Below are 57743 nucleotides of genomic sequence, written 5' to 3'. Positions count from 1 at the left end.
TCTAGACAGACAAGGGACTTATGTGAGGATCCTGTTTGTGGATTTCAGCTCGGCTTTTAACACTATCATCCCAAACCTCCTACTGCCCAAATTAACTAAGCTCTCTGTCCCACCTCCATCTGTCAGTGGATCAACAGCTTCCTGACAGACAGGCAGCAGCTAGTTAAGCTGGGAAAGTTCTCATCCAGTACCCGTATGATCAGCACTAGGCCCCCGAGGGTTGCGTCCTCTCCCCACTGCTCTTCTCTCTCTACACTAGTGGTTCTCAATTTTAGTCCTCGCGCCCCCCAGCTCTGCATATTTTGCATGTCTCTCTTTGTTAACACACCTGATTCAGATAATCAGCTCGTTAGAAGTGAGTGAGTGTGCATGAACTGTGTTCTCATTGACATGGTCCCTACACAGTGTTCACTGCTCCCTACTCCCTGAGCAGGGGAAATCTGTTGAAGTTTACCTCACTTCAGAACATTCATTCATGGATTTGGGCAACGTCTTTACAAATGGACAATTGTGACATCATATACCTCTGTAAATAAATACAATTAAAATTGAAGTCTCGCACACTTTAATGCACTTTGAATGGAACATATACGTTCTCTTTGAACTGGAATCATGGAGGAATATCCTGCGATGTCCACTTCGCAGGGCACTTACGTTCGAATAGAACAAACGTCTGAAGCCAAAAGAGAAAAATACAAAATGTGCAGAACAGGGGGGCACGAGGACTGGAACTGAGAACCACTGCTCTAAACCAGTGACTGCACCTCTAAAGACCCCTCTCTCAAGCTCCTGACATTTGCAGACGACACCACACTTATCGACATTATTCAGGACGGTGACGAGTCTGCTTACAAGTCAAGTCAAGTCAAGTCAAGTCAAGTCTGCTTTATTGTCAATTCTTCCACATGTACAGTACATACATACAGAGAATCGAAATTGCGTTACTCTCAGACCCCCGGTGCATACAGATAACACTAACAGTAGAGCTTAAAAATCTAGATCAAATATAAAATATAAGATAAAACTATACAATAAGGGAATGTAAAAAAAGACATAATAGAAAAAATAAAATAAAAATAAGGTTAAATAAAAGCAGCGCAAGGCACATGGCAGATAGAGTGCAAACCAGTGAACAAACAGTGCAGATAAAAAGATTTTTAGTGCATAAAAAAATAGCTTATTCAGTCTGATTAAAAGTGACAAAGTGACAAAGGGCTCAGAGCAGTTATTTTATTAAACTGACTGATGAGGAGGTAGAATGATGTCAGATCCATGGTGAATGAGGTAGTGAGCAGACCACTGCTGCACAAAGTGACTGGTGCATGACATTCGTATGTTAGAGGGAGGGGGGTGGAAGGACCTGGGGATGTGGGACCTGGGGGGGGGGGGGGGGGTTTCATAGTTCAGTGGTGCCTGAGGCAGAAGAGGGACGGGGGGGGTAAGTTCGGGAGCGAGTTCAGCTTCCTGACAGCCTGATGGATGAAGCTGTCCTTCAGTCTGCTGGTCCTGGAGACTCCGCAGTCTCCTCCCTGATGGCAGCAGACTGAAGAAGCTGTGTGACGGGTGAGTGGGATCACCTGCAATGCAGAGGGCTTTTCGAGTGAGACGGGTTCCATAAATGTCCTGGAGGGAGGGGGGAGAGAGACACCAATGATCTTCTCAGCTGCTCTCACTATGCGTTGCAGAGTCTTCCGGCAGGACGCGTTGCAGGCGCCATACCAACCAGTGATGCAGCTGGTCAGAATGCTCTCGATGGTGCCTCTGTAGAAGGTGTACATGATGGGGGGTGGGGCTCTGGCTCTCCTCAGTTTGCGGAGGAAGTAGAGACGCTGCTGTGATTTCTTGGCCAGTGATGCGGTGTTGTCGGTCCCGGAGAGGTCCCTCTGTGATGTGCACACCCAGGAACTTGGTGCTGCTCACTCTCTCCACAGTCGCACCGTTGATGGTCAGAGGAACATGCTGATGTGTGCGCTCTCCTGAAGTCCACAACAATCTCCTTCGTCTTCTCCACGTTCAGAGAGAGATTGTTGTCACTGCACCACCCGGCCAGGCGGCTCACCTCGCTCCTGTTGTTTGTCTCATCTCTGTTGCTAATGAGACCCACCACAGTCGTGTCATCCGCAAACCTTAATGAAGAGGTTGGAGTTGTGTGACGGTGTGCAGTCGTGTGTCAGCAGAGTGAAGAGGAGGGGGCTCAGCACACAGGGGGGGCCCCAGTGTTCAGTGTGATGGTGCTGGATGTGTTGCTGCCGACACGTACTGCCTGAGGTCTTCCAGTCAGAAAGTCCAACAGCCAGTTGCACAGCGAAGTGTTGAGCCCCAGCTCGACCAGTTTGTGAATGAGCTGTTGAGGGATGATTGTGTTGAATGCTGAACTGAAGTCTATGAACAGCATTCTGACGTATGAGTCTTTTTCCTCTAGATGTGTGAGTGCTGAGTGGAGGGTAGTTGAGATGGCATCATCGGTCGAGCGGTTGGACCGATATGCAAACTGGAATGGGTCCAGGGAGGGGGGGAGGGCAGACTTGATGTGGTGCATGACTAGCCGTTCGAAGCACTTCATGAGGATGGGAGTAAGTGCAACAGGACGGTAGTCATTGAAGCATGATGGAGATGGCTTCTTCGGGACTGGAATGATGGTGGTAGCTTTGAAGCATGTGGGAACAACAGCTTGACTAAGTGAGATGTTGAAAATGTCTGTGAAGACATCAGTGAGTTCTGCTGCACAGTCTCTCAGTACACGCCCAGGAATGTTGTCAGGACCCGGAGCTTTGCGTGCATTGATCCTGCTGAAGGATCTCCTCACGCTGTCTGGGGTCACGCATCATCACCTGGTCACTGGGAGGAGGTGGAGTCTTCTGTGCAGTGGAGCTGTTTTGTGCCTCAAAGCGAGCGAAGAAGGTGTTCAGCTCGTTCAGCTTTGTAAGCTCCTCTCTGTGTGGTGTAAACAAAGTCTAAAATGTTTTTACCTCTTGTTGGAAAGTTAATGTGTTGGTGTATTTTAGGAAATACACTCTTTAAGTCAGCATGGTTGAAATCCCCAGCTATGATGAGAAAAGCATCGGGGTGTGCTGTCTGCTGCTCACTGATGTGCTGGTACAGTTCATTTAGTGCATCGTTCCCTGTTGCTGTTGCTGTTGTTCGGGGGAATGTAAACCGAAACGAGCAGTATGGCAGATATTCCTCGGCAGATAGAACGGCCGGCACTAATAATCATAAACTCCACCAGGGCTGAGCAGTGTTTGCAGATCACAACAGCATCGCGGCACCACGCGTCATTGATGTAAACACAAAGCCCGCCGCCGCGGGTTTTTCCTCCCGCGACGCGAGCTCTGTCTGCTCGATAGCACGTCAGCTGGTCGAGCTGAATGGCGCAGTCCGGAACGCTGTCGCTGAGCCATGTTTCCGTGAATAAAAACACACAACAGTCTCTTACAGTCCTCTGAGTTGAACGTAGTAATCGGATGTAGTCCAGTTTATTGTCCAAAGAGCGTACGTTAGCCAGTACGACGGTGGGGATGGATGGCTTGTGTGGGTTAGCCGTTAGCCTAGCCCGGATACCTCCGCGCTTACCCCTCTTCTGCTTCCTCTCACGCCGCTTGTGGCGCCTCCGCTGTGGGCGAGATGCAGTAGAGGGGGTCGGTGATGATGTAGGCCTCCGGAGCAGTTCGAGATCTCGCAGCAGTTCCGCCGTGCGCGCGGAGTTTAACTCTCTAAAAATGCGGCTCTGCCGACATCCAGCAGAAACTCACGACTGTATGCGCGCTTAAAGACAGATAGACGCGATGACGACGTACAAAAACACTGCGACTCACAAGACAAAAAAACACGAAAACACCGTTCTGTCGGGACAGAGAGAAGCCGCTGCGTGTGGACGCGCCGCCATCTTGGACAGGAGGTTAAAGAGCTGGCTGTCTGATAAGTCTTAACCTGGAGCTTGACACACTCAAAACTGTGGAAATAATCGTGGACTTCAGGAGAAACCCCCCTGCATTCCCCCAACTCACCATCATGGACAGCACTGTAATGACAGTGGAGTCATTCAGGTTCCTGGGCACCACAACCTCTCAGGACCTGAAGTGGGACAATCACATTGAGTCCATTGTTAAAAAGGCCCAGCAGAGGCTGTACTGCCTTCGCCAGTTGAGGAAGTTCAACCTGCCACAGGAGCTGCTAAAACGGTTTTACTCTGTCATCACTGAATCCATCCTCTGCACTTCTATAACTGTCTGGTTCAGCTCAGCTACCAAATCTGACCTCAGAAGACTACAGAGGATAGTCCAGACTGCTGAGTGAATCACTGGTACAACCCACCCTACTCTTCAAGAACTGTACTCATCCAGAGTGAGCAAAAGGGCTGGCAAAATCACTCTGGACCCCTCACACCCAGCACACTCCCTCTTTGAACTGTTGTCATTTAGTCGACGCTACAGAGCACTGTGCACCAGAATGGGTGTTGTGTTGTTGCTATTTTATACATTGTCTATTTTGTATATTTGCATAGGCCTATTATTCATTTTATTATAGGTGTCCTGTCTTGTCATATCATTCTGTTCCACTGTGGAGCTTCTGTCACTAAAACAAATTCCTTGTATGTGTAAACCTACCTGGCAGTATAGCTCATTCTGATTCTGAGGTGTAAAATATTAAGTTCATGTCTGATAATAAGTGTACACTTTAAATATTATTCTGTGTAAGATATAAACAATTAGCATGGTCTCTGTAGTTTTAGCTGGTAAAAACTTATTTAAAAAAAAAGGCCTTTGTCATGTCTATTTGATTACTTTTTATTAATGGCTTGCTGATTTTAACTGTTTTTTGATCCAACCGAATGTTGAATGGTGCAATCTTACTATGGACTATTTGAAGTTCTTCAACTTAAAACCATCAGCTGTCAGACACTGAATGCAAGTGCTGACGAAACAGTTTTCATTCTAAACCATAAACACTGGATGAAAGGAAAACCTGCACGCCCTCTTCTACTGGTTTTAATGGACATTGATTGAGTCAGGAGTCATGCCTGGATGTCTGAACATCCTAGAGAAACTTGAGGAGCTGGATAATCAGGTTTTGGTTAGGCTACTAGATTCAGGAAGAAGAAAATGTCACATATACTGAACATGAGATTAGTTTAACACAAGTAGAGATAAAGGCAGGGTCTGAGCATTTAACTGGATATAGTGTAATTTCACGGGGTTTGACAGCTGTAAATGATACTCTGTGAAATTTAGAAATGGCTTGGCACTGTAATAAACCCTTTGGCCGTAAAAAAAAAAAAAAAAAAAAATTAGCACTACAGAAAAGGAGGGTGTTGCCAACAACAGCAAGTGAAGAGACGGAGCACAAATGAAAAGGGTGGAGCTAAGTCACCAACAAAGGTGCAACCTAGATAAACACAAGCAGGCTATACAGTACACCATAAGGATATTCTCTAGAAACAAGGAAGGAGACTACTAAAAGATACTGATGACACAGGAAAACATGGGATAGAGTGATGTATTCAACAATGGGATATAATTTCCATTATGGAAAACAATCTGAATAGAGACAATCTAAAACACAAGGAAAGACTGAACATCAAGGAGTAAGACCACCTACAACCACAGTGTCCAGCAGGTAGGCCAATACAGACCTGCAGACGAAGCCCTCAAAGTGAAATACGTGACTTAAGTCTTTTTGTTTACAAGGCAGGCCTAATTGTGTAATTAGCTGTCAGATGGTTTGATAATTTATTTATTGCAAATTAGTTTGTATTATAAAGTGCACAGAACACATATGTTGATGTCAAAACATTCCTCAATTATGTCAAAGAAGGACAGATATACTACAGAGAAAGCATTATATTTGCCATTCAAATGTTTGGGGTCAGTATGATTCTTTATAGTTTTTGAAAGTGCCCCAAAGTCTGTATTTATTTTAATATTAGTAAAACTGAAAATGACTGTTTTCTATTTAAACAGTTTTTTTTGTTCATGTAATTTACTCCTGTGTTGGAAAAACTGAATTTTCAGCATTCTTCAGTGTCACAAGATCCTTCAGAAATCAAGTAACATCTTATTGTTCAACACTTCTTGATACTAAAAACATTTTGGTGGAAACTGTGATAATTTTTTTACTGGATTCTTTGATGAACAGAAAGTTAGAAAGGAACAGCATTTATTTGGATTATTATTATTATTTTTTAACATTATAAATGTCTTTACTGTCATTTTTGATCAGCTGAATAAAAGTATTGGACCCTTTTTAAATACATTAAGTAAATATATTTAGGCTATGTATAATACATCTCAGTTGCTTATGTGGGTTTGAGAATGAAAAATGCAGACAAACAGGTTGAGCATCATAATCCAAATAAAAAGGTTGTTCCGTGTATGTGTCAGAAACAGAGATAATACAGTGGCCTTTTACTTCACAGTCTGAAAACACATTTAGCCACACTTATATGCATAAAAAGAACACATTTATCTAGTAGCACAACACAGCTGACAATTGCAAGCCATGAACACACACAAAGTATAGCAAGTATTAGTCCTGTTGTACTGACATTTAGAATGTCACACCAGACTGGGTGTTCACTGTTTGTTCACAAATGAGTTCATCTCATATTGCACATGGATCATAAGTGTGTAGTTCAGCATCTTTGAGATTATACTTACAAGATACTCTCATGTACACACACATAATTTACTTATGTACACAGTAAATATTTATATGTGAAATCTATGTCCTAGTATTTTTCCCCTTTTTCTTTCTGGGGTTTTTCCCTGAAAAACAAACAAAAAAACACTGTTGAACACTGATGGTGTTGACAAAGATGTGTCTCAACTACCCAAAGCCTTTTATGCTGATTAGAAACACTGATCATATTACGCTGACCCAGAACTCAGCATGATGTTTCATACTGCCATTATAGAAGACTTAGAACATTTAAAATCTACATTGTTTCAATGTTCTCCATATTTGGAGATCAACCTGAAACTCAGCGCAATACTTTGGTAAACAAGTAGTTAATTTTAAAAATCTCCAACATTTTAAATCCACATTCTGTCTCTGCGCAGGATGGCTACCACTTCCAGTTCTGTGTATTCTGAATGTAAACCTGGAGACACATTGTGTGGTGAGTAGATCATGTCTGTCAGATAAAACAAAAAGACATCATCGCCATTAGATGAGTATGTCACCAAAGTTGTAAGCGAAAATTTTAAAAAGTCACTTATATTCCTTGTCAATATGTGATTTGCTCCCTCAGAGATCCGTGTGTATGAACAGGAAGTGATTATCGTACCGGTGTTGTTTTTGATGAGTTTCTTGGTCACACTGGTGTTTCTGCTGCTGCTGAAGTTCTGTCCTGAGAAGGTGGATCGCCTGCAACCCAAGTCCAGTCGAACAACCAGGACTAGGAGAAACTTGCAAGGCATTGATGGTGAGTGTCTATATATATATATATATATATATATATATATATATATATATATATATATATATATAACATACCAAGAGTGCGTGTGTATATATGTGTGTGTGTGTGTGTATATGTGTGTGTATATGTGTATATACACACACACATTGGGGAAAATATTTATTTGATCCCCTGCTCATTTTGTAAGTTTGCCCACTTACAATGAAATAAAGGCTCTGTAATTTTTATGGTAGGTTTATTTTAACAGATAGAGACAGAATGACAACCAAAAAATCCTGAAAAAAAAAAAAAAAAACACATTATATAAAGGTTAGAAATTGATTTGCATTTCAGTGAGTGAAATAAGTATTTGATCACAAAAGAAAAACATGAGATAGTACTTGGCAAGCACATAGGTAACACCTTTTTTTGTAGTTGGTCACCAGGTTTGCACACATCTCAGGAGGGATTTTGATCCACTCCTCTCTTTCTTGGCTGTTGTTTGGCAACTTGAAGTTTCAGCTCCCTCCACAGATTTTCAATAGGATTGAGGTCTGGAAACTGGCTAGGCCACTCCATGACCTTAATGTGCTTCTTCGTGAGCCACACCTTTGTTGCCTTGGCGGTATGTTTCGGTTCATTGTCATGCTGGAAGACCCATCCATGACTCATCTTCAGGGAAGGAGGTTCTCGTCCAAGATTTTACAGTACATGGCCCAGTGACAGTCCATTTGCCCCTCAATGCAGTGAAGTCGTACTGTACCCTTAGCAGAAAAAACAGACCCAAAGGTTAATGTTTCCACTTCCATGCTTGACTGTAGGGATGGTGTTCTTGGGGTCATAGTCAGTATTTCTCTCCCTCCAAACATGGCGAGTCGAGTTAATGCCAAAGAGCTCAATTTTTTCGCACCAACAGTTGTCTCCTTCTCACCAAGCTTCTTGCTGATGGTCTTGTAGCCCATTCAAGCCTTGTGCAGATCTACAATATTGTCTTTGACATCCATTGACAGCTCTTTGGTCTTGCCCATGGTGGTGGGAGAGGTTGGAATGGAAGATACAGATTGTGTGGATAAGTGTTTTATACACCTAATGAGCTGACATTAGGAGTAACTTCTTAAAGTGGCAGGATTAATCTGTGTTCCACATGGGCACATAACCAATCTGTGGGAGCCAGAATTCTTTCTGGTTGGTAGGGGATCAAATAATTATTTCACTCACTGAAATGCAAATCAATTTCTAACCTTTATATAATGTGTTAACATCTTTATCATTTTAATATATATTTCAATGTTTCAACTTGCTAAATGTATTAAATGTAAAAATGTGCATGTATGATACATGTATGATGCATAGCAAAATTGATGTGTACATTTTACAGTTGAATAAAGAGTTAATCACAAAAATGTATTTCCTAATTAATAACATACATAAAGTCTGTACATAATACAGGTATTAATTATTTGCTTTAGTGTTAAGTATAAATGTTGTATCTCAAATGCAAACCATTGTGCTTATGTGTCGTGGCAAGGGCTTAAGAATCACACCTCTAATCTACACATTGAGACTGTTTGCACAAAATGGTTTTGATACTGACTTCAAGTAAACAAACATGACATTTGGGCGATAATATATTTTATTAAGTATGCTGTTCTGTTTTTTCATACTTTAAGTCATTGAATCCCACCTTAACAGTCTCTCTTTCTATCTCCCTATACATAGCTCCACAGGGTCTGAATGCTCTTGAAGGTGAGCCCATAGCATTGGACACTACATCTTACATGACGTTCAACCCAGTTCGAGACTCCTATAGAAATGAACATTCCTCCTTCAATGCCAACAATGTGGCCTTTACCGATGGCGGAGGCTCTTTTGGCGCCACAGCTTCAGCCTTCACAAAGCCCAGGGAACTTCCACGACAGCGACTACCGGAGAACTTCAAAGGGGTGTCTCCTCTCAAAGCATCATACTCTCTGAAGTCAGACAGCTCCGTCTCACTCTACAGGGCTCGTATGGAAAACAGAAATGTGGTGCTGCGTGTACTTAAAGGTGCCCCTATGATTGATGATATAGTCATAACCTCTGACTGAAATTTTGAATTCCAGTTTCACTCTCCTTTTTTTGTTCTCATACTCAGATTCAGCCAGTAACCAGGAAAGTCAGTCATTCTTGGGCTTTGCGTCCTTCCTTTCCCAGTTAGGGCCTCATCCCTTCTTACCGGAGCTTCTGGGAGTTATATCCCTGCGAGCTCCTCTTATTACTGTTATTGAAGAGATGGAGAACAGAGATCTGCTCGGATTCCTGTGGAGGTGTAGACAGGTAAGATGTTTGACCAAGATGTTTTATAGCAGTGGTTCTCAACTAGTGGGAAGCAGCCATAGGACATAAGCAACATTTTGAAAGTTCTAAAATGCTTCCTTTATCTTATGTTGTTGATCTCAAATGTTTGTGCATCTAAATACTTATTTTGGTGCAAATTCTTTTGTTATTTGGTATTAACAGGATAATGTTGGACCAGACGGCATGTATCAGATGACAGAAAAAAAGATCTTCACCATGGCTTCACATGTGTCCTCTGCACTGGTGAGCACAATATTGTTATCACCATTTTTCTCAGTGTCAAATCCAAGCATTTTGGTATTTGGCAATATAAGCACTAGTTGGAGTAAATATGACAACATTGATGGTGTCGTGTGAAATTTTGGTTCAGTTTCAAGGACGGAGATCCTCTGACCTTTCTTGCTTCTTTCTCTGTAGGACTTTCTCCATACCAAAGATCTTCTCCACTGCAACATCAAAGCTTGCAGTGTGTTAGTCAGCAGGATTTGTACTGCAAAACTCTGGGGTTTGGGTGATTTGTATGCAAGGACATCAGCAAGTGTTAATCACAGTGAAGATCCTGGGAGAAAAAAGTGGCAGGCTCCTGAGCTACTGGCCAAGAGACCAGCCACTCCAAAAAGTGATGTGTAAGTAAAAAGCACAATACATGTTATCTGAAAAAACAGCGATCATGTTTTCAGCTCAAATACATGTATTTATTGATCTTTTTTGCAGTTGGTCACTTGGGCTGCTACTGTATGAAATGGTGACTCTGGGTGAGTTTGCTGTCTGGTTCTTTTGGGACGATTCAAGTTGACTGTATCTTGCTTATAATGATTAATAACTCTCACATTTAACTTCTCTCACATTTTTGTTTATCCTATTCTTTATACTTTCAGGTGAGGTCCCCTTTGCTGAAATCCCTGCAAAGGAACTTCTACAGTATCATCAGCGAGGGAAAACCCTGAAGAAACCGAACAACTGCTCCAACTCACTGTAAATACACCTTTAAAATTGTTGTTTTGTAAAATTATTTTATTCACTGATTATAAAGTGTGTATGTTCAAAATAATCAATTGTTACTACTGCTTTTCTCCAGTTACTCACTTATCAAAGCTTGCTGTCAGTGGAAGGAACAGGACCGCCCTTCACTGGCTGAGGTCAGGCGTAAACTCCAATCAGGAGAGAAGAGCGCCAATGACAGCAGTGTTATCCGTGTGCCTGAGCCAATCAATATTGAACAGTATCTGAAGGAAGCAGGATATGGAGAATCCAACAACTACACCGTTTTCTAAACTTCACATGACTCCTCACAATACAACACACATATATAAATATATTATTTGGTGTTTGTGGTGTAAACTGTTCATCTCCAGTGCTTCCTGCTGAGTGAATTGAGTCTTGACCAGTAGGGATGTGACGAGATCTCGTGGTGCGAGATATGGCGAGATCCGATGTGTCCCGCGAGATCCGTCTGGTCTCGCGAGAACATGACGATATCCTCGCAAAACAATTTGCAGTTTACATTAGAGCTTCACAATTAATCGTTTAAAGATCGCGATCTCAATTCAAACACACACGCAATCTTATTCTTGAATGACAACGAATGTCTATTACAACTGTTTCACATCGCGAGTGTCAGTGGAGCGTGAGAAGCACGTTTTGTCACTGCCCATGTTAATGAATAATTCATGCTGCTGCTGATCCAGAAAGAGCAACACAAACAGTCTTTTCAACCACACAACATTATTTCTGTGTTACAGACATTTAATTAACATAAGTACTGGGATAAAAGTTTATAGTTTGGGTATAAACACTTATTCTCTACAGTAGAAGACTTAAGCAATAAACATTTTGCCAAAACCGCTAGTAAATTATTTTATTTTGTTTAGTTTTCTAATCTTTTTTTCTTCAGAATTGTGAGATAATCGTTATCTCCAATTTATATATAAAAACATGATTCTCAATTTATCCAGAATCGTGCAGCTCTAGTTTACATGTTGTTTATTGCTGCATATAATAGATATATTATATTAAGTAGATATATAATATAAGTTGAATGATGAATGATGCATTTATTGTGTATTGTTGTACAACCAAAGCGCTTTACAATCATGTGGGGGGGTCTCTCCTCAACCATCACCAGTGTGCAGCATCCACTTGGATGATGCGATGGCAGCCACAGGACAACGGCGCCGGTGCGCTCACCACACACCAGCTACAGGTGGAGAGGAGAGAGACAGAGCCAATCAAGTCGTTGGGGATTATTAGGAGGCCATGATTGACAAAGGCCAAGGGGGCAATTTGGCCAGGACAAGTTGATTTCAAAATGCGTCTACATTTTTTGCATTTTGTGTTTTTCAGTTGAATAAAAGACTATTTCTCCCTATATATTTAGTCATCGAGGATTTCTTTAAAAAAGTTTAAAAGTCTCGTCTCGTTCTTGTGAACCCAGTCTCGTGTTTCGTCTCGTCTCGTGGGATAAGTGTCTCATCACACCCCTATTGACCAGCCATACAGACATAAGAAAATTTTAATGTATGAAATGTTAATTTTAGAGAATGTTTACAGATATTATCCTTTCTTTAAAATTCATTGAACAGATTGCAACATTGCCAAATCCTAGGATTTTATGTCACCATGAATAAAATCCTAAATGTATTGTATAGTTAGATATTTGAACTTGATGCTATGAAAAGGTGGAGTTTAAAGCAATAAACACTGAAATGTTTCAAACTTACTTGACTGATCTGATCAAGCAAAATTTAGCAGTACAATAGCCAGGTTAATGATGCAGCCTTGTTTAAAGATATGTGAAAATGATTGACTTTATCTGTTCAACTCTTGGATATTTTAAACACTATTACAGGAGTAGAATTATCCCCATAATACACCTTAAAATAAACATTTTGATTTTATATATTCTGTTTTAAATCTTATTTGGATTATGTTAGCTAGACATGTTTAAATGTAGTATGTGGTCATTTATTTAATCTGTATTTCATTCCTTTCAATCACCGAATCTTCCCCAACTTTTTTAAACACATCCTTAAATGAAAAACAAGAACATATCCTATCTTTTCTGATCTCAAACAAGTCCATAATTAAGCCTACGTAATTATTCGTTTTTACTTATCTCTTCTTCTCCTCACAATAACTCTCGTTTTGTCTTCATACAAGCAGAATTAATGTGCAAGTAATGTAACGTTACAATGCTAAAGTCAACAAACCTAGTCAAAATTCCTGGTGTGGGTGAAACTCACGTAACATCTCGTTTCTCCTTTACTCTTCTCGTTTTTTTCAGTGGTGTTCATTCCAAGGATAAATATAGACATTAGTTAATGGATCAATTCTCATTTTTCGTTGCCTTTTTTTGGTGCACGTGAATACAAAAACCCGCAACCAACGGGCAACGGCTCTGTATTTCTTCCCACGACTGCATTTTCAAAAACATGAGACTTGAAACTACAGCTGCCTCTGAATGAATCAATGTTTTGAACGAATCGGTTGAGTGAATGATCAAGTTGACTCTCTTCTAGGAACTTGTTGCCACCTACTGGCATCACCATAACCGGCAGAGAGTCACTCAAACCCACTTCTACACAACGTTACAGATTAACATTAGACATATATTTAAAGATATTTATTCAGTCGTAGCAAATCCAATAATCAAAATCAAACCTTTTAGTTAAATTTGTTAAAAAATTCAATTAAAACAAATATAAAACGTGCATTATCCATTGACAAAGCCATCAGTGCATTTTAAAACAAGGACCAGAAACTAATACTAATTTGCCAACCAGGAAATAATGACTTGAGAAAAACTGGTTGTGAATGTCACAGCACCTTCTTTATTCATAATTAAGCATACAAAGAAACTCAGCCATATGTTTAGAGCCCCAACAAACAGCTTGCTCAGGCGCTCTCTCTCACAAACACTTACACACTACCTCATCATACCGGTGCTGCAAGCCTCTCGGGTAAAGCTACTAATACTTGTCTATGAAGCTGGTAAACTGTACCCAAAAATAATGATGCTACTTTTCAATACAAATGAAAAGTTTTCTAACCATCTACTGTAGAAAAAAAAATGTATTGTTCTAGAATCAGTTATCTAATCATTCCTTCAGTCTGTGATTTACAAAAAGAAACAAAACCTACTTCCATTCAGTAATACTGTGTAGTGAGAGCATTACAGATTTTCCATCTCTCACAGCCTCTGAACCATCAGTAACAGTGAATCAGGTATGTACACGCAGAAAGCTGCAGTATGAAATCACCAATGGCTGCAATGACCATTTCTATATTTTCATTGCAGACAGTTATAAAGTGTATGGGAATCTAACTGTATCAACTTCCTAAATGGCACACTGAAGACAATCAACAATCCCTTAATCAAGTGCTGATGAACCGAAAACAACAGGCTTTCCAAACAAAAGTAGCCAAATGACATTCAAGTCGACTTTTTTTGTGAAAAAAAACAAGGCCATGAAGGAAGATGCAGCTGTCAGGCGCAACATACTGTTTTTTTTTTTCTTTTCTTAGAAAGGCAACTTATTCACATCTTTGACTCTGATAGTCAAAAGCACTACAGGTATAACATTGATTACTGTCTCTAAAGGCATTATCAGTCATACTTTGATTACTATTGTTTAACATAACTGACAAACACAAAAGGACTACACATTTACAGTGACGGCTTCAAATCAGTGATGCGAAGCTCACATGCCCATTCAAACACAGCCCAGATATTATATATGTAGCACATTCAAAATCCAGAATTGAGATGTATTATGTTTATCATCTCCTAACTAAACGATTCTGTCATTTATAGATTATACATTATTATCTTTGTGCTATTTTGTCATTTAGGATCACTCCCATTATTCTTTCTGGAACTGTTTGAAAACAGGAAAAATTAAAGTGAGAACTAGTCAGTTCCAATCTAGCCATCATAAACAAAAATACTACTGTAAATAATTAGCTTTAATAAGGCATCACTTGTTTTCCCCTTCAGAAGTCATTCAATCCTGCTCTTTGCTGTTTTTTTATTTATATTTTTTGGATTAATCTCTAGGTCAGACATAAAATCCAATGTCTTTTCATGGCCATCAGTTTCAGTTTCTCAGGCTGGTGACAGAAGTATAAAGCTCTAATCCTGCTACTTCTCTCTCTGCATCCCTCGTTCAATCTTTCAGGCTGTTGATAGAAGCACAGATTTTGAGGGCGGGACCGAGTTTGATGTTCATGGTGGACATAAGATGCTCTTCCTTTAGTAGCATGAGCGCTTGGCCATCAATCTCCTGTGACAGGAACTGGGATGCCAGGTCCTCACAACCTGCAAGACATGGAGGAGTATATGATATAATATAGTAAATATACAGGTGAACACAACGCATACATCCAGAGGAGCATCAGAACACGAACCTTGAAGAGAAGAAATGAACTGACACACTTCCTCCACACTCCAGTGAGCAGGGTTGCCAGATAAGAAGTGGTTCTCATCCACTGGGAGGGCACTTGGTGCTGTGTCATCCAACTGAGGGCCACAGTGGGTTGGTCTTGGGCATGAGAATGATGAGCTGGGAGAGAGTGACAAGAAGTCTTCCTCTTCTTCACCCTCACAGCTGGAAATGTCCTCGGAACGGCTAGATTCTGAACGACACTGCGAAAGAGAAAAAAAAATTATGTTTCAGTTCCCTTTGGGTGATGTTTCAGTTCCCTTTGGGTGACTTTATATATCTACACTGCAGTTCAAAGTTTTTATTTTTATTTTTTATGCTTCTCTCATAGGCTCACAAACTTTGTAATTTGTTCTTGTGATGGCAAAGCTGAATTTTCAGAAGCCATTATCACATGATCCTTCAGAAGGATTCTAATATGCTGATTTGGTGCTCAATAAAAAATTGTATTATTAAAAACAGTTGTGCTGCTTAATATGTTTGTGGAAACCGTGATGCATTTAATTTAGGATCCTTTGAGGAATACAAAGTTCACAAGAATGGCATTTATTTGAAATATAATTTTTTGTGACAAATGTCTTTACGGTCACTTTTTATAAATTGAATGCATCCTTGCTGGATAAAAATATTAATTAAAAGTATTTAAATAAAAATCTTTCTGACCTTAAACTTTTGAACGGTAATGTACATATGATTTTAATTTGATTATCTTATAATCAGGTTGCTGCAATGTCCATCATCTCACCTTTACAGAAAGATGCCTGCCTGTTATTTTAGCACAGGCGATCTCAGAGCTGCTTCTGCGAGGACCCCTGCGTCTAGCAATAACATCCTGCACAACAGGGCCCCCTGGTGGTCGTTCGACCCCCTCAAGACCCCTACTAACACGGTAATGGTTACTGCAGCTGACATTATACCTGTTTGAAAAGCACATACTCATTCAGGTTAATTCATAATTAATTACATTTATTCAATATACATTTATTATTATTATTAAAAAGACATTTTAAGAATCTATTAGTGATATGGGCTGATTTTGGTCTCACCTCTTGGCACAGGTTTTGGAACAGAAGCGCTTTGATCGTCTGAACTGGCTGGCCGGTGCAAATCTTAGACAGTATTCACACTTTAATTCTGAAAACGATATATAGACACAATGTGTAACAGACAGAGAGAATATAATTATGCCTGAACAACTTCATTGTAGGAAATATTTTTCCACAACTTTGAAACAAAAACTCACTATCAGAGCGGATGTTCTCTGGATGTAGGATGGGTGGAACAGCCACAGGAAGTTCTTTCAATGGCCCAGTCACCTGTCAGTCAGAAGGAACAATTAATGTGTGTCCTATTCCTCTCAGAACTCTGGTCCACTAATTAATAAGTGTCTTTCATGAAAAACTAGATTTGCATTTAGCAGATACACTCACAGGGAAAGGTTCGGCTCCCTCCTGGATAACAAAGCCCTCAATGAGGTGAGTGAGGACCTGAGGTTTGACCACAGCCTGTGGGACAGGTGCTCGATCACCCTGTCCTCCTCCACGAGAGAGAGGGAGAGAAAGAGAGAGAGTAGGAGGAGAGGAGAACGCTATCTCTGGGACTAAACAACAAATAGACAGGGAGAAACAGATGGTTCAGAGAAGATGAGAAGAATAAATAGTGATTCAACTAGGGTTGCAAAAAGGTGGAAATTTCAGAAACATTTTTTCAGAAACATTTAAGAAATTTTGGAAACATTCCAGGATTTTTTCGAATCTTCCAGGAATTTTTGGAAAGTTTCCAGAAATTGTCCACCACTTTGCAACCATAGATTCAATAGTGTTTACTGTTGAATCATATATATATTACACTTTATACACATTATATATTATAATTTTTTAAAATAAATGTTTATTACTACATTTTCTAATTATATATATATATAAATATTTATTACATATTTAATATCAAATTATATTTACATTAGTTCATTAGTTATATTACAATATTTATATTAGATGCAAACTTATACAAAAATACTATAAAAATACTATATCAAAACAATATGTTAGTTTCACAATTTAGGCAACCATAGTTTTATAAACTACTGTTAAAAATGGATATTCATTTTGAGATCTGTTAAACATAACATTAACAGCATTAACAAATGATTATGGATTTTAAAGATGAACTTTGAGTGTAAGATTATAGAAAATATAATCTAAATGTACAAATTGTGGGAAATTAATTATCCAGAATTAACCACTATGATAACTAAGGGATAGAAGGATGACCAACAATAAAACAAATGAGCATAAAAAAAAACCACACACACATTGTTTTAAATAACACTACAATTATTTGACACTAGCACTTTTTTTTAGGTTTTCTCTCACGCTCACCAAGGATACATTTAATAACCACAGTAAAAACAGTAATGCTGTAAAATATTTTTCACAATATATAATAATTTCTCTATTTTAATATATTTTTTTAATGTAATTTATTCCTGTTTTGGAAAAGAAAACTTTATTTTTATTAATGCTGGAAACAGTTGATTAATGATAATGTTTTTGTGGAAACCGTGATATGTTTTTCAGGATTCTTTGATGAATTGAAAATGTCCAAGGGAACAGCATTTGTTTAGAATAGAAATTGTTAGTTACATTATAAATGTGTTTACTTTTGATCAATTTAACCATGCGCTTGCTCAATCAAAGTATTAATTTCTTTCAAAAAAAAATCTTACTGACCCCAAACCTTTATAAAATAGTGTATAGTTAAAAAAAAAAGAGAAGCATTTTGCTATAAACACTGTAACTTAGTCATACTATTCCTGCCTATGGCCCACCTGTATCTAGTGAGGGAGCTGGTGAGAGAGGAGGAGCGGAGTCTTGCATTGACGGACTTGCATTGACGGCCTCAGCTGACATCTCATGGGCTAAATCTGATTCAGATTTCCTTTTTAATGGACCAATCCCAGGCTTCGTCTACAAGAGAAGGAAGATTGCATGAGTGCCACAGCATGGAAAGACCACAGGGAAATACAGTTCACCCATTAACTACTAACCGGAGCCGGTCCAGACTGAATGAAAACAGAATCTCCAGAGTTATTCTGTCCATCTATCGAGTGTGTGACCAAAGCAGGATTACCCTGACTCAATGCTGGGCTCTGATTGGTTTGCATCTGAGACACTGGGAGGGCACTTTGGGCTGTTTTAAGGCACATGCCAGCTCCGCCCGTTTCCACAGCAGTCACCATTGTAACAACATTGCTACCAGAGTTATTGACGGGCAAGACAGCCGTAGCATCCTGCTGGGCACAACAGGTCCGAGCCTGGGCCACTGCTAAAGCCTGGGAGTTCTGCCTCGCTCCGACCAGCTGAACTGGGACATGAGGGTGATGGCCTCCTGTGGCCTGCCCATTGTTGGGTGGTGCTGGGAGAATGGGAGGTGGGTGGCGAGGGGGCATCTGCACAGGCAGCCGATGAGCCGTTTTAGGTTGAATTGGCACATGCCCCGTTCCATGACCCAGTTTTTCAGTGCTCAGATTCGCCCCCGTCTGCTGGAGTGGCTGCACCACTAATGTCTGGGCAGTCATGTTAGATTTGTTTGCCACCGTACCCATTGGATAGCCTTGAGAAGATGTAGGAACATTGGAGGTTGGCACCAGGATGTGGGTAACGGTTGCTGTAGCAGCTGGTACTCCTCGAGCTTGGCACAAGCCAGATTGAGAAAGGAGGATCTGGGAGAGAGGGAGCGAGGTGGAAGCCGAGGAGGACGGAGGATTGGAGGAACCTCCAGCTTGCTGTGGGGTGACAGCGGATTGGTTAGCGCCCTTCACGTTGAGACCAGGCATGCTGGGATTGGTGGCGTTGGAGCAGTTTTGCAGTTTGGGGTTGGCGAGCGGTTGAGTCTGTGGTTGGAGCTGCTGGGCTGACTGACCAAACTGCTGCTGAGTCTGAGTTTGCTGGTTAAGTGGGAATGAGCCTAGAGGTCAGAGAGAGATAAACAAACTTTAGTTCATTTCATAGTCAGTGCAACTGGGAAATGATTGCAGCAGACATACTGTATACATTTGGGAATCTGAAATGCAATACATGGCAAAACAAAAGGGAGTGACTGTGTACATGCATTATTATGACTTGTAAAATAAACATTTGGTTTTCTGTGACATTTAGTAATAAATGTGTTAATATTTAAACTTGTCAGGTATTGACATGTTTTGCCATCTATGCTATTGTTTTCTTTCTTTTTTTCCTCAGTCAAAGTGTTTATGAATGCTACTGGCTTGGAGTTTCCTCTGTATTTATAGTAAGTGCATAATGTCCAGCAATTATTGCATATTTCCATTTTAAATAAACATTTTCAATGTTTTAGAAAGAAGCATCTTATGTTCACCAGGAATACATTTATTTGATTAAAAATACAGTAAAAACAGTAATATTGTAAATATTATTACAATTGAAAATAACTGATTCCTTTTTGTAAATATATATATATATATATATATATATATATATATTTATATATATATGTATATATATATATATATATATACAGGAGTAAATTACATGTAAAAAGAATATATAGTTATATATATATATATATATATATATATATATATATATATAATATATATATATATATATATATATATATATATATATTTTTTTTTTTTTTTACATGTAATTTACTCCTGTGAAGGCAAAGCAGGATTTTCAGCAGCCATGATGATTTTTTTTTTCAGGTTTTTTAATGAGTAGAATGTTCAAAAGAACTTTATTTATTTGAAATATGTAGATTTTTTAACATCTTAACTGTCATTAAAAAATTAAATAAACCTTAAACCTTACTGACCCTAAGGTTTTGAATTGGTATATGTGAAAAATATATCAATTAATTATATTGTTTAAAAAAAAAGTTAGATAAATAAGACTACATTATGATTTATACAATTAGAAATTGAAGTTTAAAAAAAAATGTGTTGGAGCAGGGCAAGTGAAAATCTGAACTACTGGCTCGACTGGCCAAGCAGTAAAAACCCTGTATTGTTAAGCCCTGTAATATCTTCATTTTAATCCTCACCATTTGTCTCCTTCCTGTCTGCAAACTCTGTCTTTACAGTAGCCACCCTTGGAGTGGACACGCAACGCATTGCCAAGTTCTGCACCTAAAAAGAGAGAGACAAATGAAATTATGCAAGAGGCAAAACAATCAAAAGTGTGAAAGGGAGAAGGATATACCAACATCACAGTGAACTAAGATTTTAACACTATGGTCTAACCAGACGAAACTAATTTTCACTGACAAGTAATTTTTTGTTCAAAACTGATAGTGAAATACTATGTAACAGAATCACTAGTTATTAAGAATATATAACCATTAGGAATATATTTGATGTTCCAAACTGCTGGAATACAGTGGAACTACAGCCAAGAAGTAAATACTGTTATTCTGGAAGAAAAAGAAGGCTCATACATGTAAACTACAGCTTGGAGAGATGATTTCTACTTTACATTTGGAACAAATTAGGTACTGTTTGAAGGGCAAATTTGAGCAGTTTGACAAAATCTGGCACCCTTTTCTCTGTTACCTTGATGGAAACCCTACGGACTAAGGCATCATTTCTTAATGTAATGTTTAAATATTTTTTCATCATACTTTACAATTTAATGTAAAAGGTCTTGTAAGGGATAGTTTGTGATGTGTTTTTTTCTCTCTTTTATAATTTTGTTTGTATTCTTTGTACATGTAATAGAGACGAAATATCTAAGATTTAGGGGTGCATGATAAATATCGGCCGATATCATGATTTCACATAGAGCAGCTGTTACTACACAGAGCCATTGTTAACTGACAAGCTGCGGAAAGCCACGCTGATAATGAACGTGGATTTCCGCAGCTTGTCAGTTGTGAAATCATGCACGTGATGGAATTTACAACTGATTAGATGACCGTCTTTACTGACGAGATGCACATTAATTATTGGCTGATATTTATCGTGCACCCCTACTATGATTGCATTTCCAATCTTCAAAATCTTTGTCTTTCAATAAAACTTATTTGACAAAAAAAGAAGAATATATTTGATGTTTAATATACAGTGAAAAAGACACAAAAACCAAGCAACCTGGTCTTATTGCATGGTGAAGCTGCTCAGGAAGTAGGATTCATCGCTTACTAGAGTGCCCCAGATTATGACACAGTCTAAAGTGTCAAGAAAAAAAAAACACTTAGAAGGCCAAATGTCACACCTGATCATTGTCTGACTGGTTACTTGAGGATGTGGGAGCTGTTTCCTGTTGCTGCTGGGGCTGCTGTGTGGCAACCGTTGCCACAGCAGCTGTCGCTGTACCACCAGGCATGAAAATGAGCTGAGGGGTGAGAGGTGCCCTGAGAGAGCGGTTTACCTGTGGGTGGAAAGACCAGTAAAATTACACCCTTAGGAAAAGTGTGAGCTTGGATAAACATTACATGAACGGTCCCCGGGTGAACAGTTTTATACTGTTGTACAGTGTTATTACAAGCCATAAAAACATATATTAGGTCTTGGTCTGGATTTAAGTGCACTCTGACAAGACACTTACTCTCAGGTACATCTGACCCTGTCCACCCGAGTTTCCACCCAGCAAAACTGACTGGCTAAGGGCTGTTGAGGTTGCAGAGGTGGCAGGTCCCACTGGACGGGGGTTTGTCATGGTCCCTCCACCAGAAGTGGTACTTAAGTTGACTTAAACAAGCACACCATAGATCAGCTCTAGCCTCTGTTTAATAAAACATTCCAAAATGATTGTCAACAACTGTAAGCATATTTTTACAGAGAAAGAGTTAGAAGTGAGCATAGTTCTAATTTCCATCAGCCAGGCCACACATTTAATCGATGTAAAAGCACTCACTGTGCACTGCGCTGAACTTGTAGCTTGAGAGACACTGTTACTGGGAGAGCTGGACTGACGACTGGCTGCAAGAGTTGCCTGAAAATATAAAAGGGAAATATCTCAGGGTGAAATACTGAAGAAAAAAATAAATAAAATTGTAGAATAACACTACAGCACTTAAAATATTTTTTGATGTAAAATTAATATTACAACGTTTATGAAAAAAATAGAATGTTTTTAATAACAATAATAACAGAAATTATACATTAGAGTCATAAAAATAAATAATTATTAGCGATAATAATTTTACTAAAAAAATCCATAATAATAATTTACCATTTGCAAAAAATAATGGAAATTTTACAACTACAATGTAACTTCATGATAGCTATGAATTCATTAACACTTTGCTGAAAAACAATTACAATTAAATATGGTGCAAAACAACGCTTAAATACTGAATATCAGACATGTTAATTCATATTTCTCAACATGTGTAAAACACAATCACCTACACTGCTCAAACATTTGGAGTCTGTAAGATATTTTTTTCAGGAGTGCACAATAAATATCGGCCGATAATTAATGCGCATCTCGTCAGTAAAGCCAGTGCTCATTAATTATCGGCCGATATTTATCGTGCACTCCTAATTTTTTTATATTTTTAAAAGAAGTCTTTTATGCCAAGGTTGCATTTATTTGATTAAAAACATAGTAAAAACTCTAATATTGGAAAAAAAATATATAAAATAAAATTTTCTGTGAGGCAAAGCTGAATATTCAGCAGCCATAACTCCAGACTTAACTCCAGACTTCAGTGTCAAATGATCCTTCAGAAATCATTCTAATATGCTAGAATGCACTGCTTAGTTTTTTTGTGGATTTTTTCAGAATTCTTTGATTATTAGAAAGTTCAAAAGAACAGCACTCATTTGAAATAGGAATCTTTTGTAACATTATAGGTCTTTACTGTCACTTTTGATCAATTGAATGTGTCCTTGCTGAATTTTTTTTATTTTTTTTGAATGTACAGTAGTGTACTCAATTTACCTAACCAGTTAAAAATGATGAATCCTCTAGTTAAAACACCAGGACTGAGATTTAAAAAAATTGATCCAATTTGTAAAGGAAATATGCATAATTTGGTTGTTTTTCCTCATCTTGCTTGATTTACTGTGTCTGACCTGTTGCACAGCAGCCAGGTTATGGAGTTGAGCGCTGTTGATCTGCTGCTGCAGCATCAGTTGCTGGAAGTACTGAGCTGCATTGGGCTGCCTCTGTAACGCCTGCAGTGCCTGGAAACATATTCAAGAGTACAGACAACTGCATTTCCCACAATTCAAGACACAGAGTGGCACTGGCATGAATAAGTGATTTAAATGACACTTCAATTTGGCTGTTTGTGAACTTCGCAGTGGCTTTGTGACCCACCTGCACTGCTTGCCTTTCATACAGAGACATTTGAGCTATCTGAGGGGGGCGGGAGTTTCCCCCTGATGCTGCACTGCTATTGGCTGAGCTGGAGTTGGTCTGGTCTTCTCCTGCCTCCATGCTCACTGGATGGACGACCAGTCAATCAAACTTTGTAATAGAATACCAGAGAAAAATATGCATCAACAAACGCTTTAGCAGAGTTTTTACGCTTATATGTTTCATAAAATATGAATTAAAACAGCTAATTAGAATAAAAACAATGGAGCAGTAGAACACTTTCGCACAGGCACACTTGTTAACTTGTGAGAGCACTCAAGTCTGTTAAAACCTTTTGATAGAATCTCTTTAAAATAACCCAACGGTGTTAAGTAGTTTTAATGTATACAGCATCAGTAATAAACAAAATAAAGGTTAAGGTTATCTGTCATCTGCGAGTGATGAATGATCGAGGTTCTGCTGCATAAGTTCTGTGCAATATTCACATATCAGCAAGTTACGATGCATGCTAGACAAAATAACACCATGCACACTTATTCATTTTCATATGTGTATGAGCAGAAGCAATGCACTGGGGAAAAAAAGACACCATGTCCACCCCCAGCATCTCATCCGATGCTGCAAAAATGTTGGGCGAACTGGCGACTCCCAAAGTGCCAAACAGAAAGAATTTTACCTCTGCGATTGGCACTGTTTTTGCTTCCCTCTCTCGTAATGGAAACAACCAGCAGGAAACGTTGAGTCCACGGTGCTTATGATATCGATATAATATAGTTAATATAGTGTTTATTTTTTGCTTTCGCAAGTATTGATGGAATTCTTCAAACAACGGTGATTGTGATGAGGCTCAAAAAAATTGATAAAACCCCGCCCCCCACACTGTTTACTATTCTTTTTCCGGCGCCAAAAATGACGTGACAGATAGATGTCTGCAGCAGTGTCAGAGCCCGTCTACGGAGAGCCTTCCCACTCCCTATTAAGTCCTATTGTACCGAATTTTGGTTGCAGTTCCACCAGAGTTCCACTGGGGGCGATCGCCATGAGTGCAAAATGAATGGGAGTCTATGGGGCTAGACGGCTAAATTTGTCCCTTTCACCCGATTGCCGTTGAGAAATCTCATATCTGATTGTAGGTTTTGCAAGTTCAACATGGGTTATAGGTCGAAAGTTGAATGAACGAGTACTTATGTCCTTTCAATTTCTTACAGGTTGAGTTGTTGTTGTCCATAACACGCTAGTATTCTGCTAATGAACGTATAACGTATGACGTCATTGACATTTTAAAAGACTTTTTAAAGCAAATACGTGACTCTAAAAAATCTAACACCCAGCAGTGTGTAATTTCTTTGCATCTCCTTTCGAATACAACATTCAAATTACTAGACAAAAAATAATATCCTGAGAAAAGTGGATTTTGAGGGGTATACCGCCATTGACCTCCATTCATTCTGCACTCGTCCTGTGAGCGCCCTCATATGGAATCAGAGTGGAACTGCAACCAGTTCAGAAGCCGGAAGTGTAGTGAGAGTGAAACTTCTCGCCATATTAGACATTCTCTGGCAGTGTCATATAATTACACAATAAAAGTCCGTCCGTCCGTTCGTCCGTCTGTTTGTCTTTCTATCTGTCTGTCTGTCTTTCTTTCTGTCTATCTGTCTGTCTGTCTGTCTGTCTGTCTGTACAATGAATATTAAATACACACTTGCAATACATACGCTAATACAGGTTAGAGATAGCAAAAAATAGATTCATAAAATCCAGCGAAAACACGAACGACAAGCTCTTGAATTAAAATAAATAAATAATAATATTATGCAAATATTATGTATGTCAAAAATAAATAAATAAAATTAATTAATTAATTAAAATAAAATAAAATAAAATAAAATAAATAAAATGGTGAACAATTAAAACACTTTCACTTTCTTTCATTCAATAAGCATAAACAACCTAAATGACAGATTTATTTCAGAAATGAGAAACATGTTCATCTTTAAAGAGATTTATGCAAGTCATTTTTGTATGACCTACAGTGACATCTAATGATTTGCAAAATAATTTAAACATGATATGAACACACATGCAATCAGGTGAATGGAAAATGAAAGGGCTCATTTGCCATCTGGGTTGACCTGTTATTCAGCTGACGTCTCACCTGACAACATAAACAGAGGTAGTCAAGTATACGCATGAAGTCTTGTTATGATTCGACTGCTTGAATCAGATGAAAACCTCAGTAAGTATATATTTTCTCTACTATTTTAGAGAAGGCACGTATTATATACAGTATTTTATGTTTAAAAAATATTAGTACTGTCAGAACAAAACCAATTATGTGTTGTGTAGGACATATACACAAAATACACACAACTGCTATACAAACATAATTATTAAAAACATAAATGGTTAACATAGATTATCATGATGTGCTAAACAAAAGTGAAATGTTAATGTTTTAAAAGAAGAAATAAACTCCTATGACTAACAAACATAGAGATCACATGACAGGGTGTGACAGGAAAATTTCCAAGTGCGATAATTTGTATACAATAATGATTCAGTCCTCTGACTTTTAACGTGTTAGTTTATCCTAACATCATATAATCAGGTTAATATCTTCATTATAATGAATTAAAGAACTATTTATTTAAATGTTGTTAAATAACATTAATTTTATATTTTTATTGTACTGAAATATTAAATAACATTTTAAAAAGGGCTGAGGTGGAAAAATAGGTTTTGTTGAAGGTTTGGAGTATTATATCATTTTTATTTTATTTTATTATCTTATTTTATGGTATTTATTAATTTTCTATTACATTAATTTTCCCGATGCGAATGTTTTCTAGATGTAAAGAATTTTAAAGATAAAAAACATGGAGACTTCAAGATCCAGAGTGGGTGAATTGAAAGATGGGAGCAGGAAGAAGGGAAATGGGTTGAATGGACAGAAGGTACGGGATAATGACAACGTTTACGAGCTAGAACTGAAAATAAGGATGGGGTATGGCTGGACTGGAAGCACGGGTGGAAAGAATGAAAGAGGAACAGAAAAGCAAGGTTTTGGGGGCAGTTCGAAACCAGGATCTGGGCACCGTTCTAGGGTTATTTTGCCTGAAAAAGCTCAGCCTGTTTCAAGCACCAGCACCAGTGGAATATCAGTAAGCGACTACCTAGTACTTCTAAAGTCACTTCGAATTGACTTGCCCAATGGTGTACTGAACCAGAAAGTCATCAGGCTCTCAGAGGATGCAGGCATCATTCAGAAAGCCCAGGATGTTGTAAAAGAACTGGAAGACTTCAAGCTTCAGTTTAGTAGCATTCCACGTCTCGGCTGCCGGGAGCTAAAGAACTCACTGCCATTGAAAGACAATGGAAAAATTCTTGAACTCACAGTGATGATTTTCTTTGAAAAAAGAAAAGATTCAGTGGAAGCTCTAAGATCGCAGTGGAGAAAGAATGTATCAAACGCGAGTTGGGGATTCAGGTTCAGGGACAAATACCAGACAAAAGCTATCTCCACACCCACGATGTATGCTACAACACAGACAAGGAGCTGGAGACATTTAGAAGTTGGGGACAATCTTGCAAATATTTCTGTCGGTGTGACAGTGAATGTCCGTGACATTGAGAACAGAGATTATGCTGACGAATCAGCTCTCTGGACAACCTCCTCTTCACAAAAGTTCGGCAAATATTTCCATAACCCAGGAGATGAACTTGAATGCCTCAAGTTCTACCATGAGCTGCGAGAAACTGGTACAAACATGAGAGTGAGGTACACCAAAGGTAACAAATTAGACTTTGGGTTCCTCTCTGGAAGACTGGACTTCTTAGCAGAAGGGGAAAAAAGTGAAAAAATGGTGATTGAGTGTAAAGGAACCACTGGAGATATGGTGGGCAAAGTCTTCACTAAACCAAAAAATGGTGGTCGTCTTGCACACCTGAATGAAACACACGAGAACTATTATCAAGTTCAGGCCTACATGTACATCCTAAACAGGGCAGCAAAACAAACACAAGGCTTCACCTCTGACAGGGCTGTAATGGTGGTCAGACACTACCACAAGAATGGACGAGAACCCAGAGATTTCTACTGGAATTACCTGAGAAAGAATGAAGCAATACAGCAGAAAATTGATGAACTGCGTGTTTTCTGTGAAGAAGAGGTTCTGGCCTGTTTCCTGGCTGTTCTCAATCTGATCTTCCAGAAAGACACATAAAGTGAAGCTTTAGAACTTAGAAGAACTTCTAGGAGTTATGCAGCAAATTATCATTACCACTATTATCATCATCACCATGATTATGATTTATTTCTTCTTTTTAATGTGATTTTAAGGACAGTGTGTTGAGACGAACCAACACTTTTTTCTTTCTTCAAATCTCAAATCTGACATTTAGAGAATTCAGTGTGCATGTGAAAACATTATGTTGCTAAAATACAAGAAGTACTAGAATAAGGAACTAGAAAAATACATAGTTCTGGTTTTATTTCTCCATAGGTCAGTTGTTCACAAATCAGTCAGAATTCATATAGTTTTGAATATAAAGAAAATACTTTCTGAAAAAAGAATGTACAAGATATTTTTGTTGATTATTGATTATTGCTGATATTTAGGGTCAGTGTTCCAAATCTTTAAGCTATTGTGTTTCTAAGCAAATTGGAGTTAGGATTTTCCAAAAGGAGTGGGTAAAAACACCCCATACTTACACTAAAGGTAATGGACTCTTCTGATGGGGACAGAAAGCAACCTAAAAACCACCCCAGCAACCGCACAGCAATGTGCTAACAACATTCAGAACACCTAGCAACCACATAGCAACACTGTGGCAAATGCCACCAAGATCATTTACAAGTGGAACTTGCCAATTAGCTAATTGCCAAATTATCATTAAACAGTAAGCAAAATATACGCAAAAATGGCAGCCTGAATTCACTAATTTTCATTCACTCCTTCAAGTGGACTATATAAGTGGACTGATACAGGGATCAGTGAATGAGAAAACAGTGGAGATTTTTGGACACAGCAACTGTCTACAGTGGACACGTCAAAGTTTTAAATCCACTTGTCCTGTTGTCGGAAGTAGCAGAATCGCACACAGTAGCTACGTTGTAAATGGAATGAGTTAAAGAGTTAAAGAAGGTTGCCAAAAGTGTAGCAATGTAGCTCTTTTTTGTTTGTCAGCATGGCGAATTCATGTGACACCATAACCAACTTGAACACAATGTGAAATCTCCATGCGGTAATCCTTTGCCTACATGCAAAATTCCTGATCTTTATTTGCTAGTAACACAACGCAATGCTCATGTCATGTGTAGATGGGTGAGGGATAAATTCAATTTAAGATGAATAATTTAGGTTTTAATGACAAAGGTTGAGGACTTCACAAACTACAGGTTGAGGAACCATACTGCAGTGTTATTTTTACAAATAAAATGCATTGTAACAATTTTACATGTAATCACTTTATATGACATCTCCACTGTACATTTTAAGCAATATGTAACTAAATAGTTTTAAGATCAGTTAAAGACAAAAATGAATAAAGATTTCTGTCTAAAAGAGGAAAAAATCTATAGATATTTTTTAGTGTCTGCCCCCTCAATATCACTTTTTCATTTCTCTATTCTCTTGTCGGTAAAGTCTCTTGACCCCCCCCTCTCTCTTCCTCTTTTTCCTGCTCCCTCCCTCTCGCCCTCTCTCCCCTGCTGCCTTGCCTCCTCTCTCTAAGAGAGTTCGGTCAATAATTGATGAATCTTGCTTACTGAAAGGGTAACAGGTCTATAGCAATAGTCCATTGCCCATTCACATATCTTTGCCTCCTCCCAGGACAGGTTTTTTAGAGAGGCTGCATAAACTCTACACAAATGCTTTTAAATGATTTCAGCTTGTGAATATTCACCATTGTATCTATTCAAAGGCTTTTAGTTGGTCTGTATATATGCAGTAGTTCACCGACCTCTGATGTCAGTGGCAGGAGACGGGCATGCAAGAGTTACTCCTGTCAGTCAACAGACAGCAGGAGACAAGGAAGGATGTAGGGAGAGATTAAATGAGAGAGTGGCAGGGGGCAGAGAGAAAAGAGAGAGAGCGATACACACACACACACACACACACACACACACACAGAGACAGAGGGAAGCAGTTAATTCACCATCAGGAGTGATGGCCTGCATGCCTGGTTAGCATATTTCTGTGGCTGTCTGTAATAAACACTTACCATGGAGGAGAGAAACGAGAAGTTGTTCTCCAGGAAAAGAAGTTTCACATTCGGAGCTTACGGAGGGTAAGTAGATATGACAAATAACATTTCGCCACTGCTGTATTAGCCACTGCTGTAATTTGAACACAGTGCTTAATGATATCTTGTCATGTGGCATCTTTACGCTATACGCAGGATTGACAAGTTCATCACTGGAAATGAGAGCAGGTCAGCTACAGTTTGGGTTTGTTGCTGTGCTCAAGTGTTTGAACTCAGTTATCGCATTCAGACTTTTCCACAACGCTTGTTTCTGTTACAGCTGTGCAGAATCTGTGGGTCACAGCATACTGGATATTTTGGATTCCCCCTCCAGTGAGGCTAAGCCACTCACTTCTGCACCGTCCAGTCAGAAGGTAAGAAATCTCCCGTTTTAGATGTTCTAAAGGTGTTGAAAATGACACTATGGAGATGATGTTCTCTCCAGATATTCATATCTGAATTATGAATCATTTCCAAACATTGCGGAGAAACTGGACAATTCACATTCTGCATCAGTATTATTTTGATTATGTGGCACTTTCACTGATTCTGTCATTCACTTGTCATTTCTCTGCAGGTCACGGAGTTGTTTGCAATCATTGAAAAGCTACAGGTAACATCATCTTTCTCTCTCTCCATGTTGTTCGCCAATGTAAACAACAACAGTGTAAATACAGTTGTCTTGTTCTGTTGCAGTGGTGATGATTTCTCTGTGGCTGTGTTTGTCTGTAGGGTAGCAGATTAGATGAACAGCGTTGTGAGTTCCCACCACCTCTGAGGGTAGGGATTTTAGCCCAAAACATTTTGTTTGTTTATGGCACAGTTTCAGTCTATAGGAAACTAGGAAATCATAAAGAGTGTTTCTTCAACTTTAAGCACTTTTATGTACCATTTTTAACATATGAAGGCCAAGGTTTTCATTTTTTATCTATTTTACTGTTTAGTCCATTCCCAATACAGAATAATTTTAAACACAATACATAATTTGAGATGTGGTGAAAGTTTCATTGTGATGGAAATTATGTTTATAAAAAATGACAGTTCTAGTGATGCATGTATAAGAGTTGCATTTAGAGAGATGCATTTAAAAGAGTTTCTTGTCTAAAAGTCCAGAGGGCCAAAAGTGCCAGTAATTGAAGAAACACCCTCATAAGTTAGTTTTTTTTGAAAGACTGGAGTAATGGCTGCTGAAATTTAGCTTTGACATCGCTGGGAAAAAAGTGCAAATATTAGATTGTAATATTTCACAATATCTTTCACAATATTTGACATAATACGCAATATATGCAGCCTTGGTGAACATCTTTCAAAAATATAAAAATTCTTACTGACTCAGAACCTTTGAATGATATATAGTATTTAGTTTTGAGTTCCCACTTACATAGTTACTATTGATCACTCAGACACGGCTGTTAAAGATTGGAGATGGCTTACCTCTCATCCTGCCCCCTAAATCTGGAGGTTATTGGCTCGACCCTCCCCTGGATAGACATGTGGAGACCAGCCCTACTCTCTCACAGGGGGGTTTTGGCCTGGAGAGCTATGACATAATGGAGAGAGACAGTGAAGCTAAAGTCTATCAGGAATTCTTCCGCCACAGAGTCAGTGATCATTTTTTATTTAATTTTTTCATTTGAAAAATTTCAAACCCTTATAACTTTGTTAAAGAGACCCTCACACACTCATGCTTTTCTTTCATGTTTGCTGCAGTATCATCATTCGTTCACCGCCTGTGACCCCTCTCTTGGGCCCCTAGTTTTATCTGTTTGTCTTGAGGAAGAGGAAAATCGCCTGAGAGTCATTTTGAGGTGTGTATTTTGTGAGCACATTAAATGTTAATCACACAGTAGTTACTGACTGTTCAAGACCATCCTGATCAGTTTTCTTTCTCATCGAATCAGGATGAAGGAGTGCTCAGTTCATGGCACATTCTCTGTTTCGCTTTTTCAACAATTCCCAACGGCAGTGGAGCTGGCAAAGGTATTTCACAACTGGTTCCACCTGATTCACATTTAAATGGAAATTAATAGAAGTTTCCTTTGTTTTTATTTCGTTTATTTTAGATGCTGTGCTCAAGTGTCAGTGTCACATGTTTTGAGGCTGTGAGTTACTTAAAGGTACATGACTGATTTTATAAACTGACAAATTTCATAAAGTAAAACCTTTTCTGACATGATCAATACAACTTTTATTTATCTTTTTTTCTGACACAATACAGTTTTCTTGTCTTCTCTTTCTGCATCAAAGGCCCCAGAGATCATAATGGCATTTGATGAACACAGAGTGTCTCAAAACTTTAAATTTGGTGTCTTATACCAGAGAGAAGGACAGGTATGCAGATACTAAGTTATGATTCTTTAATTCAACTATTTTTAATAACAAACTTTATGTTTTGTTGACTAGGACTTCAGTCTGTAATGGATATTTGTCTTTTTTATGTTATTCTTCCATTGTTTTGTATTCTGTTCAAATGTGACAGTTAACAGAGGAAGACATTCTTAGTAACAGTGAGGAAAGTGAGGAGTTTTTAGAGTTTTTATCAATACTCGGACAGACGGTCAAACTGCAAGGATTCACTGGGTAAGAGGGTTGACTCATGTATTGATTGATAGCAATATTAACATTAATAACAAAACACTACTTTTGAATTTATTGTCACCTGTCAAAAGGCCATCATCATTTTCCATCTCCTAGTTTTAGGGGAGGTCTGGATGTTTCTCATGGCCAGACAGGAAATGAAGCGGTTTTCACCTCCTTCCATGGACGGGAGATTATGTTCCACGTTGCCACTAAACTACCATTCACAGAAGGAGATACACAACAGGTAAAATTTGATTAAAGTATTATCAGATGTAAATATTCGGTTAACATCTTTTACCAAATTATATCATATTATAATATATGCTATAATGCTGATATATTCAGACCAACAGAACGAATGCGTGTGACATTGCTTTTAAGCAAAACTTTAACAGTAACTAATAGGTAACTTACATTTTAGACACTTATATTGCAGATACTTAGGCCTGCTTTGTATATTTTTGCATCACCGGTGGACTATTTCCAAGTCCAATCCGCACTCCAGCAACACACAGTACTAGTGGTGATTTGTTGCTGAATGAATCAATGTAGTTGAATGAATCTGTTGAGTCACTTGTTTTATTCCTGAATAGTGCGTCTGAATATATCACTTCAGTTTAATATTTGATACACTTAAAAGATAGTCACTTGTCGCCACCTACTGGTGCATTAATATAGCCTGAAATAAGAATCACTGAAATCCCTATTAATCACAGAATGATTCAATCACAGAAGTAGAATGAGTGCTTTGATAATCCTTCAACTTCTTTTTCCTTGAATTATGACTCTACTTATCTGTTTTTCCTCTCAGTTGCAGAGAAAGAGACACATTGGGAATGATATTGTTGCCCTGGTCTATCAGGAGGGTAACACTCCCTTCATTTCGGATGTGATCAGATCCCATTTCTTGCACTGTTTCATTGCAGTCAGGAGGATAAAGAGAGAGAATGAGGGAGAGGGAGGAGACGGGGGATCATTTCAGGTGAAAATAATAATAATCATAATCATAATAATCTGCATTTCTGCATGTACAAAACACAGCTCCAATACCTCTTATTTGATTGACAGGTATCTGTTACCGCTAGGGAGGATGTACCCCCATTTGGCCCACCCCTTCCTACACCACCCATTTTTACAGAGGTGAGATCACATGACTTATAATAATTCAGAAGTTTTAACAAGACAGCTCTCAACTTTATTACATCAATCCAGTTCATTACTATACAGTCTAAATTAGGAAACAGGGTTATAGACCTACTCAGTTTCCTTCACAAGTATCATTATATGTGACCTTGTACCACAAAACCAGTCATAAGGATCAAATAATTGAAATTGAGATTTATGCATCATCTAAAAACTGAATAAATAGGCTTTCCATTGATGTATGGTTTGTTAGGATAGGACAATATTTGGCCGATACACAACTATTTGAAAATCTGGAATCTGAGGGTGGAAAAAATCAAAATATTGAGAAAAATGCCTTTAACCCTCATGTGGTGTTCAAAACCCTATAACACTTGTGGTGTTCCCGGTCAAAAATGACCGGCCCATAAAAAAAAAGCTTATAAATCACTCATTATACCATATTTTCACCCAATCTTGGATTCAATCTTTTTGTCAACATGTTCTCTTTCAATTAGGACTGGTTTTATATTTTGATTTGCATCTGAATAATCATAGGCCTCATTTATTTGAGAGTAGGCATTTCATTTTTTGAGTAATTTTTTTTTAATTTTTGAATAATTTTGGAAATATTAAATAAAATCTAAAGAAAATTGGTATTGTTGATCACACTAGTCAACTTAAAATTTTCACCAGGAATTTTGTTTTTAAAAACTTTTATTTTGTATAAAATGGTACATTGTCACACTTGTGGTGTTCCCGGTCAAAAATGACCGGCCCATAAAAAAAAGCTTATAAATCACTCATTATACCATATTTTCACCCAATCTTGGATTCAATCATTTTGTCAACTTGTTCTCTTTCAATTAGGACTGGTTTTATATTTTGATTTGCATCTGAATAATCATAGGCCTCATTTATTTGAGAGTAGGCATTTCATTTTTTGAGTAATTTTTTTTACATTTTTGAATAATTTTGGAAATATTAAATAAAATCTGAAGAAAATTGGTATTGTTGATCAACACTAGTCTACTTTAATGTTTCACCAGGAATTTTGTTTTTTGGCTTTTGTTTTGTAAAAAATATGGCACATAGTCACACTCGTGTGGTGTTCCCGGTCAAAAATGACCGGCCTATAAAAAATAGCTTATAAATCACTCATTATACCATATTTTCACCCAATCTTGGATTCAATCTTTTTGTCAACTTGTTCTCTTTCAATTAGGACTGGTTTTATATTTCTGTTTGCATCTGATTAATCATGGGCCTCATTTATCTGAGAGTAGGCATCTCATTTGAGTAAAAAACAAATAATTTATGAGTAAATTTGGAAATATGAAAAAAAAATATGAAAAAAAAATGGCTACTGTTGATCACACTAGTCTACTCTAATGTTTCACCAGGAATTTTTTTGTTTTGAAACTTTTGTTTTGTAAAAAATATGGCACATAGTCACACTTGTGGTGTTCCCCGGTCAAAAATGACCGGCCTAAAAAAAATAGCTTATAAATCACTCATTATACCATATTTTCACCCAATCTTGGATTCAATCTTTTTGTCAACTTGTTCTCTTTCAATTAGGACTGGTTTTGCATTTAATTTTCAAACTATTTAATTGTAGGAGTGATTTATCCGAGCTTATGCACCTTAATTTTTGAGTGAAAAAAGCATTATTTGTTAATAATTTTGTCAATATTGTGAAAAAGGTGAAAAAAGGTTTCACTGTTGATCACACTAGCCTACTTTAAAGTTGTCTAAATGAAGTTCTTAGCAATGCATATTACTTATTAAAAATTACCTTTTGATATATTTATGGTAGAAAATTTTCAAAATATCTTCATGGAACATGATCTTTACTTAATATCCTAATGATTTTTGGCATAAAGAAAAATCAGTAATTTTGGCCCATGCAATTGGCTATTGCTACAAATATACCCGTGCTACTTATGACTGGTTATGTGGTCCAGGGTCGCATATGTGAAGGTTTCTAAAATAAACAATACATGCAAGTAGCACTCTGAATCTCGCTCTGAATGATGCTCTGAATTTCCACTTCCAGAGCTCAGTTTTAAGAGAGTTCCTTCTGACCAAACTTATAAATGCTGAAATCTCTTGCTACAAGGCTGAGAAATTCAGTCGACTGGAGGTAACCAGACACAAAGCATGTTAACTAATCATTCACTTATGTCATAGCCTCGAGTTACACTTGCGCTTCTGTTTCTCTCCTTTTATGATCTCAGTTACGCACACGTTCATCTCTTTTGGAAGCACTGCGGTCTGAACTGTCTTCCCGATCCCAATGCATGTTGGGAGAGCCGTCACAGCCCAGCATCCCCCTCACTGAAGGGGGGAGGAGTGTTCCAGAGGGTGGAGGAGGATTCATCGAGAACTTTAAGGTAGATAATCTCAAACCACAATGAGAATAATAAACAATAGGCCTTTATAATGTTAGTGGATTGTGCTTACTTCTGTTTGACATTAAAATGAGCTTCAAATCAGTATCTCTCTCCATCTTGAGAGCTATTAGGGTACGAAGCCACTCGTTTGATACCTTGGGAGTACCAAAGAAGGCAGGTGGTGTAGCAGGGCAGCGGCCAAAGGTCAGCAAATACCAGTAACACACCAATTGTCTCTTAATATTTGTAACAATATATTCTTGCATAATTTTTGTGGTTATATTAAAGGATGACCAATTTTTCCATTTTTTTCTCACTGCTAAAACACTGGAAAAGGATGGTGAGAGGTGAGAACAAATGCATAAAATATCTTACAGGTATCTTAAGTCCAATGCAACTTACAGCTGCTCATAGAAGTTTCATATTTTGTCTCACTCATAGCGAGCAGACAAGCAACGTGGGCTACACTGAGACAAGAGGTCAAACCAGTCCCCAGGACGACTTGTAGATGAAGGATGCCACTAATTCTGAGGCCTAAGCACAAAAAAGCCTTCGACAGATCTCAAGATTCATTGAAGAGTGCAAAGCACAGTAACGTAAATAGATATTTTAACTAAAACTTTGTGTATTAAGGTAAGTTGTTACTAGAGCCAAGTGCAATCAGAAACATATGAATATATAAGATTTCATAAACTGTATATTATTATTTGAATGTCCTCTTTGAAGTGGCATAGTATAGATTCAATGGCTGCTTATAGCTGCTGTATCCCAGTGAAGGTGGGTTAACAAACTATTTTTCTGCATTTATACAGTAAACTGTCATTAAATATTTGTGTATTTTAAATATATTTCAGTTCACAATGTGAGAAAAAAATAAAACTGATTAGCCATATTTTCTGTATTATTTAATTTTCTATCCACCTTATTTTTAATGCATGAACAAGGTCCCTGTCTATGTTGTTTTAAACTACAAACTGGTATTTAAGATTAAATTGGAATAATAAAAACTGGTTTGCAGCTCAAATAGTTTCAGCATTTACTGCACTTTTCTATTCCGAGTTGTTTACATGTAGCAGATAATCAAAAATCTCAAACACTTAAAGAAATATTAGGAAGTGGAGCTAACCATATCCCACAGGAATACACTTCACACAATGTAACTTAAGTCTTACATGTTCTACAACACAATCCTTAGGCTAGTTGGGGTCCATTACACAGCTCTAGGTTTTCTAAAACCATGCAGTTCATTTGAAGTGATATTTTACTACGGCCCATAAAATCTACAAATATGGATTTTTAAAACTATGGGTAATTCATTTTAAATACTGATTATACCTACTTATAAGGGTTTATATAAAACATCTAGTTACTCAAATGACAAGCGAAGACAATCATTTGGAATAAACTTTTTATTGAAAACTTGAGGGAGAAGAGAAAAAGCAAGCACTGCCGAATCCCTCAACCCCTGGGAGGAATGGTTTAATCCTCCTCTTCATCATCACCGCCTCCACCACCACCCTGGGCCTTCTTGGCGTTCTTTCTCTTGACACGTCCAGGGCGGCCACCACCGTATGGAGAGCGGAGAGAGAAGTCGATGTGCTTCTGGCTGTCCAGCCTCACCACAAAGGAGGGGATGTTCACAACCTGCTTACGCACCCTGCAGAACATCAAAAGTTATTTAGCAAGTGTGCAAAGGCTACTCAGGACTTCAGAACTGAGGCTACTGATCTCGAGGCCTCATTGACGAGGAATTCTTGACACCACTGACAATCTGACAGTTTTAAGCTTAATCACTGGCCAAGAGAAGTATAGTTTCTTATTTGCCAAAGTGCCCACATACATTACCTGGCAGACTCTGTTTTGTGCGATAAAGCACCCCAGACGTCTTGGGAAGTTTGGGTTTTTGGGCTTATTTTTTTTTACAAGCAAAGGTATACGGTTTAATCACCGAATTGACCTTGCAGAATATTTCATTCCCTCTCACCGGGAGGAGTTTAAACATGGTCAGCTAATGAAAGAGGAAGAAAGCCTCAATTCACATTCAGACAATCAGGTAACCATTATATACACCTGCACATACAAGAAAATGTGCAGATTACATGGTTAAAAGTCCTGAACTACAGGCATTTTGTATACTTTAGCATCTTACCGGATGTGCCTCTGACGGATGAGCACACGAGCATGGTGGATGCTCTTGGCCAGGCCAAGCTTGAAGACCTGAGTCTGCAGCCTCCTCTCCAAGAAGTCCTCCACTTTCAAGCCCAAAATGTAATCGAGCTTCATCTTGCCCTCATCCAGCACACCAATGCGCACCAGACGCCTGAGCAAAGCATTACCTAGAAGTCACAGATAAATGTGAGTGGGAGGGGGGTTATAGATGCAAAGCAGACAAATTAAATCAGATTATAAACCGTTATATGGCCTCATTGACGAGGAATTCTTGGCAACACTGACAATCTGATTTGCACTATTTTAAATCACTGGCCATTAAATTTCAGACAAGTCAGCTAATTTACCTTCGAAGAGACGCTTAGGATCCTTCTCGTCCAGAGTGAGCAGCTCTCTGGCAGCTTTGCGGATTTTGGCCAGAGTGAACTTCACCCGCCAGACTTCTCTCTTGTTCCTGAGGCCATACTCGCCTGTGAAGAAAAAGAAACCCAGATTTAAAAAAAAAGGAGAAACCTTTGTCACAAAATTAATTTTCTGCAATTAATATTTTCCTTACCAATGAGTTTCAACTCCTGGTCGAGACGTGACTTCTCGAAGGGACGTCTGGGGGTGACGTATGTCTTACTACAAACCCAACTCCTGGCAACCGGCATGGCGACTTACTGACGCCTGTGAGAAGAAAAAATAAATAAATAAATTTGATTAATATAAAAATTAAGAGTGGTAATGCATTTAAACTCAAGTCAGCCCAGCGTCTTCACTTATCTTGTATTGATCATTTCATTACACTTCATTTTAGAATATTTTATTATGGTACCAAATTCCGACTCAACAATTGAATATCCAATTTAAAACCCTTAGAAACATCAGCTGAAAGTAGAGATTCTTTTTAATATGAAAACAGGCGCAATGTGTTACTTCATGACTAGGCCTGAACGCGCCTTGTGAAGCACGTTGCGCGGAGCAGCGCGTTACAGCTCATCTCTCCACATAATGTAACGTACTAACGAAGTACTGCGCGTCTAACACTGACCCTTACTACATAATACTGTGAATACCGTTTAAGGGAAACCGTTACACTTCCGTACAGTGGTCAATTACAACAGAAATACGGAGGTCCACTCCACCATTACCTGTCTGTGTCAGGCTCGCGAAGGAAAGAGAACGTGCACGCGGCCTTCCCGGATATTTATACGTGCCTTGTAAACTACATTACCCACAAAGCTTTGCGAGTACGACAAGAAGTGTCTTCCGTTAACATAATGATTTATGAATTGATTGCTTCCCTCTACTGGTCAAAATATGAATTATTAAAAAGAGAAATAATTTTTAGGTAGATCCACAAAGTACATTAAAAAGCTTTATTATCTAGAACTGAGCGAACAGAAGATAATTAAACGCAAGTTCCCAGAGAAGAGTAAGAGTTTGCTATAGCAGCCTTCAGGTAGTCGGAAATATCATATTTATGAATTCCGAGCACATGAATGGCCAACGAAGTGAGAAACCTGATTACCACTGTACTGTTTTGTCATTGATAATTGATTATGACATTTGAATGATTTTAATTCCGTGCTGCATTTCTGTTATAATTAGGCGCTATATAGAAAGAGCTTCTAGAGAAAAAGTCACTCACCTTTAAAGGTTCACTTTGACGGATATAATGAGCATAAAGGCAATATGCAATTATTGAGACAAATTAGAGTTTTTCTTCTCACAGCACTTGAAAAATTGTAAATGCCTTAAACTATTTATTTATTTATTTATAGGAGGTATAAGTTAGCTTTATAGGTGTGCAAGGCGAAACAAAATGCTCTTTCATTATACTTTAATAGTTCTTTTTTTATTTTTATGTCTGTGGCTTTACATTTTTGCCTTTTTATTTTAGCATTTGCTTGCGTCTGTTTCAGTAGACGCCATGGCAAACATCTGTGTCATTATATTTGGACTAAATTCTGTATTACTAAAAAAAAAAATCTGTATTACTGTGTGACTAGCTGTTTAATTTCTATTGGTGATACTAGCACTACTAAAGGAAGTAGGTGGACTATTTATAAAGGAGTGTAACACAACTCTGAACATGTGTTTCTGTCTATCAAATATACCCACTGACACACACACACACACGCACAGACACACACTCACACACACATGCCGTGTCCCCCAGAGATCTTTCAGTGCTGATCTCCTCTGCTTTTGTGAAACAGACTAACTTGGCACTCTCAACTTTTGCAGAGGGTCTCATTTGTACCTTATTTAATTCTTATTTTGTTTGTCGCCTAGAAGTTGTGACGCCAGCCATCAGTGCAGTGCAGCCCACTCTTCTTCTCCTTTTCTTTTTCATACCTCTGGATCTTTTTTCTCTTCTTTTTGGATTCTAAACTTTCTCCGTCTGGTACTTTCTTGATTCAAAGAGCTCACCTTCCCTTCTCTCTCCCCCCAGTCTCCCATCCCTTTTAGCTGTTCCTTTTTTCTGTCCTTTTTTTCTGGCTATGCACCATGCTGTCCTCCCCTACTGTAATCCTTCAGCCCTACGGACTCCCTGTTTACCCCCAGACAGCCTCCTGCTACCCCAGCATTGTACAGGTAAACATGTCCCTTTATTCTCTGTATCTTCCTCTTTCACATTCTCTTTGGAGTTAGTTAGTTTGTTTAATTTTATTATTTTTTATTTGTATTTTTTATTTAATTCTTGTGCAGTTTCTGTCACATGTCTGGTAATATGTTTTAAATCAACCAATCACTAGCAAGCTAAAGGCTTGTTTATGTACTAAAGAGTCATCCACCAATGGGTCTGAGGACATCAGATGTGTTTCTCTCTGCCAGTGAAGGACGCAGTGTCCTGTTGTTAGTTATATTTGTCCCTGCGAGGTGGCCTACTGAAAACAGGTTCAGTGTGTGTTTGTGTGCCACTATGTGATTGTGTGTTTGTGTGTGTGAGAGAGAAATTCCGGGACAGCTGATAAACGTTGTGCCTGCTCTTTCTCTCTGTCACACTCGCTGTATTTTTAGTCTGTTCCTCTCGCTGCAGATTCCCTCTAACAGATATAGAAATAGATGTCTCAGGTTGCCTCTTGACTTTATCTGAAGTGATACACAGTGATAGATTATGTCATCTAAAGAGTAGGACTTGAGACAATGGATTTTTCTTAGCTGCGTTTGCTCCTTTAATTGCTATTCATCTGCCATTTAATACATATATGATTTAACCTTTTGTGTTTGAGCTGAATTATGTGGTTATTGTGGTTGATATCTATGTGTTGGTGCAAAATTGTATAATTTGGCTTCTGTGTTTGTGTGTGCATGTCTGTTTATTAATGGAGCAATGAATAAACAGACATTCATTATCATAAAATAAACCCTAAAATGGACCCTGATGTTAATCTGAGGAATATTAAATGACTGGAATATTTTTTATTTTGCAACCAATATTACATCGCTTATAAAAATAAGTAAATACATGAAATGCTAATTTAAGTCTAAATTATTAAGAAAGAGACTGCAGAGTGAAACAATATTACTTGAATTGTTCAGATTTTTACATCACTTAGGATCATTGTTGTTATTTTTAATTATTAAGTGTTAAAATCTTTTGATTAATGGAAATAAAGCTGAAATTAAATAAAATAGAGAAATGTTGCCTTGACAAATATCTTAAAGTTGAAGTTTTACAATGAAAAATTAAAATGAATAAAAAATGTAGCCTACTGAAACTAAAACTGAAATAATATAAATACTTATTTAAATTTTAGTTTTATTTTTTTTTTTTGAAAATAATAAAAATTACTACAAAATGATTAAAACTTACAAAAACATAAAAAGCAATATGTATAAATATGAATAAAACTATAATATTATACAAAAGTACTAAAATAACACTGCTTTGGATAAAACATCTGTTGATGAAGATTTAAGAGGCTGGTTGCCAGGGAAAACAGGAAAAAGTCAGTTATATTATTTAGCCTCCATTATACAAAGATATCTGACACACAGAATGACACAGCTGTCCAATCAGAATCAAGTATTCTACAGAGCCTTGTAATATATGAGTATAGACGACATAAGCAGTTCTTGTCATCAGTTCTGTGTGTGTGTTTGAATGATCCCGCAGCTGTCAGATCATGCACCTGGCATCCTGCCTCTGATCTTTAACCCCAAACCTGACAGCTGATGAGGCCTGTGTGTGTGTGTGAGGGGGAGGAAATCTCCTATCAGTCAGTGTGACTGAAAATACATTTTATCTGCTAGAGGTGTTATTTAAATACTCTCACAGTGACAATGAATTAGGACGGGAAAGAGAACAGTTCTCAGTTCTCAGAAGATGACCTTTGAATGTTAGATAGCAACTAGTGGAGTGTGCCTGAACAATTACATCACGTTTATGCTTGTTCTCCATATCCTCTGCACATGAACATAGAGGGGTGTTTTGTGTATGTAAGCTTATAAGTGTATGTAAATATCTCAGCAAGTGTGTAGTATTTGTATAGTTGAATTAAAGTCGCCAAAGTCTGAAGTCTTAATTTTGATCTTTGACTTGGTCTACGGCCAGCACCAACCGGCACGCTGAGTGGGACATTTTGAGTCGGCACGTACTCCAAAACGCTGTAGTGTTTCAGGCAAAACCTGTTTACATCTCGTAAATATATTTACAGGGGGTGTCAAGTAGCTCCTGGGGTTTTTTAAAAAAGAATGAAGGTAAGATTCCATGTTCTTGTAATCAGTGAGTAACCTTGTAACTGTGGTATATAACATCCCATCTGAAAAAAAAATGGCTATGATGAGAGACACTGTATGGTAACATGATACTTTTTGTTTCTGCTAAAGGAATTAAGTGTGATGGAGTTGATATTTAATCAAAGCTGTGTCTCTCAGTGTCACAGTTTATCAGTGAAGTGTAAATTTACTCTGCCTTATCAGCTCAGCAAAACAGCTGATAAAGACTAAACTTTTTGAGAGTGTGTGTGTTTGTGTGTGTGTTTGTGTGTGTGTGTGTGTGTGTGTGTGTGAGTGTATGAGTGTGTGTAGGGAGAGTTTATGTCTATTATTTTATTTTACTTTAAATTAAGACTCAGTAATGAAACTTAAAAAAAATAACTCTCTGAAATGAAGGGGGTTATGTCACAAAAGTCTATTAACCAAAGCTTAATGATACCACAATAATAAGAAATAGAATTTTTCTGCATTAAAATGTATTATAGTTTGTATTTGATTGAATTTAATATCTTAAGTTTCCTATTTTCTGTTTGCAGAACTCTAAGTGAACTGTTACTTGAATGTGTTTGAGTGATCTTGCCTGTTTTACCTGATCTGTTGAATACACAATGTGCACACTTCAGTAGCCACAGAAATCTGGTTGGTCTGGTTTAAATGAAATCCCTCAATGTGATTTATTTCTTACTGAACATGAATAGGATCACTGAGTTTTTACTGAGCAGTTGAGTTGTTTGTGTGTTTTGAATCAACTTTTTATCCAACTAGTCCTGTGACCTATTGAGTGTCAAAGAGTAGGAGGGGGAAGTGGGTTAATGATTGACAAGAACAAATGAAACACAGTTGGTGTAAAGACCCCTCTTGAGACTGGTTTGGTGCTCTGTGATTGGGTGGGTGCGAGGGAACTTATGGTGGGGTGGGCGGGTTAAAGCTTTGCATTAAAGCATGCGTCCAGTTTGTTGGTGAGTATTGGGTCCGCCTGCGGAATGCACTGAAGGGGTGAGATGTCTGATTTATACTCCTAATTTCATACATTGTGTTCTTAACTTACAAAAACATAAAAAGCAATATGTATAAATATGAATAAAACTATAATATTATACAAAAGTACTAAAATAACACTGCTTTGGATAAAACATCTGTTGATGAAGATTTAAGAGGCTGGTTGCCAGGGAAAACAGGAAAAAGTCAGTTATATTATTTAGCCTCCATTATACAAAGATATCTGACCACAGAATGACACAGCTGTCCAATCAGAATCAAGTATTCTACAGAGCCTTGTAATATATGAGTATAGACGACATAAGCAGTTCTTGTCATCAGTTCTGTGTGTGTGTTTGAATGATCCCGCAGCTGTCAGATCATGCACCTGGCATCCTGCCTCTGATCTTTAACCCCAAACCTGACAGCTGATGAGGCCTGTGTGTGTGTGTGAGGGGGAGGAAATCTCCTATCAGTCAGTGTGACTGAAAATACATTTTATCTGCTAGAGGTGTTATTTAAATACTCTCACAGTGACAATGAATTAGGACGGGAAAGAGAACAGTTCTCAGTTCTCAGAAGATGACCTTTGAATGTTAGATAGCAACTAGTGGAGTGTGCCTGAACAATTACATCACGTTTATGCTTGTTCTCCATATCCTCTGCACATGAACATAGAGGGGTGTTGTGTATGTAAGTTATAAGTGTATGTAAATATCTCAGCAAGTGTGTAGTCTTTGTACTAGTTGAATAAAGTCTCCAAAGTCTGAAGTCTTAATTTTGATCTTTGACTTGGTCTACGGCCAGCACCAACGGCACGCTGAGTGACATTTTGAGTCGGCAGTACTCAAAACGCTGTAGTGTTTCAGGCAACACCTGTTTACATCTCGTAAATATTTTACAGGGGTGTCAAGTAGCTCCTGGGGTTTTTTAAAAAAGAATGAAGGTAAGATTCCATGTTCTTGTAATCAGTGAGTAACCTTGTAACTGTGGTATATAACATCCCATCTGAAAAAAATGGCTATGATGAGAGACACTGATGTAACATGATACTTTTGTTTCTGCTAAAGGAATTTAAGTGTGATGGAGTTGATATTTAATCAAAGCTGTGTCTCTCAGTGTCACAGTTTATCAGTGAAGTGTAAATTTACTCTGCCTTATCAGCTCAGCAAAACAGCTGATAAAGACTAAACATATAAAAAGTGTGTGTGTGTGTGTGTGTGTGTGTGTGTGTGTGTGTGTGTGTGTGTGTGTGTGTGTGAAAAGCTTCATATTGGTTTAATTTCTTTATGTCTATTATTTTATTTTACTTTAATTTAAGACTCAGTAATGAAACTTAAAAAAAATAACTCTCTGAAATGAAGGGGTTATGTCACAAAAGTCTATTAACCAAAGCTTAATGATACCACAATAATTAGAATTTTCTGCATAAAATGTATTATAGTTTGTATTTGATTGAATTTAATATCTTAAGTTTCCTATTTTCTGTTTGCAGAACTCTAAGTGAACTGTTACTTGAATGTGTTTGAGTGATCTTGCCTGTTTTACCTGATCTGTTGCATACACAATGTGCACACTTCAGTAGCCACAGAAATCTGGTTGGTCTGGTTTAAATAAATCCATCAATGTGATTATTTTCTACTGAACATGAATAGGATCACTGAGTTTTACTGAGCAGTTGAGTTGTTTGTGTGTTTGAATCAACTTTTTATCCAAATAGTCATGTGACTATTGAGTGTCAAAGAGTAGGAGGGGGAAGTGGGTTAATGATTGACAAGAACAAATGAACACAGTTGGTGTAAAGACCCCTCTTGAGACTGGTTTGGTGCTCTGTGATTGGTGGGTGCGAGGGACTTATGGTGGGGTGGGCGGGTTAAAGCTTTGCATTAAAGCATGCGTCAGTTGTTGGTGAGTATTGGGTCGCCTGCGGAATGCACTGAAGGGGTGAGATGTCTGATTTATACTCCTAATTTCATACATTGTGTCTTTGTCAGGATCTTTATTTGATGTCTTAACTTGGTTTACCTGTGTTTTGTGTAGTCTTTATGATCTGCAAACAAAACGGTCACTGTATGTTAGCTTCTTTATAGCCAGTCAATTCAGGTCAGTTTTATTTGGTGTAAAAAAAAAAGTTTTAGTATTTTACTAAAATGAGGGTGGTATGGATTTGTTGGAAATGCTTTTTTGACTATTCTATTGGAAAAGCAGATTTTTAATACCTTCCAGAAATTACTTTTGTGGAAAAATCAGTTGCTGATCAGAATACTTATGTCAAATACATACACTATGAAACTATATTGCTGATCAGTTGCTAAAGGTTTCATCAAACTGACTAGTAAACTGACTTGAAAAACCAAGCTGAATCTTGTATAATAATAAAAAAAAGTTGTTAAAACTGGTTAAAATGATTTTTCTGGGTTAAAGTAATGTAAAAACATATGTTACCATGACTCAGTGAGTTTACAGAAATAAGCTTCTGTTAGTAAACAGCATCCCTGTCTCATTTTAGGGTCCCGCTGCCCAAGAGGCGGGGCCAGGCAATGGTGACCCTTCACTTTCCCAGGTATATGCCCCGCCTCCATCATATCCTCCACCTGGACAAGGCCCACCCACACCTGCTGCCCGGCTGCCACCCCTCGATTTCAGCGCTGCTCATCCTAACTCTGAATATTCAGATCATCATCAGTTGAGAGTCTATCAGGGCTCACAGCATGACGGGACAGAGTCTATAACTGCCAATAACACGGTAAGTACAATTAATAAATGACTGGATTCAGAAGATAAAAGTGTTTTAAACATCAGTTAACAAAGGGGAGTTACATCTAAAGTACATGTGGATAAATAAATAGTTTTACTTATATTTTACAACTTAACGTATGAAAAAATTAACTAAACTAAAATAACTCAATATATACAAATCAAGCACAAACATTTATTTTTTTGTTTTTTTTTGTGATTTTTTTTGTTTTTTTGTTTCTATGTTTGGGGTTTTATATTTTTGTTTTTCATACTAAGTTGATCGAAAAACACATTATTTTTCACATATTTTACATTATTACATCACCTCTCTTCCCAGTCTGGCATGAACGGCTCGAATCAAATGAAGGCCCGCCTTCTGAAATACGAGATGTGCTGTGATTGGTTAGCTGGGCCAGTGTGTGTTGTGATTGGCAGCACTCTGCGCCTGGTCGGGAAATGTCATGCCCCTTACCGTCATGCCAGCTTCAGTTTAAATATTGCGTCCATATCAAATCAATTTGAGCACGAATTAAACCCAGATGTCTGCCTTGGGAAAGCTAGCACGTCTCCGACATAGTGATAACACTCGTTGCCTTTTCTAGTGCAGCTCAACCAGGTCTCGTCCCATTCATCTGTATTTGTGATATCACAAATCCCGGAAAATATGCGCTGTAGTCCAAACGAGTCGTTCGTTGTAGTTTTTGAAAAGTTATTTCTGTTAATATCTCGTTTTGAAGTGAACTGTGAGCTTTGTAACTCTGCAGATCTTTTTTATGCTCAAACAGCAACATTCCAGACTAACTAAAGCTGAAAAAGAGAAAAATCATGATAGGACCCCTTTAAATAACCTAATTAACCTAAAACCAAGCATAGTGAGTATGAAAAATTAAGATTTTAAAATGGGAAGCAACGTCCCATTGCTGTAAATTGTGTTGTACAATCAGTGTATATTCTTTTCTAATGTATTTGCATTAGAGAAGGTATGCCAGGAATATGTATAGGCTGCTGATATATAATCTCGTGCTTTGGTCCTCTGGGATCCCCTGTCTGGGATAGCTAAAAATAGCTTTATGTCCTTTACACATCCTTCCTTTGCCATGTCCAAATATGGCAATTCAACTGGCTCAGGGCACCATAGAGAAGAATATTTAACCTTACTTCCTTTTCTACACTCTAGTTCTCTTTTTTAAGAGGGAATAATTTACATTTACATTTAGTCATTTTGCAGACGCTTTTATCCAAAGCGACTTACAATTGGGGAATGCATAAAGCGATTCTTCTTAAAGAGGCAAACAGACACAGGAAGTGCTCGTAATACCAAATTTCAGGCATTTGTTCAAATAAGTACAAGCTAGAAAGGGAAGGAATAAATAAAGAGAAAGACAAAGTTTTATTATTTTTTTTATTTAGTAATCGCATATGTTTATATAAAAATAAATAATAATTTAGAACTAATCTTTCTACTTTACATTAACTCTTAAACTAAATCGTATTCAGTTTGATTCTAAATCAGGTGTTTTCCAGTTAATACTCTATGCCAGGAGTTTTCAAACTGAGGTCAGGAGACCCCCAGAGGGCCACAATGCGGTGCTTGTGTCCGTAGAAGATTTGAGAGCAAGGGGGGAAAAAATATTGCAAAATGCATTTTTTAGTGTTATCAAAGTTTACATGTTAATCTGAGTTATAGAAGAATTATCAAATTTTGGGGTCCTTGGGATTAAAAAGTTTGAAAATTCTTGATATAATCCTTCATTAATCTACAGTATCACACATATTGTCATATACTGTGTATCTTATCCAGTGAATCAATCTGGGATACTTTAATTTAGTTGAATAACTTGAACAAATTAATTATTTTTGTTAATAAAATACATTTTGACTTGATAAATTCAATCTTGTGTTTTTAAGTGTGATCAATGCAAAGAAATGCATTTACTAATGCTTTTTTAAGGCACCAGTAATGAGATGTCAGTCATGAATCCAGATGTAGCATAAAAATTGTCTTGACAAGCTGTAATTACTGAAATATTGTCTTTTGGACTCATGCCATGGCTTTATGTTCTTAAATGTGTATCACCATATATGTCTATGATTGTTATTGTTGTGTTAGTAATGGCTCATCGGGTACAGTAATTGCAGAGGCATTTTAAGTTGTGGCAAGGGAATTGTGGGAAGGATTGAAAATAATATTTCACCATGAAAGTATTTTTTCATTGAAAAGGTTCATGCAATGAGTTCTCTCTTTCTCTGTCACACCATTTTTTGTCCACATTGCTTATACCACTAGAGAGCGCCAGATATTTGGACTATGAGACGCCGCCTTGGAGGGAGGGGTCAAGGGGGGGAGTCGGACGGGATGACCCCTCCCCCCTCATCTATGTTTCCCAGGTCCAGTCAGAAAAGCACTCTGCATCGTGACGTGACATCATCACATACCTTCCCATCACACCTTTCCCCAATCTGTCACTTCTCCCAAAAACCCTCCCTGGCCTGTGTCTCTGGATGAATGTAATGATGATGATGATGATGGTGTTTCAGCAGTATTTTCTGTGTGACACCTGCTGTGGTAGTCATTACAGCTAGCAATCAGCCCGGCCAGCTCAGAGTTAACCATAACCATGATTTGTTTGCGTGTGTGGATGTGTGTGTGTGTGTGTGTGTGTCTGTGCGTAAATCTCTACGTGTGTTTCCTGCCTCTTCCTTTTAATATAAAATGTTCTGTCTTGGTTCCAAGAATAGCAGTATACACTGTTGCAATTTTACAACTGACCTTTAAAGTTATACGCTGAAATACGTAAGCTGCTTGAATTCCCCTGTGTTTAGAGCTTCTGTCTTTCACTTTCTGTTTTGGGGTTCACTCGGTTCTTAACCCTTCCTTACCTTCTTGACCTATTAGGATCAGCAACACCCATAATTTCTCTTTTTGCTACTTTATTGTCTTTTATCTTCTAATGCTGATTCTGTTTATTGTACAATGCAGTGGAAATGATTTTGAATAGAGAAATAGAATGACAGAGTAAATTATGCAGCTTTTGATGAAATGGCGTGAAAGTGAGAAAATTAATTAAATTTTCATTTATGATATTTAAATCTAAGGATACACTGATATTTCAGTTCTGTCTGATACAGGTAAATAATATTTTTTATGGGCAATAATCTATAAATGGATAGTAATATAAGTCTATAGTAGGAAACAAAAATGTTTCATTTTAAATTAATTAAGCATCACAACATAGTAATGTACAGCATGAAAGATGGAAAAAATCGATCAGGAGGGACGTCTGGGATGATGGTTAAAAAAGAAAATAAAAATAGTAAAAATGAAAACTGTAGCATGAAAGGAAGGGAACATGATGAACCGAATGCACCCCTTTTTTTCTGCCCAGATTAGAACTGTTTTGTTGCCCTTTACCCTTCAGATCTGTTATGGAAGAGTTAAAGCAGAGGTCATTTTGCCTTATTGCTTCAACTTTTTCCATCTTTATGAAATAGATAAAGAATTGGCAATTTGTCTGTCCTTCTTTCTTGTTCTAATGACCATTCTTATCATTTGCATAACAATTTTTTCCACTGCTTTTAAATTCACGTCACACGATTCGTTGTGCCCTTTTTATTATCTAAATTTATTTTTGACCTTTTCACCATTTTCCCTTCCTCATTTCACGCTCTGCTTGGCTACTTTTTCTTCTAGCTATTTCTCTTTTTTGAACATTTTTAATACACCTTTTTTGACTTCTTAATCCATTTTTTAATAGTAACAGTTTTGTGCCGTTTGGTGAGGTATAGGCTGTGCAGACATACGAACTGGCATCGTGATGCATTGTGGGATAGTGGATGTGTTGGGTTTGAAGCACAAATACTCCTATGTATTGATCTGCATGGGGGCATTTTATTCACAGTCACGTACAATCAGAGCAATAGGAAATGCTGTGTAACCATGCATTACATATGACAATCTTCCAGTTGCAGCGCTCAGAAAATTACACATTGTTGAGTATGCTAGTAATCTTTAATCACTTTCAGCTGCTGATTTAGTGAGTTCACTGAAGTTAAAAAACGATTGTGCTCTATTTTTAAAGCAAATTGTCTTTTTTATGTCTATATCTAACAGGCATGTACGTAGACAGCTCACTAAAATGGGAACTTGATCACATTTCCTCACTTTTGCTTGAGAGGAATCACTGGATGAGGAATGCTCCTTTGCGTTTTGTTGTGGTCACTTTATAAAACCAGTTTTTCTCCCAGTAAAATGTTAGATTGCAATAAAGTTTGATGAGAAATCTTACAATAGATAATTGGTAGTTAGTTTTTCTGCAATGAAATGCAAACTAAAGTTTCTTCTGTTTTTCTTGTCTTCAATATTCTTTCTATGTCTGTTGCCTCCTTCTCCACATTTTCTTCCTCCCTATCTTTCATTCCTGATTCCATTATAGGACGATTCTTTAGCACCTGTGACATCTGACCCACAGTCTGTCAGTGTTCCTGTGGCGTCTGGAAGTGCAACAGGAAGTGGAACTGAGGAGGAAGGAGCTGGAAAGGCTCAACCCAAAAGGCTTCATGTTTCCAATATCCCTTTTAGGTTTCGGGACCCAGACCTCAGGCAAATGTTTGGGGTAATAGAATTTGTTTTCGTCTTGAATGTAATGCATTACTCTTCAAAAAGTTTCAGCTTTTTGTCATACAATTAAAGTCAGTGGGGTCCAAAACAACACTGGGACCATCTGACTTTCATTGTATGGACCTCTGTTGTGTTTCATAGAATAAATACAGTCATACAGGTTTAAAACATCATGAGGATGACTTAAAGATGACTGAATGTTCATTTTTGTGTCAATTATCCCTTCAGCTAAACCCATTCTCTCACATGAAAACTGTTTAGTCAATATCTGTCTTTCCTCTCTCAGCAATTTGGCAAAATTCTAGACGTGGAGATCATCTTTAATGAGAGAGGATCAAAGGTCAGTAGGTTGCCAGTTGTGTCGAGTCAGTCACTTCTTTATTTGAGGTTCAATCGGGATTCAGTTTGATTTCAATACTTTCTATAGGGTTTTGGATTTGTGACATTTGAAAGTGCAGTGGAAGCAGATCGAGCGAGAGAGAAGCTCAACGGAACAATCGTCGAAGGAAGGAAGATTGAGGTATGAGGGTGATAAGTTTCTGCATTGGGAGAATGGACAACTGAACAACTAAATAATTCTGCTTCTCAGGTGAACAACGCCACAGCGAGGGTGGTAACAAAAAAGCCGCAGACGCCATTAGTGAACGGTGAGATTCCTTCATAACATTCTGCCCAAAATTTTACACGATATACTTGTATAAATTCAACTTCTCACCTATATTTCAATTCCTGTAGCTGCTGGGTGGAAAATCAATCCAGTAATGGGAGCCATGTACGCCCCTGAACTTTACACAGGTATATTTACTCTTGACTTTTATGCCATTTTTGAGTTCAAGTATAATAGCTACCAGAAACTTCCTATTCTAGATTGACTGTTTGTAATTTGTTGTTAATTTTCACTTTTTGGTTTAATAGTTGCCAGCTTTCCTTACCCTGTTCCCACACCGACCTTGGCCTACAGAGGCTCTGCCCTCCGTGGACGTGGTCGGGCAGTTTACAATACAATCCGCTCAGCTGCAGCCGCAGCCACCCCAGCCGCAGTACCAGCCTATCCAGGGTCAGTAGCTCCTGTTACGACCATTGTTACCAAACATTTAGTTAGTATTTATTGGTTGAAAAGGCAAAAACCTTTCTTTGCACATATGTTATTCATGTAATTTACATTAAGCTTACATTAAATTGTAATTTTTTTTAAAATTGAATTTATGCCATTATGTAATTTACTGCCTACTTTATGTCTCCTGCAGAGTGGTGTATCAAGATGGATTGTATGGTGCTGAAGTCTATGTAAGTTACCAGTCAACTTCTCTTTGTTTACCAGCGTCTCTAAGAGCATTTCCAGAAAAATTAGTTTGCTCAAAAAAACAAAAACTACAAGATGTGTTACGAATAACAATGGTTTTAGTAGATAAAGGTAGGTGCTAGTAAAGTTTTGGTTTATGAGAAGTAGATAATGTGTCATTTCGTACACTGCCAGGAACTTGTACTGTTTTCTAAATATAGACTTCTGCTACAACTTCAACTTCAGTTTCTAAATAAAATGTCACTAAAAAAACTGAATTGATCTCCAAAGAGTTTTATTGACTTTTTTTTTTTAATCAAACCTTACTCCATACTCAAACTGTAACATTGAATCTAGTTGGATGTTTTGAAACTGAATTTCAAATCCAAAATGAATTTTAAGTTAATAACCTAACACCAGGTTGCTCCATTGGGAGAGTTCATGTAGTAAAAATGTTTTACAATTCAAATTGTTTTCTGAATGAATAACAATGTCATGCAATACTTAAACCATCCTGTTTTTAGGGAGGATATCCAGCCACATATCGAGTGGCCCAGTCCGCCTCAGCAGCTGCAGCAGCCACATACAGTGATGGGTAAGAACCATAGGCTACGTCCACACGAAGCCAGAGCTTTCCCTATCAGATTTTTTTTCTATCTATCTATCTATCTATCTATCTATCTATCTATCTATCTATCTATCTATCTATCTATCTATCTATCTATCTATCTATCTATCTATCTATCTATCTATCTATCTATCTATCTATCTATCTATCTATCTATTTATCTATCCATCTATCTATCCATCTATCTAATTAATTAATTAATTAAAAAGCCTTAATTAATTTATTTATTTATTTTAAGTACGGAAGAGTGTATACCACAGCAACAGACCCCTACCATCACTCAGTGGGACCCACCACCACTTACGGAGTTGGAACAATGGTGAGTTACTGTGTGAAATTACCACACATGGCCGAATACAGTCAGTTGTTATTAAACACACTTTCTTGATATAACGGAATGCCTGATTTCTTCTATTTCTTCTATTACAATCAGGCCAGTTTGTACCGTGGAGGCTACAACCGCTTTACTCCGTACTGAATAAAATCAGCTCTGTGACTCACGTCTGACAAACGAAGAGACTTTCGCTTGCTGTGTGAACTGCTATCTGCTGAGGAACCGTTTGGTCTTGAGATTGTAAATACTGCTAATATTTATTAGGGAAAAAAGGTGAATCCAGGCTGAAGATATAATGAATTATATTTAAGGACTTTTATTTAATTCTTAATTTAAGAAAATACCCCACCCAAAAAAAGAATAGTACTTACTTATCAGACAGTGTCTAGCTGATCATGTTATGTATAGTACAGATACTTTCATAATAGTGGCGTGATATGGAAGTTATCATATAGAAGTTATTATAAGTTATCGAGCCTCACAGGGAAAAAGAGTTCCCAAAGACTAATTTTATATCTGTTGCACTGCTGAAGGATGAAATACAATAGATAGCCTAAAGACAGATAGCTCTAGTGAAACTTTCCCCAGACTGAGAAATGCAAAACTCTGAACCTGTCTAGTATGTACAGGACTGTGTGCGTGTTGGAGTGTCTTTGGAGTGTTCGAGTGTATGTAATTTTTCTGCTGTCACATGCAGTACTGTGAGATACAGCAATGGCACTGGGGTTGGTGATATACAGTGTGTTCTCTCTAAATGTCATCTACCTCTGAGCTAAACACCTCTTTATTCTAAACTAATGCAAACTATTCACCTGCTTTCTTATGGAGCTACTTCAAATGATTTTGTTTTTGTTTGTTTTTACGAAAAAATTCTGGTGCTTTCCTCTTTGATTTTCTCCAGTCAATTCCTGTTAAGTCACGCCGTTCAGTCATTTGTGGTCCATTCGTCATTTAAATGCTATCTTTGCTTCAATAACTACTTCTGTATTCTTTTTCTGTCTTTATTTTTATCTTTTGCCACTTAAACTTTCATGCTTATTTTAACCTGTTGTGTGCTTTACTTCCCTTTACTGTTTGCTTTCAAATACTTTATTCTTTCTTAACTAAAGGCTTTGTGCATTCATTTCTGCTTAGGATCATTTTAAATGCCAAATTACTAAAAAACAAATCAACATTTATTTTGAAGACTATTTAGATGTTTATTATAATCTCTAGAGAAATGGTCTGTGCCTTTCTTTCTTTCTTCCTTCCTTTTGTTTTTCTTTCCTTCCTTTTCTTTTTTTCCTTCCTTTTATTTTTCTTTCTTGCTTCCTTCCTCCTTTTACTGATTGTTTTCTTCTACTAATAAACTTCCTCCTTTAGTGTCTCTAGAACAGGGATCTCCAACCCTGCTCCTAGAGAGCTACCATCCTCCAGACTTCAGTTCCAGCCCTGCTCCAACACGTCTGTAATTGTCAAGTAGCCCTGAACACCTTGATTAACTGGTTCAGGTGTGTTTAAATGGGGTTGGAGCTGAAATCTGCAGGACGGTAACTCTCCAGGAGCAGGGTTGGAGACCCCTGATCTAGAATCTCCTTTACATAGGGTGGCCATATGCGCCGTCCATACGTGACAGCGATGCAGATATGCGCACGTGTTTGTTCGTTTGACTTGAAGCGTCGCTGCGCACTGATCAAAAAAGACCAAAGTAGGTGCGAGAGCGATACGAAAGCATAAAGAGCCATCTGCTTTGCTCTCATGAATGTCACACAACGATCGACCTGCACAGTGCAAATAGCCAAAACCTGGATTTTAGGCAATATTAAAATCCTGGACGGGACGTGTCCCGTACTTTACACTTTGATAATAATTTCTACCACAACTGGAATTAATATTAGCTATAGCCTACTAATTTAAACAATTATTATCAAACAGTTATTTAAACTGCGTGTTTTCTGCGTAAAAGTAAGCGTCGTTTTTGGCTTTGGACTAAAACAAAATGCAGAAGGGCTTATTAAAAAAATCCAAGTTCATTCTTCATTCTTCCGCTTTTCGCCAGGAATAGCCATTTCCCCGGTAACCTCAGTAAACAAAGCAGCGCAGCACCTGATTTTGCAGCTTGTAGCACTCATATATAATAAATTAAACCATAACTTTTTAAAGTGTAAGCTAGGCTATATCTCAATTTGTATATTTGTTTTTTTTTTTACCGGAGCACCAGTCTTCTCCTCCCGTCCCATTTCTACCAGTGATCCTTTCCTTCCCGCGGTATTCATCACTGTTGTAGGTTACCAAGTTGAGGGGATAAATGGGTTGACATTTGTATGTGTCGATTGTGTGAGAAGGATGCGTTTCATACAAGATCTGGCAACTGGGCAACCTTGGAATTTGTTGACGTGATTATTCATTTATTATTCCAGGTTTAGGCCATACAAATTACGGGAGTTTTACCGGAGGCGAATGTAGCAAACATATAAAATACGCCCAGTGGGATTTTTTTTATAGAAAGATTAAAAATACGGCAGAACTACGGGAAAATATTTAAGAGGGATAGAATAGTATAATACGGGAGAATCCCGGGAAAAACGGGAGGGTTGAGAGGTCCCAGCGCCTTTTAATATTTCGTGTTTCATTTGTTTTTTCCTTTTTGTTTTTTCATTTTATTCTCTGGCTGTCTGGTTTATTCTTGTTTCCATTTCTTTGTTTCTCTTCCTGTTTTGTCTCTATTGCCTTCCATCTGGGCTGATTTTGCTGTGCTTTTACTCGTGCAAGTTTTTTGATATTGTAATCTGATACTTCGAATCTTCTTTCACTTTGACTCTCACTGTGCACAAGGCTCATTATTTATTCTTGTAGCTAATTTCCTAATATTGCTCCTTGTGCGCTTTTCATTTTCTGTATGCTTTCTTTTCACTTCTCTGCTCTTCTTTTTTCCTACACTTCCTTTCTTATGTTCACTTTCTTCATTTCTTCTGCATTTAACCTGTTATGCTTTAGATTTTCCTGCATTTCTTGTAGTGTTCTATTTAGAGTTTATAAATTTTCTTTAGTTCATTAAATTCCTTCCTTCTCTTTTTTTCTATCTCTTTCTACAAGACAGCTTGATTGTTTTATCTCACAGCTATTACAGGACCCTGTGATGTCATTGCTGTATCATGTTTTTGTTCTTTTTCAACTCACTAAAGTGTAAGCTACTCTGTGGCTGAATTGTACATTAAAGCCGTCTAATTATGTAAGATTTCTGTCTGGTCACTGTAGAATATTAGTTGTTGCATTATGTTCATTTTGAAACCTAACAATAAATAACACTTTTTTTCTGAGAAAGTGAAGTTCTATTAATCATAGGAGCTTTTCCACACATCTTCTCTTTATTTTGCTTAAAGCATTAAGGCAATGTAATGACTCTGAAAAGCTAGAACTGGCAAAACCTGTTCACGCCTATTCCATGACTGTGATTATATTAATATGTTAACTGTAACTTAATGTCTTTAACTGATGTGTATCTTGATTTTGTCAGATGACGTTGTGGTTGTAAATCAGAACAGATACTTGGAAATGGCTTTGGAATGGCTTGGTTAAGATATATTTTCAAAAAAAGCACCTACTCAGATAGTATATGATTTCGGAAACAGCTGAAGATATTACAAGCAGATGTTCTGAAATATTCGGTGTCTGCGATGTTCTGTTTTACTGAATTAAGTTTTACTGAAATTAATAATCATGAATTTCCTGTTTCCATACCTGCAACAACAAATATTAGTGTACATGCTACCTGGATCACAGAAACCTTTTTCAACAAGGTAGTATGTTTAGGTTTAGAAACAAACTAGTTGAAATAGCAGTTTCAAATAATTCTGATAGTACACTGATACTAATAAGGTGAATTACTTCTGTTTCTTTCCCACGCTCCCCCCCAAATATCTGTTATATGTAAGTTCTAGGTGCAAAATTCTGTGAAAAGCCTGGATTGCTTTACAGCAGTAACAAATACACAACAAGTATACAGCAAGAGATTGTCTTAAATGAAAAATGAGACTGAGATGCATTCTAAGGCAGGAAAAGATCAAGGCACTTCTAAATCCAATGTTAGCTTCACTTCCTGTCTCCTGAGGTGCCTCAGTTTGATCATTTTCTGAAGGCAGATGTATCCTTAACTTCCTTAAATATCCCACAATCCTATTCCATGACAGTTGAACTTAAAAATAAAAATGGTGTCTGAAAGTTGTGGTTGGTGGTCAGTTTGTGACCAATTTTTTCAATGTCATTTCTAGCAAGAAATTAATGTTGTAGTAATCAACTATTTGCTATTCTCTTTATTTTGGTTGTAGATCATAAACCTGTTATGATGCTTTAAAAATATGTCCGAAACGGGTTCATGAGACATCATCGGGTGCAAACGCTGTCTGCAAAGTCATTGTCTGCTAAGCCAGTGAGGCATCAAGTCAGCCACCTAAGCTTTTAGACACAGCCATTATTGTGATTTACCAAGGTCCACAG

At 37.8% G+C, this 57743-nt stretch overlaps 6 protein-coding genes across 7 annotated transcripts; 4 read left to right on the top strand and 2 right to left on the bottom strand.

Annotated features, from left to right (window-relative positions):
* The first annotated feature begins 5385 nt into the window (after nucleotides 1-5385).
* Nucleotides 5386-12451, top strand: styk1b (serine/threonine/tyrosine kinase 1b). The gene is made up of 10 exons (XM_042741258.1): nucleotides 5386-5616; nucleotides 7059-7117; nucleotides 7250-7423; nucleotides 9119-9445; nucleotides 9534-9715; nucleotides 9899-9979; nucleotides 10154-10362; nucleotides 10451-10491; nucleotides 10615-10711; nucleotides 10815-12451. Exons 2-10 carry the CDS (start codon nucleotides 7060-7062, stop codon nucleotides 11008-11010), a joined length of 1365 nt encoding a protein of 454 aa, XP_042597192.1. The 5' UTR covers nucleotides 5386-5616; nucleotide 7059; the 3' UTR covers nucleotides 11011-12451.
* Nucleotides 12452-13546: 1095 nt separating this feature from the next.
* Nucleotides 13547-24370, bottom strand: LOC109104866 (polyhomeotic-like protein 1). Its single transcript, XM_019118179.2, has 15 exons — nucleotides 24145-24370; nucleotides 23469-23618; nucleotides 23222-23332; nucleotides 22056-22133; nucleotides 21747-21890; nucleotides 21414-21569; nucleotides 20245-20329; nucleotides 18227-19146; nucleotides 18008-18146; nucleotides 16608-16777; nucleotides 16421-16493; nucleotides 16224-16311; nucleotides 15923-16094; nucleotides 15143-15380; nucleotides 13547-15053 (listed from the first exon to the last, which is right to left on the bottom strand). The coding sequence occupies exons 2-15, from the start codon at nucleotides 23586-23588 to the stop codon at nucleotides 14902-14904; spliced, it is 2646 nt and encodes an 881-aa protein (XP_018973724.1). The 5' UTR covers nucleotides 23589-23618; nucleotides 24145-24370; the 3' UTR covers nucleotides 13547-14901.
* Nucleotides 24371-25593: 1223 nt separating this feature from the next.
* On the top strand, nucleotides 25594-29079 carry LOC122139999. Its single transcript, XM_042741256.1, has 2 exons — nucleotides 25594-25704; nucleotides 26318-29079. Exon 2 carries the CDS (start codon nucleotides 26345-26347, stop codon nucleotides 27689-27691), a length of 1347 nt encoding a protein of 448 aa, XP_042597190.1. The 5' UTR covers nucleotides 25594-25704; nucleotides 26318-26344; the 3' UTR covers nucleotides 27692-29079.
* Nucleotides 29080-29366: 287 nt separating this feature from the next.
* On the top strand, nucleotides 29367-36668 carry rap1gapl (RAP1 GTPase activating protein-like). The gene is made up of 19 exons (XM_019118181.2): nucleotides 29367-29756; nucleotides 29868-29900; nucleotides 29992-30085; nucleotides 30289-30324; nucleotides 30444-30491; nucleotides 31115-31312; nucleotides 31422-31519; nucleotides 31613-31691; nucleotides 31775-31828; nucleotides 31959-32042; nucleotides 32191-32291; nucleotides 32406-32535; nucleotides 33103-33273; nucleotides 33360-33431; nucleotides 35473-35559; nucleotides 35654-35809; nucleotides 35930-36013; nucleotides 36146-36156; nucleotides 36251-36668. Exons 1-19 carry the CDS (start codon nucleotides 29692-29694, stop codon nucleotides 36315-36317), a joined length of 1668 nt encoding a protein of 555 aa, XP_018973726.1. The 5' UTR covers nucleotides 29367-29691; the 3' UTR covers nucleotides 36318-36668.
* A 535-nt stretch (nucleotides 36669-37203) lies between these two features.
* Nucleotides 37204-39187, bottom strand: rps9 (ribosomal protein S9). 2 transcript variants are annotated; one of them, XR_006156723.1, is made up of 6 exons: nucleotides 39112-39187; nucleotides 38535-38647; nucleotides 38326-38448; nucleotides 37959-38145; nucleotides 37655-37817; nucleotides 37204-37466 (listed from the first exon to the last, which is right to left on the bottom strand). XR_006156723.1 is itself a non-coding variant. In XM_042741257.1 (5 exons), the coding sequence occupies exons 2-5, from the start codon at nucleotides 38629-38631 to the stop codon at nucleotides 37289-37291; spliced, it is 585 nt and encodes a 194-aa protein (XP_042597191.1). In that variant the 5' UTR covers nucleotides 38632-38647; nucleotides 39112-39185; the 3' UTR covers nucleotides 37204-37288. The 2 variants fall into 2 exon arrangements, 1 of the variants encoding a protein (XP_042597191.1); XM_042741257.1 differs by lacking the exon at nucleotides 37655-37817 and having other exon boundaries at nucleotides 39112-39185.
* Nucleotides 39188-40118: 931 nt separating this feature from the next.
* rbfox1l (RNA binding fox-1 homolog 1, like) lies at nucleotides 40119-56482 on the top strand. The gene is made up of 12 exons (XM_042741255.1): nucleotides 40119-40561; nucleotides 46176-46412; nucleotides 50839-51018; nucleotides 51310-51363; nucleotides 51451-51543; nucleotides 51613-51670; nucleotides 51759-51818; nucleotides 51939-52080; nucleotides 52271-52310; nucleotides 52830-52900; nucleotides 53172-53252; nucleotides 53367-56482. Exons 1-12 carry the CDS (start codon nucleotides 40475-40477, stop codon nucleotides 53413-53415), a joined length of 1152 nt encoding a protein of 383 aa, XP_042597189.1. The 5' UTR covers nucleotides 40119-40474; the 3' UTR covers nucleotides 53416-56482.
* Nucleotides 56483-57743: the final 1261 nt, after the last annotated feature.

The sequence above is a fragment of the Cyprinus carpio genome, chromosome B16 (assembly GCF_018340385.1).
Source record: "Cyprinus carpio isolate SPL01 chromosome B16, ASM1834038v1, whole genome shotgun sequence".
NCBI classification, from domain to species: Eukaryota; Metazoa; Chordata; class Actinopteri; order Cypriniformes; family Cyprinidae; genus Cyprinus; species Cyprinus carpio.
Note: the sequence above shows the minus strand (reverse complement) of the source record. Positions and strands in the feature narration are given on the sequence as shown.

What these genes read in the sequence shown, in the direction of transcription:
- styk1b (XM_042741258.1), top strand. Translation starts at nt 7,060, where the DNA reads ATGGCTACCACTTCCAGTTCTGTGTATTCTGAATGTAAACCTGGAGAC. An exon ending in TCCTGTGGAGGTGTAGACAG is followed by an intron (nt 9,716 to 9,898) that starts GTAAGATGTTTG and finishes TGGTATTAACAG; the next exon opens with GATAATGTTGGACCAGACGG. An exon ending in GTATGAAATGGTGACTCTGG is followed by an intron (nt 10,492 to 10,614) that starts GTGAGTTTGCTG and finishes TTATACTTTCAG; the next exon opens with GTGAGGTCCCCTTTGCTGAA.
- LOC109104866 (XM_019118179.2), bottom strand. Translation starts at nt 23,588, where the DNA reads ATGGAGGCAGGAGAAGACCAGACCAACTCCAGCTCAGCCAATAGCAGT. An exon ending in ACCTGGCTGCTGTGCAACAG is followed by an intron (nt 22,134 to 23,221) that starts GTCAGACACAGT and finishes TTATATTTTCAG; the next exon opens with GCAACTCTTGCAGCCAGTCG. An exon ending in AGGGTCAGATGTACCTGAGA is followed by an intron (nt 21,570 to 21,746) that starts GTAAGTGTCTTG and finishes TTCCACCCACAG; the next exon opens with GTAAACCGCTCTCTCAGGGC.
- LOC122139999 (XM_042741256.1), top strand. Translation starts at nt 26,345, where the DNA reads ATGGAGACTTCAAGATCCAGAGTGGGTGAATTGAAAGATGGGAGCAGG.
- rap1gapl (XM_019118181.2), top strand. Translation starts at nt 29,692, where the DNA reads ATGGAGGAGAGAAACGAGAAGTTGTTCTCCAGGAAAAGAAGTTTCACA. An exon ending in CGGCAGTGGAGCTGGCAAAG is followed by an intron (nt 31,692 to 31,774) that starts GTATTTCACAAC and finishes CGTTTATTTTAG; the next exon opens with ATGCTGTGCTCAAGTGTCAG. An exon ending in GATTCATCGAGAACTTTAAG is followed by an intron (nt 35,810 to 35,929) that starts GTAGATAATCTC and finishes CTCTCCATCTTG; the next exon opens with AGAGCTATTAGGGTACGAAG.
- rps9 (XM_042741257.1), bottom strand. Translation starts at nt 38,631, where the DNA reads ATGCCGGTTGCCAGGAGTTGGGTTTGTAGTAAGACATACGTCACCCCC. An exon ending in CCAGGAGTTGAAACTCATTG is followed by an intron (nt 38,449 to 38,534) that starts GTAAGGAAAATA and finishes TTTTCTTCACAG; the next exon opens with GCGAGTATGGCCTCAGGAAC. An exon ending in ATCCGTCAGAGGCACATCCG is followed by an intron (nt 37,467 to 37,958) that starts GTAAGATGCTAA and finishes GATGTTCTGCAG; the next exon opens with GGTGCGTAAGCAGGTTGTGA.
- rbfox1l (XM_042741255.1), top strand. Translation starts at nt 40,475, where the DNA reads ATGCTGTCCTCCCCTACTGTAATCCTTCAGCCCTACGGACTCCCTGTT. An exon ending in GCAGTACCAGCCTATCCAGG is followed by an intron (nt 52,081 to 52,270) that starts GTCAGTAGCTCC and finishes TGTCTCCTGCAG; the next exon opens with AGTGGTGTATCAAGATGGAT. An exon ending in GCAGCCACATACAGTGATGG is followed by an intron (nt 52,901 to 53,171) that starts GTAAGAACCATA and finishes ATTTATTTTAAG; the next exon opens with TACGGAAGAGTGTATACCAC.